Source organism: Anarrhichthys ocellatus, unplaced genomic scaffold (genome assembly GCF_004355925.1).
Source record: "Anarrhichthys ocellatus isolate YVR2014 unplaced genomic scaffold, GSC_Weel_1.0 scaffold14, whole genome shotgun sequence".
Taxonomy (NCBI): domain Eukaryota; kingdom Metazoa; phylum Chordata; class Actinopteri; order Perciformes; family Anarhichadidae; genus Anarrhichthys; species Anarrhichthys ocellatus.
Genome location: NW_022280044.1, coordinates 3,925,508 through 3,997,596, shown reverse-complemented (window position 1 = coordinate 3,997,596; position 72,089 = coordinate 3,925,508).

Genomic DNA, 72,089 nt, shown 5'->3' with positions numbered 1-72,089 from the left:
GTTCGGGCATCTAATTAGGATGCCTCCTGGACGCCTCCCACTGGAGGTTATCCAGGCACGTCCAACTGGGAAGAGACCCCGGGGAAGACCCAGAACATGCTGGAGGGTTTACATCTCCCAGCTGGCATGGGAACGCCTCGGGATCCCCCAGAATGAGCTGGAACATGTTGCCGGTGAGAGGGAGGTCTGGGTCGGCCTGCTTGACCTGCTGCCACTGCGACCCGACCCCGGATAAGCGGTGGAAAATGGATGGATGGATGGATCACTCACTTAGGCTAGTGCACAAATCACAGGTTAGTGATTTTTATCCTCCAACATTTAAAAAGGATGAGGCAATATTCTTTTTTTCCTTCTTTTCGTTAACAAATCACATGTTTAGACCAAAACTCACAATTAATCCGTTTTTGCCTGTAAACTATAAAAGCACATCAGCGAGCCAAACTAAGGGTGGCAATGTGTAAATGTTCCTTCATCACCGTAAACACACGCACTGTAGTGTATCGTGAGCCCATCAAACATACACAGTCCTGGTCCCATGGACACTCAGCAGAGCACAAAATACACAGCTGAAATGAGTCCCTAACAAATGCTCTATGCACTGTTGTTCAAGCAACATTAACAAAAAAAACTACAAAGCCCAGCTGTTGCAAGAAATTATTTACATCCTTATACTCAAAGATGTATGTGTTCAGTGACTACTTAAGTGTTTGGGACTATGAGCCACAGACTGGGTATGACAGCCAGGAATTCTTGAAAGACAAAGAAATAACTGTTGTAAAACTGTCTACTTTTTGTCTACATTGCGTAAGTGTATAATGTAAAATCCACAGGCTATTTTTTAAAACAGCCTGCATGTCGTGCTTTGCATTATCCCAAAAAGTTGATGATAAAGACTTTCCAAAATCAAAAATACACAATTCTGGGTCATGGGAAAATAAATGACAACACACAAATTGTGGTAATTGTAGCTGAAATCCACAACTTTCAACATTGAAGTAATTCAAACAATGTCAATTCTGCTAAGATAGCAATGCTGTTGTGGAAGGACTTGATTGAGCTGTTGACTTCGATGTGCGAAAACAAACTTGAAGTCTGCTGGCTTGGATTTTAACAGACTTTATTAGAATTGTCAACAAGAACAGCTGTGACCCAATAACACTATCCAACACTTTACAAAAGCAAAGAGTATTGTGAATCGTCTCCAACTCTATCCCTGTATCAGTGGGATATTTTTTGTATTTCACATTTCATGTTTTTATCAGCATGCAACCGTCTTTTTTCTTTTTTTCTGGTTTGTTTTTCTGACAGACATAATTTTTGCAGCGATAAGCACCCATCACATTTTCCTAAATATCCCATAAATCCTTTGGACAAGCAGTAATGGCTGTCTGTGCCCTTGCTGTCAGAGCTACTTTGAATTGGTGCAATGCCAATGCATTATTACCCGCAATGTCCCTTGGCAGGTAGTCTGCCTTGTCTAAACAGCACTGCCCACCAAGGTAGAAAATCAACACTGTCATCCAGGGAAATTAGGGCCGCTCAGAAACATTCAAATTCCGAAGTTTTTTTTTTTTTTATCCTGGCTGATTCAATATCCAAAGACAGGCCTTTTAACTGGATTAGTCAGGTGTTTGGAGACGAGTGACAGTCCTAGTTGGAGCAAATTGGGTTCACCCTCTTAACATGTTTGAGTTTAAAAAAAACTGACGGATGAAGCCCACAGGTGAGTAATGTGTTTTTTTATTTATATTCACTCAACTTAGCATGGGAAGCAATGTTCCAAGCACTGAACACATCTTGTCCATTCAAGCTAGTGTCAAGGTTTATTAGCAAAAACAGTCCTCCCTTTGCTATATGTTGTGTATGTTTGCATGAACACACATGGCTGCTTTCTATGGCATGCAGGTCGGTGAGTTAATTAGCGGGAACCCTCGGCGCTTCTTGGGGGAGTCTTATTCCTCAACATCACTGTAACGCTGAGCCCTGTTTGGAATTATAAAAACAATTTTGAATAACTGGCAATATCCCCTTACAGTGATTCATATCACATGGGGATCCTTTCTCTCTGTGGCGCACTCTCTCTGTTTATGAGCACAGATTCCGACTCAGAATGAGGCTATTAGTGTAGATGAATGACACATCCCTACAATGTCAAAGGTCAGCAACCCCATTATAAGTGGATAATTTCCAAAAGAAAAAAAAAAATCTCAAGCCTCCAGCTGACATTCTATCAGTTGACAGGGCATTTTGACTTGAGGAAAAACTCAAAATCTATTCAGCAGTCAATTTGCCTCCCCAGCTCTGATTATGAACACTGCTGCAGCAGCGGGGTTTGATAGCTGCTATAATACTGCCAGACAGTTCAATTTCCTCCCTTACTTCTTCCTCATGCCATTCACACCCACTCTCACACGCAAACACACACACACACACACACACACAACACAGAGTCCAGCTCTAACCTCAACTAACTGCTTTGCTATTAAAAAGACAAATAAAACTGATTGACAAAGAGCCTTAACAGTTGGTAAACTCTTCAAGTAAAGGCGTGGGACCGGCCTTCCATGTCAAGGTATCATTATAAGTCTTTATAGCTTGAGCACTTTGTGTGAAATTAGTATGCACACAGACTATTCTCTTTGGATTTATCTCTTTTCAGTGACGTATGCGTCAACATGTCCTTTTTCTTCAGGACAAAATATATTTACAAAAGAGAAAAAAGGTTAAGGAGGGAATAACACCATTACGTACATTCTTTTGAATAAAACGGACTAAGTGCTGAGAGGAATGAGGAAACTGGATCGTCTGACGATTGGCTCAACAATGAAGAAAAGAAATGACTCAGAAAACTCCAAATTTTTTTCTGCACTTCTTCTGATGACAAACAAAGGTTTCGAAATGTAGTCAGCCATGACAGTTTGAACAAATTAAAAGTTCTCAATGGTGGTGGCAGAATATGTGATAGGCTTTCACACCATCTCCTTGGGATTCCTTTCTTTGGTTCCGTCCTTCTCTTTGAGCCTCCCTATCAGTAATTTGTCTGCATTGCCAGCCATGGACTGATTGCAATAACGCTTCTATTGAATAGCACAATCAGCCCTCTGGCCTCGTATGATTTTCCTTAGGGATCGCTCGCTCTGTCTTCACAAAATAGAAAAGAAGAGAAAGATTCATATCAAGTGAGCATGCGCAGAGAGAAATTAATTATCTCTCATTGAATTTGAGTTAATACTCTTACTATGTAACTCGTTACGCATCATCAACGTCATGAAAGAGGACACAGTTATGGAAGGTGAAGGTCAGGTCAAAGTTTTTCACAACGATTTGAATCTTACGGAATGTCAGATTCATGGCTCTGGTATAAAAAGACAAACCACAATCCTAGTGCAGACCTCTGATATTATTATACTTGTTTTCTAGCTTTATAATAAAAAAAAAATGTCTGCAAAGGACCAGCCCTCTCCTTGTGAATTGTGGATGTGGACAATGATAAAACCTGCTATTTCCAGTAACGATGACTAACAGGAGTGACTGTTTGCATGAAAAACACTTCCCCCTGGAGACGAGTCACCAAAACTGTAATGCTTGAAATTGAAAATTGGAATCCATCATCATAATGGCCACCACAGAATGGATCTTAAGTAACGAATGAAAGCTTTGGCGCCGGGCCAAACATTCTTACATGGAGCCCTTTAAGGTTTTAAGGTCTGCATCATTTAATGCCATGCAAGGGGAGAAACTATTTGCAGTTTCGAGGCTTTTCTTGTTGCTTGTGTTATCTGCACCTGTGGTGTGGTGACTGTAACCGCTGAAGTAGCGAACAAGATAATTGAAAAATGATGTAGGCCTATCTGTGATGTTTCTTTTCCTCGAGGAAACCTGTGTGGTTTGCTTCTATAAAACTTTCGCCTGATTTGTCTTTTAAAGGGTGAATCAAAATTAAATCTTAAACTGCTTCTGCACTTCTCTCCACGGTTTGAAACTTTCAAGCAGGTGCGCTTCTAAACTAACCCCAATCAGGGATGTAAGACCAGGTATTTTTGCCATTGACAGCTAATGAAAATATCTGCTGTGACAAAACTCTTTGGGGGTCTGGCCAGAACTGCTTGAAAGTTTCAGTCCTTTGAGAATGTAGCAGTGGGTTTCTGCCATATGATTCTGTGGTGAATTAAGCTTTGAAAATCTGACTAGAACTCCTTCAGTTAGCATGGTGCCGTGAAAAGACAGGTCACATGTGAATAGATTAGAGGATTTGCTTTTTGTGTGCAATGGAAAATGTGATCAACTTTGTCTAACATTTAAAATCTTGTATATGAGGTGAGAAGGGTCTGGAACAGTGTCTCTTTATTTGTTAGGTGTATTTTGTTGAAATTTGAAACCTTGAAATTCCATGTAAGTTTGGGGACTGGTTTGCCTAAACGGTCCGTCAGCTGTAAAGGTGGTGGTGGTGGTGGTGGTGGTGACTTGCCCACCCCTACCTCAGTCACTATTTGCTCAACTTTGTATTTCCAGCTCCAGTAATGGACAACTAGGAAAGTAAGAGAAAAGTTGAAAGGAATTGGTAAACCCAAACCCAAGGCTCCAAAACATCCACTCTGACACTAACAGATGCCATTATTGGTCCCACTAACCAATCAATGTACTCAGTGTGTTCTGTTCTGTTCATCTGTATTTTCAGCTTGTTTATATTCTAAAGATATAAACAAGCTGAAAATATTTAGATATTTAGAAAGCAGTGATGATATTGCATTTATCAAAATAGCTTCATGGTATTTGGCTTTCGCAGTCTCGGGGCAGGAAATGGACAGAATCTGGGCAAGACGTCCGTCCCCCGGCACCTGACATGTATGCCTCATTTACAGCCCTCTCAGTCTTCCGTACCCTTGAACAGCACTCAAAGTAACGAAATTAAATGTTTTCTAATTTAAAGGCAGACTTAGTGTTGAGAGGACACCCATCACATTTGTTCTCTACTTAGTGGACCTCAGCTCAGCTACTGAGACATCGTAAATAATGCAGTCCCTATGAGGTGCCCCTGTGATTCTGTATGAATTTTTAAAGTTCAATAAACGTTTTTATCCACTGGCCATACCTAATGGGTCCCATTACTATTTTATGCTCAAGTATTTTGTACAGCGTTAAATCTAATGCATTGTACAGCATTACTACAGCCGCCTCACAACTTTTATACCTCCACAGAGCGCCGTGTTTAACCTTTAAAAACCAAGTTACTTGGAGCCCAAGGAATTTTATTGAACATTGATATATGAAATATATGCAGACTTCAGCATATTAGTAAACCCCAATGTCACAAGTAACCTATAGCATCTGCAACCCCCTGTTCACATCTATGGAAGCTGTGCGGCAGGCTCTCTCTAGCCTCTTACCAGCCTGAAGCTTGAGGTTATGCTTAGCATTGAGCATGAGATTTTTATTCCCTTCCTTTACAACTATTCTGGCACTGACTGAGTCGTTCAAGTGCTGTGTTTGCACCAATTGTTTTTCTTGTACAAGTTCCAAGCTTGTTTAAGTCATAATATGGAGAATGTGGAAGCTGCTGACCGTGAGAATTTGCTTTTCCAGTTTGTATTTCAAGGTCCAATTTACAATGATTGGCATTCTGTCGCGTCTCCATTGGTACTGTAGATTTAGAGCAACTTCAAATTTCAGTTTTGCATTTTATGTTTCTCCTGTGTTTACTTTAAAGTTACTTTTTTTCGCCAAGAGTTTTCTTGTACATTCATATTATTGTAAAAAGGCAGTTGTGGTTCTTTTTCTTGGGCTTCTTTGACAATATACCCTGGTTGCACAGCACTAGTTGATGGTTTTTACTTTATTTAATTTGATTTCTTTTTTTATTTCCTATTAAGTGTTGGCAGAGATTGTACTTACTTCGGTTGACCTCTGACATTGCTGCAGATGTTCATATCTGTGGATGACAAAAAACTAAAACTCTAAAAGGTTTAAATGAAGTAAGAAAAATTACAAACATCTTACAACACCAGAATGAGCAGCAAGAGCTCTGCCTGTGCTGTGTGGGGCTGGTACTGCCTCGGAAGATACCATGTAAGTGTAAATCTATAAGGTGGAAAGCTTTATAAAATGAAAAGAAAGAGTCAGACGGAACCGGTGAAGAAAATTGCAATCGGTGCATCTCTCCTTATCACCCACTCCCACATTATTCAACGCTATATTTAGGTCACTTAGTAAGACACGATTGATTTATGTTTGACTGGAGGACACGCTCTTCTGAGGATTCCCGCCAGCTGCCACAAATATCTAATATTAGTAGAATTACAATAGAAATTTTGTGGTGAATGTCAGGGCTGAACAAATTCTGATTCTGATCAGGATGAATACTCAACCCACCTCTGTGGGAAATGTGTACAGCCCTAGTTGTTTCAGTGCCAAAAGGCAGATATTGAACTTTGGTTGACCTCTGACATTTTCATTTTCACATCTATGTTTGACAAAATATATAAGAACCTCTTATTGCAACTGCCTTGTCAGGTTTCTTGTCAGCTCACACACACACACACACACACACACACACACACACACACACACACACACACACACACACACACACACACACACATGTGTATGCACTTTTACTGGTGGTATTTCTTCCCTGTGGTTGGTTGGCCAACTGGTACGAAATGTAGCCTGCGGCAGGTTTGCCTGGTGACTAATAATGCCTGCACAGCAGAACAGGATTGAAAAACAACAGTTTTCACAGTTAATAATAGACAAAGGGCAAGTATTCAATGCTAGGAGCCACACTTACCCCAGAACATCGCGTACGTAATTTGTTCAATTATCTAAAATATCTGAGGAGTGTGGCGGCCGTATCCTAGGGCAGCACAGAGGATCATGATTAGGCCTGGCAGTATGAGGGGTGTCCGTGAGAGAGAGAGAGAGAGAGAGAGAGAGAGAGAGAGAGAGAGAGAGAGGATGATGTTTAGATGTGGATGAATGTGTTTATCTTGTGCATTAATGACAGGATTCTAGGTCTGAATGTTCCTTTGATGCTGAGCAAGAATATACATTATCCTGTTGTGCTGTTGGCATTTGTCATTGGACGGCATTGTCTTGGAGACAAGAACTGAGTTAAAGAGCCAATCTGGTCACTACAGCATCTGCATTCTTATTACAGTGTCTGGTTTGAAAATACTCAAGATCCACAATTTAATGAGAAAATTGCATTTTACAGAGCACATTTGCAAAATGATAATTGATGAGTTCAAAATTAAAAGATAATATAAGCTTATTAGAGTTTATTTTTGGCCATCATTCCTGTTGGTAATCATAACATTGTTTCTCACCAAGTATGGGAGAGAATTATGGCAAATAGCATTGCAACTAGGGCTGCACCCTAAAAGTCGATGAGTCTAATCATCCGTCTGTGACCCCTCAGTCGACTTGACTTCGAGTCGAGCAGTCTGTTTTTGTCTATTTAAAATCTTTTTCCATGACGAAGTTTGTGCTCTTTTAAACAATGTTGTACTCTGGTAAACAATGTAATCATACACACATTGGTTGTATGGATACGAATGGTGATGACACGGCCAAAGTGACACCAAAGAAACACGGTTAACAAGAGAGAGCCGCAACCCACCTTCGGTCCTCCCTCAGAGGACATACGTCCATTGAGGTTCAAGTAGTGCTGGGGAAAAGTCCCACGAGGGGATCCTCCCACACCCAGCAGCCGTCTCTGACATGCCCAGTTAAATCTCCCCGGCAGACCTGGACCCCACTGTTTGAGAGGCGTAAAAATCTTTTCGGTTCTGTGGTGGGCTGAATTTAACCATGTTGTTGTGCTCAAAATGCCAATGGATTTTTCTGATTGCCAGATAGTCTTCAAGACCAGAAGGAGCAGAGAGTAGAATTTACGCATTGAGAGGCCAAATTCAATTTGAAACATACAATTGGATACTATGATCGAGCCTTTAAAACCAGGAATAGACAACTCTACTATTACAATATTATGATATCCAAAGTCGACGTTTTCTAGATCTCATATCAGGATATCAATATAATATTGATATATTGCCCAGCCCCAGCCCAAGCCTATTATAGGTAACATACATGTCTGTAGCTCTCAATTCCAAATAAACAATATTTTTTTGCGGAAAACAGAATCCTGACTTGAATCCTGAAAAGACGCTTCAGGCCACAGTTAAGCATATTAAGTGCTGGCTGTTATGTGGCCTGTGTAGACAGCTGTTTAGATTAAAATTGATAAATTTGATAAACTTGACGGTAACACTGGAGAAGTGGTGGTTCTGGAAAATAATATCTTTTCTAAAATAGTCAAGTAATAATGTTAATTTCTGCTGCTCTGTCAGGGCACCATGAGCCCATTGTATTAGCATCTAAAAGAAAAAAGAGAATACACTCATTCATTTCATTAAAATTCATCCCATAACTGTTCAACGTGTTGCTATTCAATACTTTATCCTATCTTTGTAATGAAATGTAAAACCCAAGAGACAGGAGCAAAGAATGTTATTAAATCATAAGCAAAACTCTCCAGACGTTTTTTCGCCTTATCAACTGTTCAGGTGACCTAATCCCTTCCTCTTTCTTCTCTTTCCTCCTCCTCTAACCACCCACTCTCTCCTCCTCTGCCACAATCTGTGTAATATCCTTTTGTAGTCCGCCCAAAGCCAAGTTCATATGCAGAGAGGTATCTGTCAGAGATAAGGTCTATGCATTACTCTGACAGTGTGCAGAAGTGCTGATATGCTACAAGTAAAAATAATCAGGACACAACTCCATTCTGCAGAGCTGCAGGGCTACACAGGCCATAAGGAGAGGTAGAGGGGGACCTGAAGGAACTTCAAACTTTGCCACACATAACAATGAAAATAAAAGATACAACCAAGTACATGAGGAAAGTTGTCTTTTCTTTTCCCTTCGCATTTGATGAGGATCCGCTGGTAAATGTTTTATTCAGCAGAACTTGGCTCAATCTCAGAGTTCCTTTGACAACAGTACCACACAGACCTCTAGAGCAGTGCAGCACAAGGTACTGTAGGAAGTCCAAACAAAGCTTCCGTAGTCTGGGTTTAACCAGGAACAATCTTCCAATATATGTATGATTTTGTAAAACTATGCATTCTACATTATACAGCAAGTCATACCTCCATCAGCTGCTGGACAACAGTGAATGTCTCGGCAAACAATGAGGTAAAATCAAATCAAGAGTCGACAGCGACATATATGCTGTCGCTCTTGTGAGCGTTGAGATATACAATTCTATTATGTTTGCATTTGTCCCAAAAGAGCTGAGGTAATTGAGTTTGGTGAAATGATACAGCTTTGTGTGAAATGTCTGCAATCTGGTGAAACTCTTTCATGAGTAACTGACACACCAACAGCCAACCTGTGACGTTAACTTCCACATGCATTAACTACCCACTAAAAAAAACATGAACCCTAACTTTAACTTCTGCAAATTTGTCCCCAACAAATATGCCTATTATTCTTCAAAAGAGAACATATCTCATTTAATTATTAATTTGTTGCTTGAAATAAATATCAAAACATAATTCGGTGAAAAAAACATCAGATTCTTCTCATATTCTATGTTAGAAATTTCCACTTGAGCAGCACTTACACCCACTTTAATTTCTCTCCAGATTCTGAAGGTTTTTACAGCGAGGTTGGTTCATAGCACCATTCATAGCCTGATTTTGGCAGTATTTTCTCATTCATGGAGCAATAGAAAGAGATATCCAAAATTGCCTCAGTAAAAGACTTTGACTCTTGATCAAGATGAAAGAAGATTTTTAACCTGGCTCAGATTTCTGTTCTGGAAATGTATGCCAATTGGCACATATTTAATTAGACAATTAATCATTTGCATTTTTAAACATACAATTTCACAAAATGTGCAATGCAAAAAATAAGCATTTCAATACATACCACTCTTCTTTCAGCAACACATGGTAGCACTTTATGGCAAGCATATAATAAAGCCACTACATTCCCTGTGTTTTTATATCTCATCCACAAAAAGTAGTCTTGAAATGGAAATGAGTTGGCTTCAGCGAAAACAAGTAATGCCTACTGACTGACAGCATGCCTCGAGGATATCCTGTGAAATGTTGTGCTCTTGCGTTCTGTTTCTCCTGTAAGCATGACGCTCAGTAAATAAAACCTTTGTTTCTCTTATTCACCCCCCCCCCCCTACACACACACACACACACACACACACACACGTACGTATATCCACACTCCCTTGTGCTTTTCAATTCACTGTGGCCAGTAGGTTTGGTAGCCGATCCACACCGCCGCCGCCACCTGTAGAGTGCCACTGTGTTAAATAACAGTTATACAACAGGTGTAGTTTCAGCCAAGCAGTCTGAATAATCAAAGCCGCTTTCCAACTGTTCTGATCATTCCCATGATGCAACACGAGCCGCAGCACACCACATGCTGTGGGAAATGGGATCTTCCTGGCAATGTCCTGTTATTTATTCCAACAGAATGCATTTTAGTATAAATTAACTCTTCAGGCGTTGCACATAATTTTGTAACAGTTGTACAAAATACTCAAAAGGACTTGCTTTCCTGTGACTCAGCTAGGACTCATGCATAACCATATCACTGCTTTGTGTAGCTGCACACACTCTCCCTTCTGTGTTTACGTGTGTGTTTGAGAGTGGGTCAAGGTTTCACAGTCAAGGGAATCACCATTATCCAAACTGACTTATTCAGGGACGTCGTGATGTGTGTGTGTGTGTGTGTGTGTGTTTGTGTGTGACTGCGCATGTGTGCACCAACGAGAGGCTGACATGGTGTGCCTGTCATTCTGCAGCGGGGCGACCTCATTCTGTCATAGTGCCAGAGCGCCTGCCTCACGACCAACCCCGTCACCATGACTCACTCATGCATAAACAAACACACAAACACACACTGTACACAGCGCACGCATCACTGTTGTGAGGGGTAAAACTACACTTTTTTTGGAGACGACAGGAGCATTAATAAACACTTTGTACAACACTGTACACATCTGAACTTTTGTACTCAGAATGGCCTGCAATCGGTAAATCTAAATTCACAGATACACTCATTTCTAAATGTAATGCAAAACGCTGAAGTGAGTGCTTCCATTAGCTGCACCTATTTATATGTTCCAGTATACACTGTTGCGTGGCATTTGAAAGGACCTTGGCTCTCTAGCTGCTAAAGACAGTTTGTCCTTATCCTCACATGTCCAAAGGCATTACATTGAAAGAATTGTTGGTTGCATTTCACACTAATATTAGTGCATATTTGGAAAATACCAACATAGTTTGTCTAACTCAGACTGCTGAAGACTTGAGTGAACTTTAAAATGCATTTAAAGCACCAAGAATGTGGATTTTGTCCCCCATTTTTTACAGTCCAGTCTGGAGAGGAAGACTGATTACAGTGAGCAATAACTCTTTTAATGTAAATACCAGCAAATTAATATAAATACAACCTTCGAAGAACATGAATATACCCTTTATTGGATAATTATGTTAAATCGAGTTAATTATTTTGGTAGTTTTGGCCGTAATTCCAAGTTAAAAGCTACCCTGTGGAGTTTTTTTACCTCTGGTAGCGCTATGGAGTACAAGTGATTGGGTCCCCGTTTTGTTTGTATAGAGCCCGTACATTAAGGATGCTAATGCTTGTGAGTGCAAGCCTTCAAGCTACTGTTGTAATAATGTATGTGAACAATAAATAATATTAAATATTTGAAATAAAAGGCGTTTGCATGCATTTGACATGTTTGTTAAACCTCACGGATACACACACACACTGTGTTTTAAGGAACACTGCATTCATTTACCAAACCCCATACGCGATGGGGTAATTTCTGAAGGAATTTTTTTTACATTGAAACTAACAAATAATCTAACTTCTGTTCCTCACCTTGTCTTACTTAGCTTTTGATTTAGAAAGCAAGATGATATCATAACTATTAGAAATCATTGCCAAAACTATAAATAAGACGTTCTGATGAAAGGAAATTATCCCCCAACTTTCAAACTGTGAGGGGTAACACAAAGCTCATGTGCAAAATAAGAGATCTGCAATAAAATGTCCCTTAAAGGCACTTTTCCCTCCGTGTTGCCTTTATGAACAATATCACATTTTATCAGCGTGTTGGTGAAGCCTTTCCCTGGCTTACATCTGAACCTACAGCCTTTCAACAGCTAATCCACTTGACAAGCAAAAAAGACAAGCTATTTAATTAAATTCAAAACCTCCAACTTGAGATTTTGAAAGCCATTCAAGGAAACTCTCTGTATATTCATGTAGTTCAGGTGCATTTACTGTGGTGACACAGACCTATTTAATACTGCAGTGGCAGAACGATTTACATCACATTAAGTGGCTGAAACTCGTCAATGTATGACATTTTAAAGGTTTAGTAATTTAAGTACTCTAACTGTAACCTATGAGAACATTTAAATGTTGCATCTTCTTAAATAAAGCTTTTAGCTTACACTCAAGCAGGAAAAGTGATCATTTTTAATCACACCGGGCCATTCAGAGTTTATATCCGGACTTTCTGTCTCACTAGCTAAACAGTATTAAAAGTAGATTATCTTGTTAACTGTCACTGTCAATGTATACCGCTCTGTGCAGCACCACTCCATTCAAACTTTACTATTTCTACAAATGACAAGTAACTGCGGGGAATAAGCAGAGGTTACAGTTAATTAGATTCAATGTATTTTAGAGGGTGATTTTCCTTTAAGCCCAAAACTTTAATTTGAAAATCCTACAACATTGAAGTAAGCAACCAAAGGCCCATCAATGGAGACACACTTAATGCGGCCTAATGACTTCCTTTGAACAACAGAGGCAGAAGCATTTGGTTCTGAACTTGAGTCTAACCATGTTAGACCATAAGGAAACATTAAAATCAGCAGATCATGCAATTTTAAGTGCAAGCACTGCTGGGTATCTTAGCCCAGAGCGGCCTCAGATCAGATTCCAACCACACAGCCTCTGTCACAATCAATACTCTCTCTCAGCATACATCACTTATAGGATCTCACAAGGCATTGTTTGAGGTCCCGACCACACACACACACACACACACACACACACACAGAGACACAATGTTGTCTCTCAAAAAACTAATCTCTCAGATAATGTATGATTGGATGTTCCCACCGCGAAAGCTGATAGTTGCAGTTGTAAAAGTATTTCAACTCAGCATTAAAAACAACAACAAAAGAATGTATTCAAACACTGAAACACAACAAATAATGGTTATATTCTATAATGTGCTTGCATCAATTATGTACATAACTAAGGGACATAAATAATAATATTCATGCCATATACAACTGTGTGGAAATACCATAATGCATACAAATTACAAGAGTAAAAGAAGAATGTGAGAGTTGAATACATTTAAGTACATGTTCAGGAGTGTTCATTGTTTTCAAAATGTCACGATATGAGATTTTGATATAAAGATTATTGCCAGAGGAAATATCATGGTTTCACGTTTTTCACAATAATTATATCAGAATACTTCCAATATAGCCAATGGAGTAAAATACCAACTAAAACTACATCAGTTAGGTGTGGATACTTATACTTTTATAATTTAGCCCCACCCACAGTATGTGATATCCCACAAGACTCCAAAAGTAAACAGTAACATGATGTGTTACTCCCGGCTGAGTTTAAACTGTGTTGGTCCAGCTTAGTACATTAGCTAGAAATATTATTTTTTGACCTTTTTTACCTAGTAAAGGGATGGATGATTATCTCAAAGACGTTGGAACATATTTGAAGTGTTGGAACACTATCCAGTCATCTATTTTCTACAACAACTCCTTTTGTAGACATCCAAAATGCTCCTACACTGCCGATTGAAGGCTCTTTTTTGGCGGATATAAGGCTGGAGTGTCAGTTCCCACTGATGGTTTTTCAGCTCTTCTTAACGCTTCAGGTGAGCGGCAGGATTCTCATGCACATAAAACAAACTGGCGCGCGCACACACACACACACACACACACACAGAAACACCTGCATGAGAGGAGATTACAATGCTGACATGTTCAATTCAATGTTTCATAACTAAGAATTTAAGACAATACGATATCTATGCTGTCCGGATTTCTGCATTGTTGCCCTGTGACGTTATGTTGACGCTGTTAATCCCGGCATGCCTAACGCAATAGTAGATTCCATAATTAAAACCCCATACACTGTACATGCATGTGCTGATCAACTAACTAACTAAATGGAAAAGGCAAAATGTGTATAGTATGTGCCTGCAGCTGTCACGTGCCAAAAACGTGTCAAGTGTCACATGTGATGACTCGTGCAAATAATGTGTGCCATTCTCCAGACAGTGTTAACAGAGAAGAGGATTCTAACAGCACCATAGTGCAGTCCAGTGTTCCTGTCAATCCCCTCCCAGTAGGCTTAAACTGGGGCCATTTGAACATGAAGCATTGAGCAGTGTAAAGGCTGTGACACAAAGAAGAGCCTAAAGCACTCAGCGAAAAACACCTCAGGGGTGTCTTCAGCCTCCCAGTTTCTCACAGCGCAGGCAGTTGGGAGATGTTGTCCAAGATGGAGCTCACTTTAGTTCTGATCCACCCCATCTGTTTCTGCCTCCGGGGTGTCCAGCCTCGACTAGACAGTAATCCTTTTTATCACCAGGATTATTAATCTTTCCTGCAGACCCCTTTCTGATGTTTCCTCTCCAGCTCACGGCTGCAGGGAGCGGTGTGCTGCCCACCGACTGGTAGATCATGTTGAGCAGACTATTCCACAGACATCTGACACGGCTCGAGAAGTTCAGTTAACTTGGTCCTCTTTATCAGGTGCAATGTTGTCGGGTTAGTTCTCAGTTGTGATATTGTTTCATTACCATACACACACACACCAATAAAATGAGAATTTGAAGTAGGACGGGGGCTCACGCTGCGGGGTTGACTAATGCTCGAGTCAGACAAAGTACAGTGACACCTCCGTATGTGGTTGTTTTAAGTGTCAGTTAAATTGTTTCTCACTGCATCAGGCAATTATGCCTTGACTGAGATCGACTTCAACGGAATAAAGACAAAGAGATAAATACACCAGTCCTTTTATTTTCTTCATATGTGAGCAATAACATAAGTTGCCTTTGTATAAACATGTCCATAATGGTTGTCACAAAAAGTGTTTTGTGAATCTTTGGCTACATTTCTGCAAAGAGATAGATGATAGTGCCTTTTTTTTTTGTTTGTTTTTTGACTTTCTTTTATTGAGGATGTGTGTGTGTGTGTGTGTGTGTGTGTGTGTGTGTGTGTGTGTGTGTTTTCGTTATTATCACGATCACCAGTAGTGTATGACAGGACAGGATGACGCACACGTGACAAATAAACAAAACTTCTCTCAGCACTGACGCACATCAACTCTCAAGAAAGGCAGCGATTCTATTCGCTCCCTGGACAGTAACATACAGGTCACTGTACACTGACTACTTCCTTGTTCTGTATAATACATCAGATGTGTGCAACAGGTGTCAACTGACACATGACGAATGATGTCACTCTCTCAGTCTATTTGAAACACAAGAGAAGAAGATCAGCTCCCTGACTTCCTTATGTCTTTTCAATCGAATGAATGCCACTTGACCATGGGGGGGTGTGTATTCAATATGAATGAAATTATAGAAGGATACTTGTTCCAATCTGTTTGTGGACATGTTTCTTTCAACAAAAATTCAGACAAGACTTCAAGTTCCAAATCTGAAACAATTATAAAATATGAATATGCTTCCAGTGACATGTCATCAGGCCAGCACCGTACTGTGACGCAAAGAAAGAGAGAATGGTTTCATAACTGGACGAAAGAATGTTAAATATAAAATCATAAAACCTTGAGAAAAAGTGAGCTCTCAAATGTTATTTTTCGTTATAAATGTTTATTTCCTGTGATTCATTCAGAAATTCTGTCAGATTAAGGCATTGTATCATTCAGTGTTGTTTGCCCTGTGGAGATAAGAAGGCTACAATTAAAGCACATTGTCACTGAGCATGAAGAAACGTCCTTTATGAACATTTTGTGACTTGCAATGCAGGCAGCTTTGTGTCTTGCTGTTGCAAATTAGTAGCATAAACATGTTTCAGACAAAGCTGGGGACAAGAGATTTGTTTTCATATTATGATACTCATTTAATTACTTGTCGGGAGCACGCTCGCTTTTGTAAACAACGTTAGCCTTTTCCACCTACATTTGTATCAGTCTCTCCCTGCAGCAGAAGACACAGTCCGGCGGTAAAGGCACTGGATCAGAACTTACATGATTCGCTGCATCAATGGCCCTCTGCCACTCTTGACTTTTGTTTCAAATACCACGTTAACAGACCCTCAAACCACATCTTTCCATTCCTCGACTTCCCTCTACATTCTTATTCTACAGTTTCAATTTCACAGTCAGTGAAACTCTTTAGGGTATTTTCTTTCACCAGCCATTGCCTGCGACATTCAGCCTAAATGATGATGACAGGAAAATTGCACTGCTATTAACCGGTTAATTATTGGCATTTCGGTAAGCGCATGTGGGTAAATAGGGGGAGGGGTTGCTTGTCAGCTCAAATACACACAATTCCACAACGATATAAGTGCCATGCTGAGATGGCAACAAATTGTAGGTGCTTTATGTGAAAGAATCAGTTTGGGGAAAGACTAAATTACCAGATTTGTGTGCTACTCAAGTGCTAAATGTCTAATATTAAATTACAATGGTTATCATTAGAGGAACCACTAATAGGTCTCTAAATGCAGATAAATCAGAATAATCATTATATGCCAGTTTGGAGGAGACATGGTATGCTGTTTATCAAACTCAGGTGTCAAGTCTGATGTTCAAAATCTTCCATCTGCACTCGACCAAAAAAATAACATCAAATTCAGAGCATCCAATGATATGCATCAATTACTGCATCCAGTGCCTTCAGGGCTTTTCGTCTGCTGAATGTAGAATGAGGATACGCAGCAGTCCATCGTGTGATGCTTTGTTCACTGAGCTTAAAACGCTCTTTTACAACAATGACAACAGGGAAAAGTGTTCCCACACCACCACTCACACAGATTTTTGTTTGAGTTGCACTGTGTTGGAAGAAACCTGGGTACCAACTATAAACAAATTCTAACATCAAAATGCAGTTGAGACCTGACAAAGAGAGATGGGAGTCGTGTCTTGTTTCTGCAGCCCCTCGGTGGATCATATCCAGGTACATTTGCCACGACTCTCCTGCGCGAGGCGGCAGTAATGGTGCCCCCTGGCCAGGACTGTGTGCTCTGCTCAGTGCGCTGTGGAAATCACCCAGGGACAGCCGGCAGAAACACATTTTAACCCACGCTGCTAACATCCATCTAGCCCTTGACACCGCAGGCTCAGACCTGTCTCTTCTACTCAACAACAACATGGTGGATCACAATCACAGCGCCTGATTTAGCTCCTCAACCACACACACACACACACACGCACGCACACACACACACACACACACACACGCGCACACACACACACACACACACACAGACAACAGAGTGTGTACTAAACAAAGTCACTTTGCATGACAAACATATGCACAGTATGTTCAGTTGGATCCAGAAAAACAAAACACCTCACATAAATAAAAGCATGCATATTCAATAAACTAAACTGTCAAACGTTATGGTTGCTACGAAATGTAACATTTGTAAATGTGTCTATTTGAAGACACAGTGTAGCCTATATATAATGCATGAGGTGAGAAAACAACACGCTCAGAGAATTTTATGCACTTGAATAAATATGGAGACAGACGTGATTTCTACATGTCCTTGCAATGCATATTTGTGTCCATGCATCTGCTGTCAAAGTAGCAGCCACCAAACATATGTGACTGGCATGAATAAGGCATAATAAACAAGATGTTAAGTAGGACTGCACAGTTAATCAAATATTAATTACGACTTCGGCTTCCCAGAATTAAATGATCGAGATATTGGCATTTAAAAATGCGTTTTCTGCTCACAAAAAACTCCGCTGCATATCAAATCAAGTGCTTTCCTAAACTAACAGCCAGCCTCCACGGGGCGATTGAGATGTTTAAGGCTTCACTTTTGGAGAGCTATCAAACAGCTGTGCTCGCACCCTACAGCGGCAAACCTGTGAAAAACTGTCCTGCAGTCCAGAGTAGAGTCATTTGCTGTAGATTTTACGGGCAAAATGAAAATGCACTGAATCCAGGTAAAAAAATAACCTTATTTTGACGCAGAGATTTACACATTGGCAGAAATGCAGCAAAATATGAAAGTGAAAGCAGCACTCTGTTGATTTCAATTTTGGTTAAAAAGTTTTGTTTTTTTGTTATTTGGCTTCTAGGAGATGCACTGTGAATAAGGACTAGTCATATATTGATGCAAAGATTTGTACATTAGCAGGAATGTAGCACAACATGGAAGTGAAAGCAGCTCTTTTTATTTAAATGTGAAAGTACCATAGAAATATTTTGTCCTTAAAATCAATGGTAAATCATGATAAATAATTGTGATCTCAATATTAATTGAAAGAAATCGAAAGTAACTAAGCAAAATGCCACACATCAAACACGTGCAAAAGCATTCATTTTAAGTGCAACGCTTGAGAATGTTTTTCAGAACTTTTAGGTGGCCGTAGAGTAAAGACACGCGGGCTTAGATTACATGTTAGTCAAAGTAAATGTAAGTAAATGTAAGTAGACTTCACCTTAAGCTACCCTGACAAGCTGGGCGCACAGTAAACCCACTTAGAAGCTCAAGCAGTAACCCCGACCTTGATTGTCTCTCTCTCTTCTTGGCTGTTTGAGAATATCAATTCGGAGAATAAAGTGTTTGCACAGGCGATTAACTCCAGCTAATGATAATGAATTAGTGGTATAGTGCTCCACCTGCACAACAAATACAATTGTCCCCGTTTGACTCCTGGGTGTGTCTTTCCTCTCTTTTAAAGAGGGAAATCATCAAATATATACAGTATAAGAAGCAGTGGTTACAGCAATTTTACTTACAAGTCCCCACATGTGATTTACATTTTATTTTAATTTTTTCATTTATCAGCAAAGCTTTTATTTTGGTCAGTCAGCTGTATGTTTGGCATAAAGAGACAAAGTCAAATTTGTGTAATGTTATGTAATTTTGAGCTTTTGCAATTTGAAAGGGAGATCCTGTAGAACCTGTAACATCTTGAAAATACAGATGGAATCTTCAACACCAAACTGAGACTTTGGAAAAATGTTGTGAAATCCACAACTAATGAATAAGCCAAACTTCTGTAATTTCACTGCAACTTTAAATGTGTTTGATGATGTTAGCGGCGTTGTTAGTTAAAGAATACGATGTTTTGCCCCTGTTAATTGTCATTCTGTCAACTATAAAATTGGCAAGGGCATGTGGGCGGATCCTATCAAGCATTGATCAATAATAGTCAGTATGTGTGTGTGTGTGTGTGTGTGAGAATGGGGCGACCTGGCCTGACCTCCCACTGGCTTTAAAATGAAAAGCTGTCTCCTTTCAGGTGGAAACTCTGCGACCCCAATATCCTTCAAACTTGTTATACTGGAAACAGCTGGCCCCTCTTCTTTCTCTCTCTCTCTCTCTCTCTCACACACACACACACACACACACACAAGCAAGCAATCCCAATAAAGGATAGTACACTATCCAGCTTGATCAATCAACTTCCCATGGGGGCATTTACCTTTCCAATCTCAATCATGCAGCCAATATGCTCCCTTTCTTCTTGCTCAATTTCACTGGTGTGATGATTCTACAAGAATGCAGGCAACTTGAGTGCGTGGGCCATGTGTCACATCACATTATATCACTAATTACCACAAAAGAGGGGGCTTGACTGCAATTTCCACCATTACAATACACAATGTGTTTATGTAGAGGCGGGAGAGAAAGAGGGAGGGTAGAGGGTTAATGGTTTTCTGTCAGTCATCGATGATGGGATTTGCTGTAAAGAAAAAGAAAAAAAAAAACAACATGTGATTGTTGCTTTCCAGCCATTGGCTGTTTGAAAGAATGAATGAACTGCGGCGCACACACACAAACCTCCGGTTGCACAACCTGCCTGATGATCCTGCTCATATCCCTCAGTCTCAAGAGACACTACGTTGAGATGGAAATAGAAAAGGGAAGAGAGAGAAGGGGGGAAGGGGCAAAAGAGAGTCTAGGCAAGGTGGCTGTCAGGTCAGGCAGCCATGGGTTTAAGGATGAAACAATGGAGAGCAAAGAAGCACATGTCCCTGCTTTTTCACCCGCCGGCTGCCTGATGGGCGGTCTCCTCCTCCTCCCAAGAGATGAGAGGAAAAGGAAAAAGAAGAAAAACACTTGTGAGTGAAATGGTGTGAGAAAGAAAGGTTTAGAGCAGTGGCAACATTCACAGAGGAAATGGCATTTCTCTGGAGGAGGCGACCGCCTCTCTCCTTTATTTTATGAGATGGAGAAGCGAGTTAAAGAAAGTGTGAAAGAGGTGACGATACAGAGGATGGAGTAGGTCAAAGGGAAGATGGTGAGGGCAGAGATTGGTGGCAAATGACAGCGGCTTACTTCAATCTCTCTGGATTTCAACCTCCCTTCTAGAATTTAACTCAGCTCTCGAGGCATGCTGTAAAATAAGCCTGGTATAATTCCACTGAGCTAAAAATACAGTGCTTTACAACATGTAACGGGAATAATGAGGTACCTGAGAATAATGACCAGATTATATAATAAAACTTGTAATTGAGCCTTAAGCGTCAGCCCCGTCAACATGGTTAATTATCTAGAGGAAAAAGCAGTACCCGACAAAGTCCTGTTCATCAGTTGTTTAAAGTTGCCTCAAGCAAACTCAGACCAAGCCCCTAAAAATATGTGACAGACTAACTACTAATATGATCATACGAACAATAGAGTTATCCCATGCCTCTCCTAGTTGAGAATGATGACAAAATCTTTCCATAACAAAGGTGGGTTCAGAACAAATGCGTTGCACATTTTGGAGGCGGCGCTAAAAGGCAAAGGGACATCTTTGTGAGTTAAAAATCTGCCCGCATAGCCTTTCTTTCTGGAGAGGGTCACACAAATCCAGATAAACGGGCAGCGTTTCCTTGACCGCTACGCGCCTCTTCATTTCATCCTTTTATGCCCGTTTACAACTGGTTATAAACTGATCCTGGGCCTGATGCATTATTGATTATCACCATTACCTTGGACAGGCCCTTTCACAATGACATGAGCATGTTTTAAGATTAGCTGCTGACTGCTTGAGGGGTTTTCTGCCATAAAAACATGATTCCAACCGTGACAATAGAATTTAAACGGATGTTAAACAATTCAAAATATAATTTTTTTTTTTTTTAAAGCAGAGCCAGCATAATCTCTCTGACATTTTAGATGTTAGAAAGTTATACTTTCTGCATATATGATTACACAAGGGTCCGCGTGACGTAAATGTCATCATCAGAGGTTGTACACCTTTAGGATCCATGCGTACCTCCAATTTGTTGTGACTACAGCAAGTCCAGACAAGTCTGCTAGCATGCTACCACTTGTAGTTAGATCTACTGGACATGTGTGGACCGCTTCCTCCAAGTGGACAGTATAAACAGAACTACTACACGTCCGTCATTCTGCTGTCCTTCTACACGTCAGATTGGGAGTCTAACCGAGGTTTAATGTCGTAACACCATTTTCAACAGGCCAGTGACTCTGATGAAAATCAAATGCGATCAAAGTTACACGAAACACTGCTGAAAAAACAAGCATTACACGTTTTAAAGATATTTTTTTTATACATCAAAATAGAAAGAACTACCAGTGCCTATATTTTCCTTTAAAGCCTTCTTCCCACACAAAGGGATTTTATGGAAACAAGTCTATAGCATTAAAACTATGAAATACAAAATAGAAGCTGAAACAGATCAGTGATATGCTGCTAACTTCACAGCAATATATACTGAGGAAATCCATGTGTAAATTATCTCAAATGTCACGGGCGATGTAAAATGAGACCAGTCTAGACAGAATTAGTGCTTCCGTCAAAGAGAAGATAAAGTGAGCCAGAGAGGGAGAGTAGATGTGTAGAGGGGATAAAAAAGGGCGAGGAGAGGAGTCCCAGTCTCCTCTCATGCTGCACCGCGACTGCTGTGTTTTCCTCTGTCTTCTGTCATTCAGCCGATTGAGCAGTGAGTCTGTGTGAGCTACCTCTTTCAAAGTGTGCTTCTTGCCCTGGGCTACTGGTGTCTACCACTCTGTGATTTGGTCTTCATATCACCACCTCCCCCCGACACACACACACACACACACACACATGCACACCCATCACTACTGTTAAGATCCATCTGGGTCCCCTTATCAAAGGAGAGTGAATCAGGGGGCTTGGAGGACATCTTCGAATACTACTGCCTGAGGCAAGCCACCTCATCCCCCATCAGCCGTATCCCGCCATCATCATCAACCACCACTGCAATCAATAAGCTACCACAAGGCCCTGTAGGAGCTGCCACGAGGCCCTGCAGGAGCTCCCACCATCGTCACGTATACATGTGTCATACATATACTCAATACAAAAGAAGGGATGAAGCAATAAAAGGCACTTACAGTACTGGAATTGGAATAGTCAAAAGTGTTACTGTGTTACTGCATTTAAGGCAGTGAAAATGATGCAAACATGTATTTTGTGTTTTGCATTTGTGATTATCTTAGATCACTTTGTATAAATATGTAATCTTTTTTACTGATTTTCAATGGTGTTTTTTTATATAAAGTGCCTATAGGCTATAGGTTTCTGAAGTATAAAACAGTACAAAAAGACTTACGATCAAAAGCTCCATAGTTGGGTGTGAAAAACGCCAGCATAAAGTGGCAAAATGGCTATAACAACAAGACAAAAAGTGTGTCTGATTTCGCAGCCTTAGTGTGGCCATAGTCCCTGCAGACCGACACACTAATGGACACATTTAAACAAACCAATACTATAACACACAAAGTGCAAGATACAAAGAAAGAAAAGAGGGGTAAATCCAACAAGGGGATTGGTGGGGTTACCATGTTTCACTGAACCCCTTTTGTCATTTCTTTCTGACATATTTCAAGTCATTGTTTCGAGCAGTATTCATGGAAGCCATCTCAGCCACACCACCAACATTTTCATCACACAGACAACTGTTCTTTCAGATGAAATGCCATTTAATTTCCCTTCCCCTCCATCTTCCCCTCCCACTCTGCCTACTCTGTCCTAACTTTAATGCCAGCACATCTGATTTAATGAATGGGAGAATACCAAAGAAGCACTTGAGCGCACACACAATCACACATTTTTAAAACACACAAGCATGTTCAGATACACCGAGGTTGTGTATAATTTATTAGAAGAACATGTTTTCTTGAACAAGGTTAACAATCTAATCTAAAAATCTTAGATTGTTAGATGCCCCACGTGAAAACAGGGTTTTAAAAACTTTCAGTGCAAACATTGTGCAGTCCTGCACAGTCGACAAACACTGCGGTATGTGTACTGTACTCTTCACTTTCTGCTGTCCTCATTGTAAGTGGACATTCACTGTACTCATTTTGGTCAACACGTCTTCTTCCAGCAACATCTGGGTTAGGTAAAGATCATTTAAAACGTATCTGCTGCTAGATTTTCTGTCAGTTTTGTCCTTAGTGTGGTGATAAAAGGAAGGAATGCAGAATCATTCAAATCAAGGAGGTTTATCCTTTTTGGAGCATGAATATACCGAACAAACATCATGGCAATCATTCTAATGTGAAGGTGAAATTTTGGCCTAAGCGTGGGTGTCCGCTCCTAAAATGAATTATTCTTTTTCACAAGTGGAAATTTGGGCTTGACGATGGCATTGGGAAGAAAGGTCAAGGGGTCGCCAAATATCACAAGTTCATAAAATAAAGGTCAGAGGGGTCGCTGTGAATATCCAAACCCACATTTTATGCAAAATCTGTCTTTTGTTTTGTTTTTTATCATTTCTTATTAAGGGCAAAATGTTGTTTCGGTGAAAATTTTGACTTCGCAATGATGGGAAACAAGAAGTGAAGGGGTTGACAAATTATTTTGAAACCATTTAACAAATTCCATTGTTTGAATTGTGAACGGAAAACAACCCTGAAACACACAAAGGCAATTCATTTCATTGGCAACTATCTGTCAACACTGCAAGATTGGCAAAACATCTCCTTTACAACGATCCCTTTTCAAAACAAATTACAGAGCTGAAAGCTGAGTGACAGCAACCGGGGTACTTAAACATGAATCATATTCACTCGAAACAAATGTGTAGCTCTGTACGTGTGTGTGCCTGTGCTTCACTGTGTGTCTTTCAATACAATTGTGACTCTTCTGTTGCTGCATTTTTAACTACGGCTTCAACAACCTCGCATACCATGTATGTCCATTAATTTGCTGTATTGATCGGTGGTCAGGATGTGTGAGCAACACAATTAATTATTGACTTATTTCATAATTTTACACAGCCATGACTATAACTCCAATTAAGCCTTTCATTACATGTGTGTGTATGTTGGTGAGAAAAAGAGAAACGTTTTTGTGTATGTGTCCTTGGTTAATGTACAATACATACATTTGTGTGCTTAATCGTGTGGGAGGCTCATCAGCACTTACTCTGTCAACTTATGTCTCACTCGCAAATCCTTTAGTATCTCTCAAGTGAGCGCTGATTTATCTCACTTGCTCAGGCCTCCATTAAAAGCAGAAGCCAAATAATTACTTAAGGTTAAACGGGCGCTTGAGCAGCGCATAAAGCCCTCGTTTGTCCCCCCGCATCACTCAATAATTCATTTGTATTTCTCTTTTGTTAACTTTTGTCCTCTGCCAGAGACTTGCTGGGCTGGCAGACGAGATCAGAAACGTTTCAAGCTCTGGGGATGAAAGTCAATGATAGATGATGTATTGACTGCAAGTCCAATACGTCCTGCTGGGGGGGACATATTGATACGTGATGTGAAATACAGGTTGTTAGATCCGGGAGAGAGTGCCTGCTGGTAAACGGGGAGGAGATGCATTTGTCATTTTCCGAACAGACTAGTTTTTGACCTTTTTTCTTTTTTTCTTGTTCTCCTCGGTAATGAAAACGAACAAACTGCTTATTTCCTCGTGAGTGATGCATCCTCTTCCAAGCACGTGGAAATAGCATGCCGAAATATCAAAGCATGTGAACGCCTACACCCGTGCGTCTACTTGACCTATTTGTTCACAGCTGAGAGAAGCCCAAGCGTTGAGATTATTTTTTCCTCTTTCCCTCCACACAGTTTCCTGAGATTGCTCAATTAAGCCGTGGACCCCGTTAGCCTGTTTAGCCTCACCTCTCCCATGGGAGCAGATTAAAGTGAGAACTTTCCCATGTCAGCCTGGTGTATGTAGGCCTACTCGTAATTATTAAAAGTTACATGCTATAATGAACTATGACAAACAGACAGCATTGTTGAAATGAGCTGTGGAAAGTACGATTATGGAGGTCATTGTGGGTGACAATTATTTAAACCTTAGAATGTTGTTTTTTTTCACCCCTGCTTTTGAGTTATGAGAGAAAGGACAGAGGACTTGTGCTGCTCTTTGAGTCTGCAGCCACATGTCACCAGGGTCATTCACAATGAGTAATTACATTAGATACAGCCCCTAAACTCCAGAGGCTAAAATCCACGCCCTCTTCCCTCCCTCTCCCTCGCAAGCCACAAAAGAGGATTAGGGCTCAGGGTCCCACTCGCCGCAGAGAAGGACAAAGGCTGGAAGCTCCCTTAGAGGGAGAGGAATTAGTTAAGGATAGATGGAAGGAGGAGAAGTATAGAAAGCTTACAGAATACCAGTGGACATGGAGGATGGAGAGAGAATAAAATGTACAGGGACGAGAAAAGAGATGAGATAGGATGAGAGCTTTAATGAGGTGCTCAAACGAGCATTGCACAGAGCCATGCAGGTTGTTGATTCTTGACCCACGGGACAAAACATGGAGCAGAAACAAATTCTGCTCTAGTTTAAACTGTTATATCTTTAATGTTTAGCACTCCACACAGGTAAAAGTAGATAAAACACATTTTCACAGAGTCGTTTTTTAATTGTTAAAAAATATCAATTGACCAAAATTCCCTCGTAGGCAACACGATGATAACTAAACCATCCCCGTCCGCTGTGGAAAGTCATGGGATGTGGTTGAAAACTTTGAAAAGTCAGCTGGAACTGGAGTTGTTATTTTTTGGTCAAGTAAATTAGCATTTGCCTCATTAAAAAAATATGATATGATATGTTGCCAGTGTTGACAGATTATGTGAACTTCTTCATGGGTTTGTCAAATATCCAAAGCACATTTTACTGGGTAGGTTTTAACTTACAACATATCTATCTATTCTCCTGTGTTATGGTCAAGTGTCAATGCTGACTCCTTGAGCGTTTTCCAATTTTGAGCCTTGTAGCCCCGAGGCTAATAAATCATTTTTACCTAGTATATTTGATCTTTGATAACAATGAGGACTCCATGCTGAGCCCTCCTACAGATCTGAGCTGCAGCTGACAAGCATAGCTAACCTCTCATCTCGCTGGTGTAATGCCTGCAGACAGACAGAAACACCGGTGAAAGCCTAAGATATTTAGAAAGTTACCTTCTTTATAACCTGGTCATCTGTGTTGCTCCCAGTCTCAAGAGGGGTTTCTCCGGCTAGCATAGTAGCTCATTGGAACTAGTGCTAGCCCAGCTACCTCTGTTAGCATAGTGACCTTTTGTTTATTAGGTAGTAGCGGCCCCTTACAAGTCTCCCTCTGCAGTGATTAGCTGTTAGAACAACTGCTCAAAGTACCTGCATAGGGGCTAGCTTTACCAAGCACCTACCATTAAGGAATTATGTTGTTGACTATGTAAAACATTGTTTTTCAGTCTGTTCAATCTACTAAATTAAGTAAACACTGATATGCTAGCCATGCTGTATTGTTACCCACTACAACAAGTCACGAAAGTCAAACAATTAATAAGTTCACAGCAAATAAAGAATCACATGCAAGACAGTTTAAAACAATATTCAAGCATCAACAATTGTGGGATTTTAAGTAGCATTTTGTTGTAGGCAATAATTAAGTAATTACATCACATTCACCACCATTATCATTATGGTCATGATCATAGGCACCATCAGACCCCTCTTTTATATCCATCAGGCACACACATACACACACACACACCTAGCTTATCTGCAGGTCTCAACACCCTCTTAAAATGTTTGAGCTGGGAAGCCTGTACTCCTCTATTTGTTTAGTAATTTCATGACTGGCTAACCTTCCTACTCCAGGGCATCTCTCCGACTCTGTTAGAGCTCTCTGCGTGTCTGCGTGTATGTGTGTGCATTTGTGCTTATCAAATAATATTAAATTCACCTCAATGTCTACCCACTTTCTTTATATCCCTTCTCCACAGAAACGGCTATCTACAACACGTTTCTCACCCATTGCCCAGATCCAGACTCTTATGTATCCAGCATCCATGAAGCAAAAACATTGTGTCCTTATGTGGTTCTCCAGACTGTCCAAGCAGTCTTTGCAGTACTGTAAAACTAAAGCTCTTTGAAGCCCTTAATATTGACAACGATATAGACTTTTTCTTGCTCAGATATACTGACTCACCATCATCATCACCACTACCAAACATTGCAAAACAAGCATTTTAATTTGTCACAGCAGACTAAGCAGTGGGGACGCCTCCAGGCAAAGTGAAGAAAGTCCTTATCCGATTGGCATGTTATTGCATTCTTAAACCATGTCATGAAGCTCCATATCAGGTTAATTTGCATTGCTATTGCATCCTTTATTGCATTCTCACAACAAGAGGTTGTCCCAGGTTGCCAGGACCAAAGCCTGACAGTCCCCAACCTGGTGTCATTGCTTGCTGTCGTCTTGTAGCTCCTGTGGCAATTCCACTTGCTTTACAGCTACAGCCAGTAGTCACCAAGGTTAGAGAGAGACTCTTTGTTTGCAACACAAACAGAGGCTGCAGATTCCTACAACGAGACAGGAATCATTTCATTGATCCACACGACACCTGGCATTACATCGGTTGGCACATTACAACTTTGATAGGTTTCTTGCACTAAAAAATCCAAGAGCAGAGGCGATATAGGAGAGCAGCTGTTTCATGAACACACAGAAGCAGAATTTGTGTGAGAAGGTCTGGAGCGCAGGATAATCTGAAACAGGAAATCTGAAACAGAGCAAATCCAAGCGCAAGCAGGGGCTATTTGAGTGTGAGGACAGGGAAAGTGTTGCAAAATCTGAAGTGAAATCAATGAGTCATGTTCTCAAATGCTCTTGAATGGAGATAGGAAAAAGCTCCAAACCGGCTTTTCCAAATTGTTGCCTTAAAAAGGCTGAAGGAAATATTATCGTTAAGACTTTCCGATGTGTTGTCGGTAAAAAGAAAGCCGAGAGTTTCCATTTCGTTTTAATGGGTGGACAACCTGAGTAACATTCATTTTTGTTTTTCCTCAGTTTTTTGTTTGAAGTACAGAAAGTCTTGGTCAAATTATTAGTTGGCAACATGTGTCCTGTTTATATGTCTTTGGCTATAATACAGAGAATTATCTATCTAGTACAAACATGCCACCCCTATGAGTAATACATCACTTCCATCATCTCTTCAGTTTCATTGTTCCTCAAACCAGAGGATATTGAGTTGCATCTACCTTGTTAACAATGTAAGCGTAAAAACAACTGAAATTGAAGCCTGATTGTTCTTCTACAAATCTGTCTCTAGATGACAGTAATACACTCCGGATGGGACGGCTGGTGGCCCAATGAATCACGCCCTGGGGAGGGATTCCTATCCCAGGGGCTGGCATGGCGTTATGGTGTGTATCAGGTGGAAGGCTGTAGAAGCAGGGAGTTAGTTATTGTTAACCCTCAGCTCACTGACAGATGTTAGCAACAGTGTCTCAGTTTAACTTTACAGTATAGTACAAATTCAACAAATGACCTCTCTCTCTCTCTCTCTCTCTCTCTCTCTCTCTCTCTCTCTCTCTCCCCCTCCAGCACAGAAACACTGACACAGACTTGCAGGCAAGCCTGCACACCTGCCTGCCTCTCATCGCCATCAAACATTGGCTCGCTTTCAGTCGCTGTTCATTTGAGTGGCAGATTTTTTTTTCTTTAGATTTTACAGTCTGAAACACTGACATATGAGTCACTCAATTCCCCCCACCTCCCTGACCAATACCACCCCCCCCCCCCCCCAAGACAAACACAAGCCTTTGTCTCTGGCTTCACATCAATTCAAGGCCTCCAGTCTTCACCAAATGTGTTTTTAATGAAAACTGCTTCGTCTCATCACTCAGTGAGTGTCTAATGGCTCCTGTATTGCTGCAGGTACCAGAGAGAGTTGGGGATATCTGACACATGAAAGCAGAACCAAGGAGGTAGGACCAAGACACGTACACACACAGGCTTGCACACACTCCAGCATAAACACCTTAAATTTCAGCCTCACTGAGTGTCTGGCAAATCCAGATGCACGCAATTAGTTTGGCTTCTCTTGCTCCCATGACAAACAGGAAAGTGCGGGTTGTTAGAGCAAGATATTTCTGAGTTCATTTAATAATCAGAGACTCTGAGGTGTGAAAAACAGGAACAAAGCAGTTTTCAATAAAATTGAGTGGCTAATGAGGACTAAGGCTTAAAAATCAGACTACATAAATAACAGTATAATCATATATATATGCACATAATCATGCATGGCAGAAAACTTGATTGCATCGTATATACCAAATCAAGGCACGAAGGGTAACATTCTCTCACCTCACATTTACTTCCTACCCTCTCCTTCTATTTCCCCTCTGCATCCTTCTCTTTTTTTTTCCTCCCATGTCATCTCTTTTTCTCCCATCTTCCCCTTCCGTTCATTGTCTATTCTCGCCTCAACTCACCTGCCTCACCTCCCCCTTTACTTGACTCTCCTCTCCGCGTGGAGGATTTGCTTGCTGATCCTGATCTCACACACACACACACACACACACAAAAAGAGGGAGATAATCAGCTTCCTCTCTCTCCCGGGCCTGAGTCGGTCCTCTTCAGAATTCCCACGCGATGCCATGCCTTCCGAAAGCAGACTGTTACCCATTATCCCTCATCTACTCAGCCACTCATCCTTAATCTTTGGCTCTCTTATCCCCCCCTCCTTCTGATTTCTGCGCTTCCACATTTCTTAACCAGCAGTTGCACGATGGACATTCGTATCCAACAAGGTTACGGCTTTGAGCTTGTGCAAATTACCAAACACACATCTATTCGAATTGGTTGCCAACCGTTACTGTCGAGCACTGTTACGTGCAGCTGACTGTATTCAGCCGTTTCTTTCATTATGTTGTAGAGGTTTGTTGACTACATAAATCTCCCTCGAGTTATGCTTCAATGATTTACAGTTACAGGAATCAAAATGATGATGTAAGATTAAAGTTGGAGCTTAGGCAGGAAACAACAGATCCTTCTGCCATTTAGCGTGACAACAAAATATGAACTATGCCCATTATATTAAAACAAATGTTTTCTTTTTGAATTTGAGAAAAAGTATGCGAGTAATTAATTTATCCCCCAGAGATAGGGAACTTGTGTGCAAACTGCTTTTAAGACACAGAATTCTTGAATATTCTTCGTGAGCAGGCAACCAACTCCCAGGAGCACTGCCTTGTGTTCTTACTTTAAATGAGCTGGCTTGTCATCTTTTAAGTGAAACCTCTGACCTACTTTTAGTCTCCAACTTAAGTTCCTCCTATCGTCTGCTTTTTTATCTTCATTTCGCTCCTCTTTCCACATTTACAAAAAGGGAACCTGTTTGTTATCAGTTACACTTCTGCTCACATCTCTTTTTCTGCTTCTGTGCTGTGCTCTGCTTAAAATGTCTGCTTTTATATGCATTTGTTGTTCTTCTCCGTCTATCCCACGCACATTTAGCAATCAAGGAAAAAGGAAAGTACACATTGTTTCACTTTTTTCACTCATTTCTATGTTAACAGATGATGCAAACTCTTCTGTTGCGCATTAAACGACTAGGCTAAGCTTTTCAAATCAATCAAGCGGAGGCAGGTCTTGATGTCTTAGGTTGCTGATGGGAGGGTATTTATTTTTTCAAAAACACTGCATCACAACACTGCCACATGCTGGATTTGGAAGTGACAAAATGAAGTGTAAAAGGCAGAATGAGAGAGAATGATGTAGTAGCAAGGGAAGTGCATGGTGTTTGTGTGTGTGTGTGTGTGTGTGTGTAGCATTACTGATTCATTCAGGCCTCTGATCTCTGGCTGTGTGAGAGCAAAGCCCCTCTTTTCTCTTCTCTGACTTCACATTTCAAAATGCATTGCTGGGCTCTTGGTATTCTTCAAACCGAGCTGCAAGAAGAATGAACTATCCCATTCACCCATCAATGATTTACTGTCATACCCTATAGGCTGGAATTTAACAACACTGCCACAGAAAGTTTGGTGTGTGCTGGTACTTTAGGCAGTGAGTGAATTTGACAAAAACTAGAGACGGTCCCCCCATGAAAATATGTCCTTTTTTTAATTTCGAGAGAGTGATTCTTTGTGTAGCTGATTGTTTTTGAGGTATTATCTCACAAAAGAAGAAAATATTTTGATTGCATCCTGGTTGCGACAGATGAATAAAGGCCAGTCTGAAACCTTTGAATAATTAAGGGGGATAGTTTGATATTGCAGCCAGACTGCAGGTAGATTTGATGTACGTTCTAGAAATCAAAGCACTCTTTGACAAGGCTGGGCATGACAGAATTCCTTGATGGATTCATAAGAGAAGGCGTGGATCAATATGCCCGTATTGGCTCATAATAACTCACCTGGGACAGTCTCTTTGTCAGCCAGGGAGAAAAAAAAGATGCGATGTTCTGTTGCATCATCCTTTTTTCGTCTGTTGTTCAGATAGATCCCCAACATAGTAATTAGGAAGAAAAGGTGGTACAGAGAGGCGAGTGAATGTTGCTTCAAATCAGAATGACCTCAAGCTTTTTAAAAAAAAAACATTTTTTAGAAGTGAGCTTTGATGGCTCGCTCAGATGAAACGGGCAAAGCTCATGAAAGTGAGGACAATTTTAGAGCTGACTGGAATTCTGCATCAGGTGCATCATCATAAGAAGTCATCTCAAGGACAGGGCACCTGAACATCGCCTTCAGTGAAGCAGTTAGCATGACATCAAACCTGCCACTTTGTCTTGATCTCTTTTGTCAGCTGTCTACGTGAGACAAGATTGGTGAAAAAAAAAGGTTTGATATCTCTCCTCCTGACGCTTCCCGCAGAGATCTGCAAGACAATCAGTCACTTGTTTCCACGGTCTCATTTGTGTTTTTCTGGCCACATTTTCCTCTCTTTGTCATCCAACACTTACAAATCATCTTTTCTGAAAAAAGGTTATTTCACAGTTTGAAAGATCACCTCGGCTTTCAGAGTCAAACTAATCTCGTGCAATCCGAGGTGATAGTCATACACAAATTGAAATGGATCATTTGCCATGTTGTTGACTTTCTTGCGTTGTCTGCATGAGGCAAATGCGGAGACTGATTTGTTTTAAACTGCTACTGTAGCTTACTGTATTTCAATCAGACGGTAATTTCCAGAGAATAATAATTATTCGGGCAGTGAGACAAGAAAAGACGTAAGGGGAAAAAGAAGAATTTGCAATTTAGTTAGGCCTTGGTGAAATCTGCTGAAAAGGGACTTTGAGACAAAAATGTGTTGACAATGTGTTGCACAGGATAAACTGAAGTTGTAATCATTTTCGTTATTTCCAAGAAAAATAATTGTGATCCCAGCTACACAAGAACAGATGTAAAGGTAAACTTATATAGCATGTAGCAGGATGTGGGAGTTATGTTGGAGTCATATGTCTAGCACAAGACATTACCAAAGGCAGCCTGTTCCGCGGCTGTATCAGTTTTAGTCTCGTAATGTTTCAGCACTAAAGTGGTGCTGCTGAGAATCTGTGAAAGCCATTCTCAAATCTGTCCCAGTTGTCCCGTACGTCAGCCGTTGCCATATACTCTCATGGGATTTCTATCACACAGGTGCCGTTGCTTATTTATCCTCCCCTCGACACATTCACTGCCCCCAGCGAGCATCGCTAAAACCGACTAACTATCTGTCACTACAAGCCAACAGAGCTTTGCGTCTGTTTTTCCCCGGCTCCTCACATCCAACCCCCTCAAGGCCCTACATTCTCGTTCTGGGCTTCGACGGCTGACCTGCTGGTCTGTATGAACTTCACTGCAGGCGGTACTCACTCCATGGCTCTCCACAGCTGACAGGTGTGCGGTAAAAACATCCTATTAGCTAGCGCAGACCACAACAAAGGGATGTCCATTTCCCAGACTTTGGTTTCTGCTTATTTCTCGCTCTGATCCACTTGCGTATTCAATATGAACAGACAGAGAGAGATAGAGATGAATTTGGAAACTAAAAGAAACCTGTGAAACTCCTAAAGAGCGAGTGGGCCTAAGCCCTGGGGCTAAGACAAATCACCTGAGGCAGACTACCATTCTACTTTGTACTTTGAGACGTTTTTTCCCCTTCAATGTCTATTTCAGTCATGAATAGGTATGAGAGGAAAATGAGGTATTTCCTTTAATTAGAAACTAGGTACATGAGAATGTGATCTTTTTGTTCTTTGCCTAATTAGGCTGCACATATCTAGAAATATGCATTGTGTTCTTACCTGAGTGTAAGTTTGGGCCACCCTTAAGGGGTTGACCTAGTAAAAGTTACAGGGATAGCGTGTGAATATGTATGTGTGTGTGTGTGTGCGCGCGTCCTTGAGTGTGTGCATGTGCTCTATGAGTGAATACGAACGTGCATGAGTGTGTGAAAACTTTGAGCAGCCATTCAAGGTGAGAAGTGGGTGGGTGTGTTGTGACAAGAAAGTCACGACTCCGTCTGTGAAATGGCAAGTAAAGGAAGAAAATGTCAATTCCCAATGTGGAAAACCACATAATGACTCTCTCAGAGGAAAAGGGTAACACACACACACACACACACACACACACACACACACACACACACACATCTATGTGCATAGATACACACTTGGGTTTTACTCTTATAGGCTATACCTTCATCTACCCCTCAACAGACAGCAGGTCTATGGGGAGTCCTGAAAAGAGGCATTTATGGGTGTGTGTGCATGTGTACGTGCGTGTGTGTGTAAGACAAAGATATCTACTTTCAGAGACAGACAGGAGAAACAAAAGAGAGGCATTGAGTTTTGTCAGGTTTTTTTCAAGGATTTTAAGCATTTTGACAAATTCCGCAGCTGACTAAAGCTTTTCTTACTTTTCAAAGCAACCCTCCCATGCCCTCAAACTGTTGGCACTTCTGTCTGTCAGCACTGGAAGATTCCATACTTTACAAGCAATGGACACATCCCCACGTACGCTGGCTCTTCGCTGCTTCTTCTTCTACAGTTAAATAGACTGTGATGTGGTAGAGACGGCTCTCGGAGATGATCGGTGTGTTTGCACTTAAGTAATCTGGTTAGTGTCGACTTTCTGAAGTAACCTGATTTCTTAACATTATGTAAATAGTTTCTTTAAGGAGAGATACTACAGGTGAATATAGCTAAATATGTAACACTTCCCCAGTTCAGTACAATAAAACAATTATTGTTTGAAGCTAGGTTCAAAATTCCTGTTTCATTTTGTTGACCAATTAGAGTCATATTTTTACAGAGAGAATTTTGAAAATACAAAAAGAAAATGTGCCCTGTTTTTCAGGAATAAAATGTCCTATTAATCAGGCTATGAACTATATATGATCATACACCTCAGTAACAACCGTCAGAATAAAGATAGGAATGTGTATGTAAGTGCTACTGAGGTGGAGATTTCTGGCTCAGAGTCTGAGAGAAAAATCATTTTGAGAAAACGTCCCTTAAAGATGTGTATTGTAAATTCCATACATGTTGCAACACACTGCAGGTGAATAGGGTAAACAATTAACAAATAGCCTTCACCATGGGACCTTCCCAGGTGATTACTGTACATGAAACAATAATTGTATTTAATATAACTTTTCAAAGATTTTATGAAAAAAAAAGAAAACATTGGCGGCATTCGAATGGAATCTGACTATTTGAGCACAATAGACAGTTATTTTTACACAAGCCTTTTTTCAAAATGGAGCTAAAAGTCAAGCAGCACTGCAGTTACTGCACTCAGGCTTGTGTTGAAGTTACCTGGTGAGGTTAAAGTTAAAGCTACCTGATGAGGTAGCGACAGTTAGTCTTCAATTTGCACACTTTTGGATTAACCAAAATCTTAATTCCATACCTAACATAAATAGGACAAACCCTGTCTTGACCAAGAAAAACTATCGGAGTAGCACTTCATCAGTTTATTCATGATGATTTGGTTTCGGTCAACATGAGGATACATTTAATCGCTATCAGCCATAAAAAAATCGAAATAAAGTTAAGTTCAAATGAACAAAAATGTTAAAAGAACATATTTTGTTTGTAGATATTCTCCTGCAACTGTTTTTTTTCCTTTTGTCTTACATTTTTAGCCTAAAAAGGCACAAACTGTAGGCACTACAATGTACTTGTTAGATGGTTTTCTTGACCATCCTAAAACTCTTTCAAACGAGGTTTTTGCGAGACAGTAAGAAAGGATGAATGGAAAATGTGACAGTGCTTGTGGTGACTCGTAGACATGTGGCTTTGTATTTTCCACGGCTGAAACCACAGTCAAAATGACACTGACAAGTCTGAAGATGTGAGCTTCCACAGCTGAACAGCAGACTATTTGTAAAATGTAGAAATGTGTGCTCTGTGAGGAAAATATCTCACTCATGTGTCACTTATGCAATGCAATGCAATGCAAATGAAATAATCCAAAGTCTCCAAACATGTAGCCCCTCAAACTTATGAATCCAACTGCTATGATGCACTCTGCATCATTCCATGAGACTCTGTGCCCTTGTACAGTCTATCTGCAGAGTGCTGCTGAGCTGTACTGCACTACCTAACAGTGTGAAATAGAAGGGCATCGTCTTTGAAGTTTCCACAGACCTACTGTATTTTAACCTCATGCCTCTTGCTACGAAAGTAGAGATGAAAGCATACCTTGATCTGTGACGCAGATCTATCGTATCTAATGTGATCTAATGCGAGTAACTAACTTATAACCACAATCATATGTGATCTAATGTGAATAACTAGCGTGTCTCTGTAATGTGTGCAGTCACCGTGGTGTCATCCAGCCTACATCACTGTCTCCTCTTCTTCACCCTCTGCCTCCTTTTTTTCTAAATCATACATATTCCAAGGGCAGTGCTTTCTCCTGCCACCGGGCAGCAGACTTGAGGAGGGTCTGAGGAAAGAAGTTAAGAAGCCGTGGAGAGCCTCTCGGGTGAAACCCTGTCAATAGAAGCAGCCACTTCACCTCCCACAGCCGAGATGAGGGAAAGGAGCTGCAGGTTCAATTTTGAAACAGCCACTGTGGCAAGGTTATCCTCGTGTGTCCCGCTGACTGTTTGTGAGTACGTGTGTGTTTGCAAGTTGGGTGTGTTTGTATCTCTAAAAGGAGGATAGGAAATTGCACCTGCGATGTCAGTCATTGTGTAGAGCTGAAGAAGTTGGTACCACCACTTTGGATGTAATTTTCACTTTAATTTTCATGAATGTGTTGGTCTACAAAAATGTAGTAAGAGATGTTTTATAGGTTTTGTGTGTGTGTGTGTGTGTGTGTGTGTGTGTATTTGAGAGAGAACGCATTATGAACTGATGTGTTGAGCCTTGTAGATCCTCATGTGAGTGCAAATAGAGAAATCTTTGCCCGTGCATGTCAGTTTTCATCACACACAATCAAATGAATGAACAGATCAGATGGTGTCTTAAACACTGGTCATAACTATTCAATTACCTGTCTAACCAGCAGCAGCATACATATAGCATGTTAATTGGTGTTATGTCTGCACACGCCATTTGTCCAGCACATAAAAAAATGCTGTTCCATTCCTGCGTACAGTTGTTTTTCTGATCTAATCCTTCTTTTGCATACATTTATACACAATGGGAATTCTGTTGGACAAACAATTTATATTATCTTTTAGCCTGAGGATAAAATGTGTTGGTCGTGTGTGCGTGCACTTCTGTCCACGACTAATCCTCCATACAACTGGACTCAATAGCCTAATATTGCTCATTCATAACAGTACGCTCAAGGACCTTTCACGGTTGCGGTGATTTGCACAAAAAAAACATATTTTATTGCATTTAAAACCCTTATTGACTGCTGACTCCTCGCTACTCTTAACCGGTTGGTAGGGGCCTGCAATATAACTACTGCTTATCAAATGACAAACTGAACAGAGCACTGATTACAACACTGCATGTCTTCTCATGTTGGCAGGAGGAGAGCTACTTATGTCTCAGTTGTTGTTTGTATTCATTCACTCAAACAGCGGTGGTCCCCGGACCAGCAAGACAAAGCTGATCTCTACTGAGTGCACTTTTCGATTATGACACAGTTTTTAACCATTGTTGAAACAAACAGTGGTAGTCTCTAAAGTGGTTGCTGGGTAAAAAAATGATTGATATTTTTTGACGAGACAAGTTTTAATATTACTTGGTACTTATTCCAGTATATACCTTTAAAAGGTATCAAGCCTGTGTGCAAAATAAAACACCCCTCTTTAGTCAACGAATATAATTCAAACTTCATTGACAGCCTAAAATGTGCAGCTAATCTTATTTTTGAACAGGATGAAAGGAATGCATTTAACCAATATCATACACATGGAGGGAAAGCGGAGCGGCATCATAAAAAAATAATAATTGTGAGGGGTCGATATGGTTCAAAACATTTTGGGAGCTGCAGGTTTAAATAAAGCATGAGGTATTCAAAAACAGGTTCATTCCTCTACTCAAGGCACCAGCTGCCACAGTTTGGCTTGATGAACATTGGACAGCATTTCTGTTTTCATTAATATCACTATTTATCAAACAGTGGGTGGCGTGCATGAATGCGAGACTCTGTTCCCATGTGTGTGTGTGTGTGCATGAGTGTGTGCTCGTATCGATGTGCGGTTGATGGAACCCCCCAGAGTTTTAACACGTACAACTGTTGACCGTGTCTGAGCTGTCTGATTCCGCTCATGTTAATATAATGAGCGAATAGCGTGCACGCCAGGAGGCGGTCACGGTGAATCATGAAGCCAAATGAGACTTTGTAAGAGGCTGACTGAAGCAAGAGACTTTATCAAAATCAATAAGTGCAGAAAAACAGCCAAACAGGGTATGTTTGCAAGGTTAACAGAACGTGGCTATATACACAATCGATGATACGACTACATTTGAATCAGATCATCAACAAACACACGCACTCACACTCCAGACATTATTCTGACAAGCCAAAGCCCATCGTTTCTGAGGACCCATTATTGAGATCACTGACATCCTGCATGTATGCTTTATTCCATCATGCATCATGGTTTTGATGGACATACAGCATTCATGTAAATGCAGTGGGAATGCCATTAACGTTACAGTTGATCGTTATTCCACTGCTGCCACACTGCTGTAAAAAACACTCAAGGTCCGAGCCTTTGGTTCCTTTCCTGGAGCGTGGAAACGGAGATTTATTCTGCATACCTTATGCATTCCTTCATTCAATATATGACCCTGCACAGTAGTGGATTGGATAGAAAGATTTCTCTCGATTTACTACTTCTTTGACATTTCTAATGCTGCTATGACTGCTTATCTAACGAGTGTAGGGAGAATGTCAGATTGTATTTAATTGGGTAAAGTAAAAAATGTGCTTTATATCTGATGAGTGCCAGACATTTATGGGACATGGCAGAGGTTTTTCAAGAGTGTCTCTTCTTGATTGCTTAGTTTTGCTTTCTAGCTCCTGAAAACCTCAAATATCACTATTTTTCTCCACATCGTATTTCTCTAGAGGGCCAACCTAACTTTAGACTCTCATTATATGCCATTGCATTGTTTCTTCTTTGCCTCTCACTCGCTGGCGCTGTTTGTCGGCAATTTATGATTGGGTCCCCGAGGACGGGTACTTAATGCCTGCGAGAAAGTAAACATTGAGAAAACTGACTTTAACATGCAAAAACAGTGGTGCCATAAAGACACAAATAATAATAATAACACACATTTTGACATGCACAGGATGCATTTTGACATCCAGATCATATGGAATGATACCAAACATCAACATTACGTCGTGCGGGTAATGAATTTACCACACACTTGAATATTTCCTTCACTTCATCTGCTTTTCTCTCGTGACGCTTGTCGGGTCTCCAGAGGGCCCTTTCACCGACAGCCGAGAACATGAATTCCACGATGCACTAAAGTCACTCATTTCTCTCTCAAGCTGTCACTTAGCACTTCTCCGAGCTCTGCCATTGTGGTATACCTGTCGGTTTTGCTGTCTGCTTGGATGTCTGTCTCTCTGTGTCCCTGTCAGAAGGTCTGTCGAAACTTTGTTTTTCACCAGCCATTTCAGCCTTTATCTCGCCCCGCGTCAGCTGCTGTGTGCCGATTTGTGAGGATGAGGTCTGTGTCGGTGACTTTCTGTATGGCATCACATTCACATGCACACACACACACACACACACACATTAATTAATTCCCTTTGTGAGGAACATTCTTTTCTGCTATTGTCTGTCAAGACTTGTTAAGAGCACCCTGTCATGCAACGCATGTTCTCTGAACCAGTCTCAATGCACTACCCTAAAAGTACGATAATATAAGACTGCACAGGCCAATCAATACTTCTAGTCTACATTTTGTTATTTGATTATTCACTGCTATTGTCAGCCTATTTTACAAAAGGCACGGACACTACACTATCACCAACTGAAATTAAACATCTTTACAATAACTCGGTTTTTTTAAAAGATACTGTCTGCATGCTGGCATCACCCTGAGAGTGAAACTAAATGAAACAAATAATGAATACTGCGGTTCAGTGCTGTAGTCGTTTACAGAGTTAAAATGTCATGTAAAAGATATACAGTACAATAAAGAGAAGGGGGCCAAAGGGTTTGCCACAAAGACTCCAGACAGCGCCATGTCTGCTTCAAATAAAACTGCGATAGTTGTGATGAACTCTTGATGTTTTTTTCTGCAGTGCATGACATTTACCATGCCAAGAAAGCTAAAGTCTGCACTTTAAGACAGCCAATTGTATAAAAATAAACACACTGTATGTAATGTATGTGCATTCACAGCATATACAGTATGATGGTGTAACATTTAATTGGTGGCAGTTTCAAAATGCTGTGTCAGTTGAACCCTAGTCTCCTAAAGATACACATTCCTAAAAAAAAGTCAGCATTTTTCCCTTCTAGCTGGCTCTCTCTGCTCTTCTTCTCGTCTGGTCACGTCTCACTCCAACCTTCCAAAACACACACTCAGATAAAGTCATGCCGAGGGAGGCAGGAAACCTTCTAACTCTCCTCCTCCTCTCCTTCACCTCCTCACTTCTTCTCTGTCTGAGCCAGCACCGTCCTGCTCGGTGTGATATTTACTGTCTGACATGGGGTGTAACACCTCAGTTGACAGCTGCTGACTACTCCTGTGAGCTATATGCTTTGGGGGGGAAACCAAAATTATAGGGTGCTGAGATTGACAGCCAAGGTGCAGCAGATCCACTGCAACCCAGAGCACGCTTTTGGCAATGGACCCCACCTTTCTGGCAGCACTAACACCAAGTGAACACATGTACTTGTGTACAGATTCACTCAATGCTGATTGCAGTCATAGATTATCATGCATAAAAGAAAACTGCCTTTACTCTGTGGTAATTGACCACACATTTTTATAAAAAAAATAAACACAAAACATGGAAAGCAAAGGAGGAGGCATCACAAAAGGTCCATATTACAAGAACATAAGTAATTGAAGGTTACTGCCTAAAATGAAAGAAGCCCCATTGTGCACACGCAGTGCTCACACTTACAATCCTCAAAAGACAGAGAGAAAACATTTTGTACTTGACATGTCGGTCTCACTTTGCTATTTCTGTCTCTCGGATATCAAACAGTGAGAGAGATTGAAGAGGCGTGAAGACGAGTGCCATTGAACAGTATGTGTGGGGGAATAAACACAAAAGCAGAACAAGGATGGAAAGCTGTGAGAAAGAAAGGAAGGGCATTATGTGGGTTGTTGTAAGCGCAAGGCCTGCAGAGAGAGGGATGGGAGACCAATAGATGGAGGACAACGGCGAGACACAGAGAGAAACATGAGAGGACGTCCATCAAAGCGCTGTCTTTCTGCTGTGCACAGCAGCGCGTCACTGCAAGTAAAGGAGACGGAGTCGCGGAAGAACAGGCTGCCCATTAAAAACAGGGACAGGAAGAAAAAGAAGAAGGGAAGGAGAAGGGTGGGGAAATTATCCAGGCCCGCCGAGAGGCAATGATCGGACTCTGAGTTTAACATCAGCAGCTGATGGGCATCAGGGTCCCTCAACCCTCATATGCCTTCTCTCCTGCTGCAACACCTCTCTCCACCTTTCCTGTGTTCTCCTGTTGTGCTCCTATAATTGGCTGTCCGACGGTGTTGGATGTTGTACTGCGCGCTTGTGTCAGCGTGAGCGTGTGCCTAAATGTGTGTTTCTCCGACATCCTGTGACTACGCGTGTATGTTTCTCAATTTCAAGGTGTGGTTATTCTAGCTCATCACAGTTTTATGTGTTTATGACTTGCGATGATGACAGGAAGAGCAGATGTCTTAGACCTCTCTGTCTATTTCTCTTTTTTTCCTCATATCAACACACAGCCGCCATATGCTTCATTTTTATTAGAGAGACGCAATCCTTGTAAAATAGACTCATCACGTCTTTTAAAAGGCAATCAAAACGACAAGTGACAAATTATATAAGCCAACCAGGCCTCAAATCAACCCACAGAAAAACATGTTTTACTTAGAAATGGCATATGACAAACGTAAAACTTTTTAGCTGAGCAGAAGAGCAGAAATGCACTGCTGACTTACTATTAATGTACAGTGGTTTGAAATATGGACTAAATAATTAAAGGCTACTTGCACTGTCCGTGTCATGTCAATTGATGCTTGCAGCACACATTGGACGCATCCTACAGACAGGAGCTGACATGTGCCAATCTGTGAGCAAATTTGTTTAATAATTTACCAAATGTCTCTGCAGCATTCACTGAGAGATGAGAACTATATGTGAATCGTCATATATTCCATATATGAAAATTGACCTCTGCTTATTTTTTATCCCATCCAAATCTTTTAGGGGGATTGGGCTGCTGTAAAGCACTCAGGGAGCAATGTGGGGTTCAGAATCTCCTCCTCCTTTTTTTATGGAAGGCATATTTTGTTTTCAGCCAGTTTTTGCTGGCAAAAATGTGCATCCCAATTATTCCAGAGTTAGAGGGAATTTTCCAACCAAACTAGCTAGCTAGCGTGAGCCTCAACTCTAGATGTAGAGCGGGTGTCCTCCAATCGGATTATCAGTGTTTCAATTCCCAGCTCCAGCAGTACGCATGTCGAGTTGTCGTTGGGCATGATACTGAACACCATATTGCAGAGGCTGCATGAACGTGTGTGAATGAGTGAAGGTTACATACTGTCTTTATACGTTATTCTGAACAGAAAATAATTGAACGTGTATCACATAACTCTGATCCAAGACACTTTAAGGAGTCTAATTGTCTGAGACACGCATCATTTTCAAAATTCAAACTGTATTAGAACATTATCATCCATAACCCACTGAGTCAAGTCAATGATATTTAACTATTGTAGGCCAGTTTCACTGGAGTCAGCTCTGCAATGCAACGCAGCATGAACATCAGGTCATTGGTCAGAGAAGTTTTTGTTTTTTTGCCTTTTTATTTTCTGTACACGATTAATATTTATATTATATTTATAATCTATTTGTGGCTCTATGTGAAGCTGCTGTATGTTGATTAGCGGTATACAGTTACAGAGATGGTTATTCATTGGAGTATATGCTAAAGAGTCGTTGGTTTTGGAAGGCTCTCATTAGCTTGATAGCTTTTTTCATCTTCTCTAATTCATTATTCATCACATATACACACGAAAGTATTATTTATTGTATGGGTTGGAGAGATGGATGTTAATCACATTTTTCGGCCATTCTTTATCTTGCAAAATTTTTCCAAACTTTTGTCAAATCCCTACGGGCACCAAATAAGGAATGCTCTTCATGCGATTCTCCATGACTGAAAACGGAAATGGCACCGATAAACACTGACATCGTGCTATGAAATACCAAATATGCTACATTTGCCTTGAAAATTCATCATCACAAAATGTACGTGCCAGAAAAGGGCATACAAATCATACTCCAGAGTTTCAACTGAACTGTGAATGCTTGTTACCAAATAAAACTGAAAAATGCAGAGCGATCAGACACCCCAGGCAAACTAATACGAGGAACTAATTACATAGCACCTCATCTATTCCCCTCGTAACTGTGTCTCGATTTTACCTCTGAAACTTTCTCAAGCATAACGACATTAATATCAACTCTCTGTGTGCTCTCTGCTTAAGTGCTTCTTTTTCTGCCACTTTAGCTAAGATTAAAAGGCAGAAGTGGGCAAAACCTCCCTGCACTCCTCGACCCTGACTCTCCATCCTAGTTTGTGCTGTTTCCCCTTTAACGCGTGTGAATGTCCCTAACTCCCCTTTAATGCCCATCGCTCTATAACGACGAATGAGAAGAGGGGGTGTCTGTGTTTATGCTCGCTCATGCATACACATCGCAACACTGTGAGTATGGGGACTCCGCAGAGAGTAACAAGTCCTATTGAGAGTGATGTCACATACTCCCCTACCGTGTCTGCGAACAACAAATCACCTTCACCCCATCTATAATACATACCCACATCCACCCCTGGAGGTTTTATCAGCTAAATACCCTTCAGTCGGTGATCCTAGGCATACGTTTGTGTGTAAATTTGCCATGCAGCTCAGAGGACATGTTGCACTGGGAGCCAACCGATAAAAGCTACCATTAAAACAGCATTTGGGGCCTTTTCTTTGTAATGAAGATGGAGGAACTGCACTCCTGACAGTGTCGGTAGATAAACAAACCTGGGATTTATTCGAGGTTGGAGCCGTAGGGAGGGCTAGGGTAGAGTAAGGCAAGACAACTGGCACTACATTCATGCTTCTGAGCAAATTCTTTGAGCATAGGTCTTTGCATGCGTCTGTGTATGCTATGGCTAAATAGCTTGACGCTAGTTTGCATGGTAGTGCCAGCGTGTTTATTCACAAAGTGTGCTGTGTGTTCATGTGTGTGCCTTCACGAATCTAATCTTGTGGCTGCAGTTTCAGGTGGAGGCAGCCTAGCAGTGGAGAAGATGTATATTTCATTAATTCGCAGTGGTGACCTCTTGGCACACCTTCATCAGGCCTGCTGCTGAATCTTAAAATCACTTTCCACAGCTACCTCCAACATCAATGTGAGCAGTGGGGGAGAGGAAGGCTGTATGGGGATATAGAGGTTGCAGGTTCATTTTGTGTGGTCCAAGAATGTGTGTGTGTGTGTGTGTTTCAGGTTTTTTCGCTTTGTGCAAGGAGTTGAAGCAAAGTGACTCCACAACCATGATATCCCCTTAGGTGAAGAGAGAGCTTCAGCTGAAGACGACAATGGGATGAGCCAATGGAGGTGATGGGTTATTAAGAGCCGAGGTGAAAAGGTGAGGTCAGGATCACGACGCAGAGGATCCAAAGAGGGAATCATGGATTGCTTTATGCTGCTGGGAAGATTGCTTTGGAACATATTGAAACACCTCTTGAGTTAATAAACACAGCTGAGTGTGGGGGGTGATTCAGACTGCTGAATGGAAAGTGTTTTAGAATGTTAGACTTTTCTTCTTACCCAGCAATTTCACACAAGCACTCTAGAGGCTGCTTCACATCCTGGTTACAGGTTTTTTAGGAAGCCTTTCATGTGCTTAGACATTTAAATGCACTTTTGATAACCCCACGTAAAATTTCCCTGCTTGCATGTACCCAAAAGTAGAAAAACATCTCCTGCCTGCGTTCCTGCCAATGATTTGGCACGCAAAGTAAGCCAGTTACATCTACAGTGAGCATGCAGGAACTGAGAACTAGAAGTCAAATGTTTGCATGCATTGAAACCTCAAATTAACAGGATAATCCAGGTGCTTTGTTATTTTTACCATAGCCGAGATAAACTCTCCTCAAGCTTACTGTGAGCGTAACATACTCTTACCGCAGGTCAAAAATGGGAAATATAGTTTCTTTAAGCCTCTAAAAGAAATTAGTTTGAAATATTTCTCCATAACAAAAAATGTTCACGGCTGAGGAATATTCAAAGTAAAAAAAAAAATTGGGTATTGAAGATATTAACACTCCAAAACTCCATCAGTGACAGTTTAGGTGAGGTCTGATTAGATTTTGAGAAGTCAGTATGCTGTGCTTTACCACACAAAACATTGACATATTTCTGATAAAGAGAAAACACCAGAATTCAATGTAAATTTCCAAATATCTAAATGCTGATGTTCCTTTAGATGTTGGGCTCAATTACAACGATGTTGCTCACTCTAATGGAGTGTTGGAGCTAGAGGTGTGTGGGGGGGGCGGTTATTTAAAAAGGCACCTTTGACACAGCTGGGCTAAGTAACAAAATTAAAGCAACATGTAATATCACTAATTACTGTTGCTGTTGCACATGCAAGAACACACAACTAAAGCACGTTCGGCGGGCCTGGCATTGTCAACACGGCAAGCTTGGATAACAACACACATAGAACAAGAGCGACTTCATTCTCTGCTCAGGTAGACATTAATAATGCTAAAGTTTGCATTAGCAGTGTAGGAGAAAATTAAAAATGTACTGCAGATAAATGAGAACAAGTAGCACAGCAGCTCAGATGGGGAGGCTTAACCTTGATTCTCTCAACAAACTCTGTCTCTGTTAAGGTTAGGAAATAGATTTGCGAGGCCTTTTATGAGCAGTGGGCAGGTGCTATCACTGGGATGGATGGGCTAAAGAGAGATGCAGCGATAGAGAGATAGAAGCACAAGTGTGAGCTGGTCTCAGCTATGGGGCGAGATGAAATCAGCATGGAGCTTGACAGGGGTAGGATGGGATGTTTGGAAATAGAAGTAAGGGAGGTCAGGGGATTGAGGGGAAACGGAAGTGGGAGGAAGGGGGTCGAAAAGCAGGAAAAGTGCCCTGCTGACCACTGATAAGGATGGGTACCTGTGGGTGGTGGCACAAAGTGGTTATTTACCTCAAGAAAACACTCTCTCCAACAGACACAATGAAATACAAGAAAGGGTACAGGAGTTTGGAGAAGCAGGTATAAAGAAAAAAGAAAAAGATTAGAAGTGCTTGATATTGAGTAGTCTTCACTGAAATCTTCTTTATGAGATGTGATTAATTGTGAAAAAACACATTGATTAAATCTTCCTCATCTGTAACATTTTCACACATTAGGGAATTAAGAATAACCACAATTATCTCAGTAATAAGTAAACCTGCGAGAGAAAAAGACAAAATGTCTTATTGAATATCACTTGCTGTGTGATACCATTTGGACTACAATGGGATCAATATTTGCGCTTCCCTTGTTCAATCACTTTGAAATTCTAATGCAGTGAGGCAATGAGTTGCAACACTCAAGAGTTCAAGCCTTCGGTTCAGTAAACCGGAATATCGGAGGACAGATTGTTGGGTCAAATCAATTATTTACTCTGGCATAGTTATTAAAGATGATTATGCAGGGGCTAATAATGTCAAGCGTCCACTGACTGAATCAGACTTTCTAAATGCCAGATATGTTTGATGAGGAGGATCTTAAGTTTAAAAGGAATGGGCACCGATACCTCATCTAAAATTGATACTAGAACCTGATTGGTCAGATTAATGATAAACTCCTGGGCAGTTAGTGCTAGTGAGCAAATGTCATCACGCTAGCACATTAAACTAAAACTGTGAACATTGTAAACACTATACTTGTTTAAGATCAGCATGTTAGCATTGTCGTTATGAGCATGTTGGTGTGCTGGCATTAGCTTGTAACTCAAAGCACCACTGTGCCCAAGTACAGCTTCAAGCTTGGCTGCAGACTCTTAAGTCTTGTTGCAGTGGTGTACTGGCCATCTGGCATACTGGTACAAACCCCGGTGGGACGCCACATAGGGTAACACCGGACCTCCAGTGATGCTCAAGTGTACTCCAGGACACTGTGAAATCCCTGTTGCAACCACTGTGTTGGTAAAAGAGGCAGCAAAGCATCTGATCACACACACCACCACCACCACCCATTATTGATGCTGGGAGAAAGATCGCTTTTAAGCCTGGTGTTAAATCACTCTTTAGGATTTGAAACCATGTTTTCAGGGGATTTAAACTTTTTCTTATACGTCAAGCAAATAACGACACCTTCGCCAAGAAATTCAATGTGGTCCTGTGGAGTCTAGTTGCTATATGGTATACAGATTGATAATGTTCTTTAGACTGGGATAACTTTAACAGAGTGAAGACAAAAAACAGCTAACACTACTTAACAGCCTTTGTGTGTAATGAGGCTGACACTAGAAACCCAATAAAACCTACAATAAAGATCCAATTTTCGAGAACCACTGGTGCAGCTAGTTACAAATCACCGTCATCTTGAAAAGTGGTAGCAAAATGAAAAGCCACTTATCTAGTGCTGCTAGCATCTTAGTAGCAATAGCTCTTCTATTGTCTTGTTTGTTTTAATTATAGTTGATGCTACATAACCTAAAGGACATTCTACAGAAGTAAATAAAATACTGTTTAATTTCTCTTCGAATATATCTCTTTTTTTTTGATTTACCAAATTGTAGAGAACAATCGGAGTACTTAAAACTATAGGTACCTATAACAGTATCAGTATCAATACAAACATGAGTAATATCTTTACAATATCCATCTCTAATACTAGGCATCTAGCAACCTTAAAACACTGAATCATACGAGTAAAAATGGTGATCTGAATTCACATATCTTGACTTTAATTCCTCTCAGTATCCATCGCGTGCCAGGATGTCAGGCCCGGAGCATTAACCTTTCTTCTTTTAAAACCAATCTGTGCATACAGTAGGCAGGAGAAGCAGAGAGTAAGAGTAAACGCAGGCAGAATAACAGTGCAGAGGACATCGAGGTGGGTGGGTGAGTGAAAAGATAGCCACCTTAACTGTTTGGGATTAGAAATAAAATATATAACCCTCAAAAACTGAAGCGCGTTATTGAATGGGCTCATGCATTCACAGATGAGAACTCCACAAGCACCATGAAATATGTATCAGCCTGATATATGGTTCTCTCTCAGAATAATAATCAACGCCGCGGCTAGCACAGAGCAGTAAAGACAAAATCTAATTCCACAGCCACCCCGCAGACACAACGTAAGCGTGGTCGCATTTCAGCCGCCACCAGCACAATCCCAGGGGGGGATCTAAATTATGTTTCAGGGGCACTAAGTTCATGCAAGCTAGACAAAGTTGTCACTATAACACCAACTGTGCCTGCGAGTCTCCAGCGGCTTCATGCTAGTTTAGCTGTCAAAATCTCTGTGTTTCTGCATAGAGAGCACTATGACAAATGTTTTGGGGGATGATTTGAAGGGAAATGTCAAAGGTGTTATTCTCTTTGTCTCTGCACTCTGTATTTAACACATCACTTTGTGTGTGTGTGTGTGTGTGTGTGTGTGTTTAAAAGACTTGTAAATATTGCTACCTTGTGATAGAATACTTAACAGTGATATTCTTGCCGTTTCCCAGACATTTGCATACCCCCTGAAATACCAAGCGTTTTGCACATTGCTTTTTAAAGCCGCTTCACAGGCCACCGCTCACAGGGTCACGTGGAGTTGGAAACACCATCAAATATCCACTGTTGGCAGTTTATCAGTTTTTCAGTCAATAGCAGAGATAACTGGCAACAAGTGAGTGTATAAATGATTAAATTTGTACGCTGAGAGAAAACAGTTGGCTTTTTGAGCAATATACTGCTGCAATTAGGAGCACTGCCAAATCTGACCTGGGCCCTTTAACATCAACATGCCATTATTGGTGAATTGCTGAAAGAACTGATGCTGTCATTTTTCTTGCACATGACCTGAACTATTTGTAATGGCAGCAAAGCCATTACTTGCAAATTCTATAATTTATTTCTGATTATTATTGCTTAATACACAAGTACTACATAGTATAATCAAGGCTTGCTGCTGTTAGTTCACTGTGGAGTCTTTCTTACGGTGACCAGATGTCTTGGTTTGTCCAGGACTGTTCCAGTTTCAAGCTGGGTCTCAACAGTCCAAACAGATATCTGTAAGACACCAAAAGTCACACTTTTTAACATTAACTACCAAATTGTCAAAATCTTCAGTGCAATAAAAAAAAATAAAAAATTGCTAAAACTTGTTTTCAGCGCTTATACAGACGCTGGCAGAGAATGTGTCGCAGTCAGCCATTTAGCCAACAGCCTGAGCTTGTGCACACCGACAAACGTCTTGTGTTTTGCTTTAAAATGTATCCGTATATAATAATGTTACCCCAATGCGATCCTTGTTGTTTGTGTCATGTGTAGTGAATCATACAGTTTTGAAATAAACAAAGTTTTCGCTCTGAGACATTGTTTGTCTACTGGGGCGCTGTCCATGGTGTTGAAAGGTGTGCTCTGTAAGTTAGGTGTGCTTAGCACTGAAACAATTGCCCCACATCCTTTCGAAAACGTCTATGGTGCGAGCATTAGCACATACATGTGTGCGTGCATGAACATGTGGTACACTTAAGGGTCCCGGTTTGAGGTTTAAATAAATCTGGTCTTTCTGCTCCCCAGTGCTCACAAATCCTCTAAATAGAGCTTTAACCAAGAGCAATGTCTGGAAAGAAACTACATTCACACGTTGGATGGCAGGCACAGAAGATAATCGAAGTGATTTATTAAAAGGATCCCATTAGCGTGGGATCAAAGGGCACCTGAATAAAACGTGCATAGTTCATACCTTGTCTAACGTGTCAGAACAGCAGTTTGTGGGAAATACAGAGAAAAGAAAAAAAAAAACTCTTTCTTGGAATTCAATTGCTTCTGACATTTCAGTTGCTTCAGCAGTCCTTGATAGAACTGGGAATTGTGTCTTATCTACGTTCAGACAATAGAGGAAGAAGTAGTATGTATTGAAGCATGTTGGTGCTATAGCAGTTATTCACATCTGATCTTTTGGCTCTGTCTTTCTAATTACAGAAGTGAGACGTGGCTACATCACAGTCGCCTTGAGTTCTTGGTGTTTCAGTATTCAGAAAGACGACGACTCTCTACGGGACGAGATTTGAGACATCTTGATATATAAATGATGCTTAATGTCTTTGATAATATTCCTCTTGGTATTTACTGACAAGCTCAATGTCTCCTGCTGCATGTTCACTGTCACTTCACTTCCCACCTTCAGGAGACGAGGTGTTTGCTCAACTTTGTTGACACGGGAGCTGGCTAAGGTGTTGCAGTATTCACTGATATCTATTGCTATTTGGAAGAGGACTCCTCTTTAATTGTCTGATTTTTTTCGTCATTTTATTTCAGGTACCGTCTCATGTTTCCACATATACCTTTGAGTATTTTGATCTGACATTTAAGTCAGGATGGTATTGATATAGAGTGGATAGGACGTTAAGTGGGTGCTAAATTAAATGAGTCCTAAATTAAGTAATTAATGATTTGAGTAGGTGATGCCCCTGTCTTTTTTTAATGAATGCCCTTCTCTTTCCTCTAAAGTGAAGTTACCTCACCTCTCAGATCTTCTGAAATGAGTCCATCACCACTTTCTACCATCCAAAAAAACCTTACCTGGATCCATCGATGCATAACAATTACAGGTTTATTTCAAATCGCCTTAAAAAACTCAAGTGTTGACAGACAATTTTTTTTTTACGATATAACAGATTAATTCCAGCCTCAGCAATAATGACCAACCTGACCCCGCCAACCCGGGCTCAATTTCTCGGTGGTAAGAGTGCACAAGAAGCTCCAATCAAGGCCACAAATTGCTGTGGAAAATGGCCTGTGCGTCTGGTTCTACTTCACCTCCTTGCAACCTTTGAAAATTATTGCTCACGATATTCTCTCACTTTCAGGTTTTAGTCCGTGGACTCCAATTTTCACTCTTTGGTAACATCACTCAGGTTTCATTTTGCTTATTTACTCATTCTGGAACTTATTTTCCTGCACATGCAGGCTGGAAAACTGTAATTCTTTGCATTCTCAGTCTGAAAGCCCACATGGAGGTAGCGCAGAGTGGTAGCTGTTAGACTTAAAATCATAAGATATGAGACAGTATCACCAGTTATATACCTGGTTAAGTTTCTACCAGTATGTTTATCAAGAAAATATACTGTTGCACCAAACCTCGTGAATTTTTCAACACTAAGTTCTCCCATTTGACCAGTCAGGCCAGGTCCAACACGTTTTTAATGTAATCACATCCAGGGAAGGGTCCATTCAATATCCATGGGACTTGGGTCAGTGTGTCAATGGATCTGAGTCGACTTGTTAACAGTACTCAACACATACGTCAGAATGAGGATTTTTTTTTTGACACTATAGAGAGTGATTAAAAAAGGTGAAGGACAAATGATGTATTCCTACTCTTTTGGATATCATTGGCTTTCCAAGTTGTGACATCACACCAAAAGTGGCTTGTTTGAGTGGTACAATTGCATTATGTCGAAAGGTTAGTGAAGCAGTGAAGAGTACCAGCTTTAACAGCACTTAAGTAATATCGATAATGTAATCAACCCACAGAACACTAGATAATTGTATTTCTCCAAAATACCCTCTATTTAAAGGCAACTTTTAAAGAGCCTTTCTTTTTTTAATGTCCAAATAGTGTTATTATACAACATACTGTAGAAAAACATCTCATCCTTCAATTTTGGGAGCCTTTGGAAGTCATATAAACTTTCCTGACAGTGTCATTCTATCACATGGTGGTAATTTATGCTTTTCATTGAATACAGGATTCATGTTGAATTGACTTGGATCATTAGGCACTGCGACTTCAAATGGCTGCGAAATAGAGTGGTAGTGATGTATCCCCTGAAAAGATGTGTGTGCGCGTGTGAGAGTCAGTGAGTGTGTATTAGAGCCGTCACAATTGGCTAAAAATAACGTCCGAATGTTAGTTCTTAAAAAAAACACAAGAGGTTTGAACTATTCAAATATCTGTTTTTGTGCATTATGTCCATGACCCCGTGTCTTAACCGACAGCGAGTGACAGCCCTGTGCAGAGCTGGTCGAGGCTAGTTTGTGTTCAAGGGGCAGGAGTCAGCAAAGGGTCAATTGTACATACATTGCAATTCCATCTCCTGTGCTGCAATCAATCCCTCCGATTGCCCTGTCGTCACGGCAACCAAAGACTTCATCGCAGCCAAAAACATCGCAATCCTGGCAGAGTCGTGGAGAAAGTGAGGGAGAGATAAAAGACGAGAAGAGACAAAGAGTTACAGCTGTTGTTAAAGATGTTTCGGGTGTATTTCACCTCTCGCAAGATCGGTAACTCTCATTTCCATTCCTGTGAAGTGTTGGATATCGTTAATATAAAATTGAAAGTGCAGGCGTGACAGCCTATATAATGTGTATGTTTTTCAATAATCATTTATGCATATCTATAAATCTTCTGTAGATCGGTTGCATATATTAGCATGCATTAGCTATTAATAATCAAACATCCTTTCCAAATTAGTTTGCATAGATATTACAGTGGAGAGAAGAGTTATTGAATACTTTTGTATGATGAAAAAAATACATTCCTCTAGTTTGAGTGGCAGATCATTTCTCTGATTTTCACTCAAGCAGAATTTCCTGTTAGCTCCAAACTTAACCTTGGTATTCTGGATATGGCTGTGTTTTTAACCTTGCACACAGAAAGTTTCACATTTCTGTGAGGAACTTTTAACTTGTTATGAAACAGTCTCAATGTCATACTGACACCTCTGTATGACCCACATAAGTGAGACCATCAGCGGGAAGATTGGCTATTTCTATATAGTTGTTCTTAATGATCGTCATTGGTCAATCAGACAAAATCATGCAGGTTCACCAGAAACTCCTCCAGCAGCAACCATCCCAACACAAGCAGACCCGGATCCAGCTTTGCAACCACTGCAGTCGGAGCTCCAGCAGGAGGTGGAGAGCAATGCATCCTGCAGCAGCGGCTTCTCCTTTGGCCAGAAGCAGAGCTTTGCCTCGCTGCTCCACTAGGAGCTACCAACAGACACCAACACCACAATGCTGGGGGCCCAAGCCATATTGCTGGGCCCGCTGGGGGGAAGGGAGGCACGGGAGAACCAGAACCAGTCAAATGAGAGGTTTTCTAAAAAGGAGTCTTTGCTCGGACACACCACCGCCGCAGAATCAAACACAAAATGAAAGTTCCTATAGCTTTAAGTCGTGCACTACACAATAAAACAGTGGTTCCCAATCTTGTATTGCTTGACCCCTTAATACAAAGTAAAATCTCATGATGAACCTTTGTCAAAGAATGTACATCCATAAATTGGAGTTATTGTGTCTTTAAAAATTTGAATATATTTGAATACTCGAGTTGAAATTTTGAAACATTTCACAAGAAAAAAAGTAAATATTGCTGCAAGATTTTGAAAATACATGCATTTGCTATTTTTCTGACTGATATTGCAATGGCGATATGATTTGCGATTTATAATATTTACATCATTCTAATTTACATTGAAACACAATAAAATGATTATTGTGGATTTGTAACCAAACTAAGAGGTTTTCTTCATACTGTAGAACATGTAGCATGACAATATTTCATTTCAAATGATATTTTGACACACATTTCGCCATTGAGCCTCTTGCAATTTGACAACTGCAACAGGAGATATTGCGATTTCGATAACATTTTGATTAATTGTTCAACCCTACATTAGCCACAGCTGCACTGATGCAACAGTGTGCATCAAACTGTAGAACAAACCCTAAACATCAACATCCACAAATGGGACCAAAGTCTGCATTAACAATTTCTCCCTTTATTCTTACACTATTTCAAACTTCACTGTACTGGATTTTCTAACAGTATTTTGTTCAGATAATTCGTTTAAAGAAATCAATGTCACTGTATTCCACTCCTGTGCACTTTGAAGCAAAACTCTTCAGTTCTTATTTTGAGGCAGGAGGCCGCAATGTTCTGCACTCCAGTTGACTTGCTGAGAGTGCAGTACTCCGGGAGCCTCTAGGCAGTGTTCAGAGGCTGGCCCGGGGGTGTTACTTTGCTTTTCATCATTCTCAACCTTTAGAATGTGCCCATAGGAGGTGACAATGCTGTGGCTGGGAACTGGTGTTGTTGCTGTTCACCTCTGCCGCACTTTGTTGTTTTGTCCTGGCAGCTCGTTGTTGTTCTGGTCTAATGAGATCACACATAAATACCAGAGAAAAACGATTCACACCAAGAGACATGTTTGGGGTTTTGTTTTGATGCCGGTGTGGGAGAAGAAAACCCATGCTAATGCTCACATGCACACACACATTAACATGTATTCAAATTACACTACTGTGGACTACTGTGGACTAAAAGGGAGTTTTTGGATCAGTCAGTGACACTTCCTGGCTGGCTGATAGATTGTTTGGTGAGTTGCTGTCCGACAAAAAAAGAAAAGAACAAAAAGTTTGATCGAGCCTCACAAACTATTATCCCTCTGTTATGTCAGTCTCCACCCCGAGTCACAAATTTAACTTATTTGAGGTGGCTATACGACAAGCACTGCTGGGAGTATTGCACTACATTTGTTTCATGTTTTGTGACATGTTAGTGCTTTTTTGGGAAACAGAATAATTTAACATGTCAGCTTTGAGCTAACAACATGATACTTACTGGTACCGAGTAGCACACATTACAGTTGAACATAACACACACTCACACTTTTCAAAGTGGCATTCACACAGACATAAGATGTATTTAATATGTATGTATACACATTACATGACGGAAAGGTGGCAAATAAAACCGAAAATTGAATTCAAACCAAAAATCTAGAATTACCGCCTCATGGTTGGATGCCTCTGCTGACCAGTCAAGTTGCAGTTAACATCGATGTCTGTCTAAAATGTCATCACTTCATCATTTATCATAACAGACATTTGTGTGAAATTGTCATAATTAGCATAATTTTTATATATATATTGTCTAAATGTTTTTTTAATCGATTGTACTGTATTCACTTTATGTTTATATGTTTATATGTTGGACTAGAGAGAAACATCTTTTCAAAAACATGTTTTGTGAGATTTACACTGCTGTATAGACTTGCTGTTAATATGCATTTAATCATATTGAAAAGATCTTAATCTTCCTATATTCCAGCAACAAGGCACTTTAGCATAACACGCGTGACCTTTTGAAGCTTTTTTTTTTTTGATGTATGAGGTGCAATTCCTCTTGTAGGTCCTGAGATCACGTCTTCATAGGAGATTATGTATGGATAAATTCTCGGGAAGGGGGCAAACAAATGGCACATCAATATCATACTGTTGACGAAAATGGTAGGGCAAATTGTGTTGACTGTCTATGCCTGTGCATGCGCTTTGGTGTGTCTTGTGTGGTCTATTGTATAAGTGAATGATGGGAGATTTCTCTGAGATTTGTGGGGTCAATATCTGTCTGTTATTATCCGTCCATAATGAGCCAACGGTATTTGTCCTGTTATTAACCAGTCACAAAGCCTGCATGAATCACAGTAAATCCTCACTATGTCAGCTGTAACCAATCTTTGGCCGTCACATTGAGCTTTGCCATCATTGACACAAGCTCATTTTCCTCAGAGTCCCCACTTGATTATAATTTTTTTTTACTCACAAAAGTCAGATAAATAAGAAACAAATCATAGTACCTGTTTGCATTTGTAATTCAGCTTATATACAGTGTTAAATAGGAGTGAACAAGTGTTAACTTTTTCTCAAACCGATCAACTCTAATGACAGCTTACTGACTGTTTATTTTTGCTGACGCAACACTTCTACCTCATTTTGTGTCAACCCGTGCCGTATAATATTGTCCGTCCTTAATGTGGCTCAATGATACAGCAAGACCTTCGCAGACCCAAAGTTTCTCTGTCACTGCCTTGATTTTCTCTGGATATTTCTCTCCTGTCGCTTGTTTGTTGCTGTTTGTCCTTGTGCCCGTTTGCTGGCAGTGAGCAGCTGAGTTAGAGTGAGCGGAGAAATTGCAAGAAATGGGCTCCTAGTGCACCCATGTTTTGACATCATTTCCACATGGACATCTGGGGCCAATCAAGAAGCTGAACCAAAGCCTGCGGAAGCTCAGGTGTCTGAAAGGCTTTCATAATAAAGAAAATAAACTAGCACTCAGGCAATATGAGATACACAAATGGACAAGAATGCAGAGATGGGAGGCTGCGTGCAATTGAGAGCGCACTTGTTAATAACTCGCAGAAGTCTTGCCAGCCCTCTTGTTATGTTACGCCTCTCCGTCGCTTTCCCTCCCTCTCCTTCTCCCACACACAAATAGTCAAATGCTCCCTGACCCGAAAGTGCCAAGGAATGAGCCTGCATTTAGCTGCTGTAGTGTATAATGCACTTTGATCACGTCTAATCAGACTGTGTGACACTTTCCCAGCTCTTTATCTTTTGGCTACTGAGGCAGTCATGACTACTGCTGTCAGACTTTAAGCTTTACAGGCAACTGACAATCAGGCCACCTGTGACTCTGTTCCTCCCTTCTGCTTCAATAGAGATAGCTACTGAAAGAAAACTACTGACCTTCTCTTTCCTCTCATACACGCACACACAAATGTCCACAACATATTTATCACTGGGTTAGACACAAAAGAGAGATGAGCAAAAAAGCATGTACCCATAAAAAGGCAAAAGCACTAGATTTCTGAATACATCAGATAAGTTTGCTTTAATCAGGACTTGCTATAGGTCAACCCCTTATCCCTCTGTCTCTATAATTTCAGTGTGGAAGGGACATGGTCACGCCACATTATTTCTATGGTCATCTACTAGGGTGAGAGGGACAGAAATAGTGGGATATATATATATATAGAGAGAGAGAGAGAGATAGAATAAGTAAAGGTCAAGGCGAGACATATTGCATGGCTGAAATGCCAGAGAGTGCTACTTTCCTCTTACTTTCACCTTTTTTCTTTAAGGGAAACTAACTCATGTTTTAGAGTTCATGTCCACCTGTAGAAAAAGTCAAATCAAATGTAAAACAGATTATAAAGAAGACTAATTTGCTTTTTGCCATGTGTGAAATCAAGAAAGGGTATTTCTACACTGACTGTGGAAAAATAGTATTTGAATTTATTATGTTAGTGTTATGTTACATTATGTCCACAAAGCCTTTTCTCTGTATGTAAATGAGTCTGACAATTTGAACAATAAAAGCATTAATCCTCTGTAATGCTTGTCCGAGTAGGTTTTTTTCTGTAGTGATCATCCAAACAGGGTTAAATTAGCCCGAAATAACATTTTACTTACATTATGATCTATAATTACCTACTATAATACCTGGACTAACTAGCTCTATCCTTCAATAAATCTATGATGCTCTTCTATTGTCTTCTATGTGGATCATCAAATGGTAAAGATACTGACCTCAGTCTTTTACAGGCGTTTTTTAAAACGAAACAGCCGGAAACATTTATAGCTATCTACAGGTGATGACCTCTGCTAGTGACAGCCATCATTTCAGCTGACAGAACTGACAGTTGTCAGCTGGAAGTGTGAAGCCTGCCTTTGTTTACTTCTGTTTGAAATCAACAACATATTGTTTCAAATAATGACCACAAATTTCTGATAGTGAATCTTCCCAAAGAGAACATTATAGACTGCCTTTGTGTCGTGTCAGAATGGAATGCTTGAAAGGCACCTTACAGAAAAATATAAATATAATTCACCATTACCTCTGTATGTCATTTGGTGCTTCCAACATTTATACAGTATATTGCGTAATCCAGCAAAGGGCACTCTGATTGGTTAAACCTTAAAATAAAAAGTGGGACTTTCTAATCCTTCACGAGTGGTGCCGACATTCACCATACACACATTTGAAATCACTGTGAAGTTAACTGTGTTTGCATGACTTTGCTTTCTGGTTCACACCTTCTGAAAGATTTTATAATAGTCTCTGCAGAGATCCATTTATCCCACATGCCACACTCGGCATGATCCCAGTTTCCACAAGATGGTCGATCCACTTCGCCTCAAGAAAGACTCTAGAATACTGAGCTGTTACAGGTACAGCACATGGAAGGGTTACAGGAAATAATTGTTGCACTAGCCTTTGCATACTTCAGGCTTCAAAAAAAAAGAGCTTATTCTCTCGTATGAAGCTGGAACATAACGATCACACATGAAGGATGTTTTTCACATGTTGAACTAGTGAGGTGCCCACTTAAAGGCTGTTGAATAGGGCTTGTAAAGGGCTTGAATGTTTTTTTATGAGGGACATTTCCACATCTATTTGAAGTCTCGAAGGTTAAGTATTGTGAACCTAAAAAGACTTCAGTGTCCTCAATTCAAATATGAATAACGAGATCGGTTGGAACATGAAAAAGTAAGGGCACAGTGTGTGTGTCATTCACAGCAATGCATTGCTTTAAAGAACAACCACGCACACACACACAGCTTTCTATATGCAAACTATCAAAGAACCAGATTTGTGTATGTAGTCACATAAACACTGACTAACACACACACACACACACCGCACAGTTAAAGATAACATGGCCTAATCTTTACTCCACTAATTAAGGCCCGGTGAATAATTCTTCCAATCTGCCAAGGGTTTCCAAGCCGACAACACCACTGTTGCTAAGAGACAGCTAGCCACCCTGAAAAAATATGGATGCTGTGTGTCATTAACATCCACATTCTTCTTAATTTACTTCAACTATTGTTTCATTTCACCTAAATTGTGCTCAAACTCTCTCCAGAGGTCTTCAGTCTGGGTGATGAATCAGTCAGTCTGACCATGAAAAACATCCACAGTTCAAAGAGATGAATATTACAATAAGTATGATATTTTCTTATAGTCAACATCAAACGTACTCTGCAAAATAATCCGTGCTAAATGTCTCCTTTTGCTTCTGCAGTCAGAGAAAGATGCACCACATAAGGTTGATTTAAAGCTTTCAGGGGTAATTTTCCCTCTGAAATTCAACACAGCTGGTTTCTTAACAGCCAGGCAATTGTCCACAAAATGCTGTGTGCTAGGGAGTTTAGCGCTTAGCCATTTTGAGCATTGGATGAGAGTGCAATCTTGCCCTGAATTGATAGCCATATTCCCTGATGAAATTTATAAGGGTGGCGCCATTTCCTTCTTGATGTGAATTGTCACGTGAATTACTGTTCGTATGCGTTTCCTCATGTGTGCCCATACTCTTCATCACCACCGTCATTCAGACGTCTTTCCTGCCTGGACAATTTTTTGGTCCCATTATGAAATTGCATTGTAGCAACCAAAGGTAAATTGCAGCTTTTAGGATAATCACTGAGGTGTACAACAACTTCAATTGTTGCCTTTCCCAACATCGTCATTATCGTGTCTGACCAACAATATTTCATTCAAAAATATCAAATCTTTCTTTCATCATAAATTGGGTGGTTTAGTTTCTTTATTGCTTGAGGGCTGCAACTAACAATTACTTTCATTATTGATTCATTTGTGCAATCCATTAATCGTTTAGCCTATCAAGTGTCAGAAAATCACAGAAATAGCCCATTATGTACCCTCATTCAGAGCGAAGATCTTGTTCATGTGTGTCTGCAGCGACCACTGCTGTATTGTGAGATTTAATTAATACAACTTACAATTGGTTAACTCCCCGTCTAGATTACAATGGGCTGTAAGGCGTCGTAAAAAACACACTTCATTCAAACTCAAAAACAAATGGCGACGAATGCCGGCAATTGGCCAAAAGTCATCATATAAGCCAAGTCATACAATCTTGCCAAAAACTAAACTAAACTCACCAAGTTGTCTGCCCGCATAGCAGCGACTGAGTTGCGGCAATTTACAGCTAAATATAAGTTAGCCAGTTCAGCAGTGTGTGTACTGGTAGTTCTGTTAGCAGGTAGCCAGCAGGCAGTCAATGGCAGTATAAAACAGGAAATAAAAGGTGTGTTGAGAAAGTGTGAGTCGCCGCAACCACGAGATGTCGTTGAGCATGCAGGTATAACTGGGCATACCAAATAGTATGCAGTTTGCTGCAGCGGCATGCAAGATTAGCCGTGGAAAGACACAAAGGTGCACACTCACTCACTCACTCACTCACTCACGGATACCCATGCATGCACATGACAGATTGTAAGATTCTCCTGGTGGAGAAAATGATGACAAGACTACGCGTCGTCAGCAATGCTAGGCTATGTGAGGCAGGGCTTTGATTGAAAATGCTAACAGTAACATGCTGATTTTAGCAGATGCAACAACTTAGTGTGTTTAGTGTGTTAGCATTCTAACATTTGCTAATTATCAATAAAAGTATCGTTGGTCCTGGAATGTCATTCGTTTTGCAGGTATTTGGTCATAAACTATTTGAATTTATTCTGTGGGGGCACGAATGTGCTTACCAACTTTAATGGCAGTCAATTCAAAAGTTGTTGAGACATTTCCCTAAGAACTACCAATGTCAACCTCTGCTATTTGGTTTGTGTTGCTCACATGTCTGAAACACTCTAGTCACAAGGTGCTCTACTCAATAGAAACTAGCCTTCGTGTGCCTGTGATCTTGCTTTTCAAAATAATTAATTTCATCTCCACTCTGCTCTTTTTGGGATAAAGTCTCTATTTTCACCCTCTCAACTGTCAGGTTCTCTTATTTAGCCTTGGGCACACAGTACTTGAATACTGATGCAACAGCACCTTTATAGCATCACAGCGGTAGCAACTTGATATTTTTGATCCAATGCAGAATCCATCATCTTGTCATAAGTCGTTGATATAATAACACTCCCATCTTGGTGAGACTGAAAAAACAAGTTATACCTCGGAATATTCATGATGGGTGACTAAGTGAGCAATTCATCTCAACAACAGGAACAGACAGTACACTGTTCCTTTTGCTCTGTGGGTTTACATTGTTTCTTAGTGAAAAGAACAGCTGAAAAATAAACGGAACATGAATGACCTCTACTGGAAACTCCCCACTGTGTTTGATACAAGTTTTTGCTGACTGTTTAAAAGGTTGAAATCCAAAAGTTGTGTCCTCTTCTAGCCAGACTGAAAGACAGCACAAGACCAGTCGAGAAAGAATAAAGGATCATGGACAAAGCGAGTCGGGCTTCACGAACTGAGAACTGTTGATTCAGTCACTTGAGGTATTATTTCACCTTATCAGAAGGAATAGAAGCTCTGGCTCTGTGCACATTTTTGGGAAAATCTATTTTTCCAACCAAAGCCTACCATTCGACCATCTCTGGGTGATTCAAAATGTCTTGCGAGAAACAATGCTGGATGAAAATTGTATACCATAAAAAGGTTTTTCTTTATTTTCCAAATAAGTGTTGTTTTCTTATTCAGATTAACTGGTTTAGCATTTATACAGTGTTTTACAGCATGTGCTGTGTATAGGATAGGGTTTGGGCAAAATAGGATTGCGATAAAAAATAGAAATAAGTTGATCGTGGGGAATTTTCATTATTGGAATTATCGATAATTCCCTTTACAAATATAATATAATATGTGTGTGTGTGTGTGTATGGTTCAGAGAAAAGCAATATAATAATTTGACATAAAGGCTATGCATAATAGATATCACACAAATACATATAACTATTTGTAAAAGCCTGGCTTGCACCACTTGTACAGTAGTTGCAGTTATACAAAATCATAGGATATAGATGGTGGTGAGCATGCTATACAGTGTTTTGCTGCAGTATGAGAAAATCAAAGAATCAATAATGTATCACATCACATTTATGGTTACATAAAATAACCCCTGCTCCAAGTTCGACCATATTGATCAGATGTGTTCGGTCTAACAAGGCTTCATTAATTTCTGGTTGATGTGGCAACTCTCCTCTGGAAACTACACTTCTCATTGTGCAGGTTCATCAGTCAGGAAGGTGTAAATAAACATTGACCGGATGAGCAGCCCTTTGAGGGGCTCCAACAACAGATCACAACCCCCCCCTGGCTACTGGTAAAATTGTAAGACCACAATGTGAGCCTCTGACATTATTTGCATTATTAAGCATTATTAACACATTCTGGCAATAGGGTTAGAAAATGTGAGCTAAAACTTTGCAGTCCTTGGAACAGCAGATTTTACAGTGGTATTCATGTCATATCTGACCCGTTTACAGTTTATTCCTCCACACAAACGTTATCTTTTGTAAATATAAAGCACCGTCAGCTCTTGATATTATATCGGCCTGGTTGACCTCGAGTCCAGCTGCACCAAACAGTACAGCAATCATTTAATTGATTAATTGATCAACAGCAAATGATTCCGCAACAATTTTGATACATGATCAATGAATCATGTTGTTTTTCAAGCATGAATGTCAAACATTCCCTGGTTCTAATGCTCAATTGTGAAGGTTTGCTGAATTTCTTTGCCTTATGTGACCTCAAGTGAGTAGTTTTGTGCTTCAGACAAAACAATCATTTTTCATTATTTTCTGACATTTAATAGAGCAAACGGTTAATCAACTAATCAAAGAAATAAACAACAGAATAATCATTAATGATAAATAATTGTTAAATGAGGCCTTGCTTTTTTCCCAGTGGACAGTAAACCCGAATATGTCAAGTGTAGAGTGGATTGGTCAATGTGAAACAATCTGGACCAGGCTACAAGAGTGATGTTTCGCTAAAAGAAGACACCACCCCTCCCCCCCCCCCCCCCTCCCATTACATCAGCTGTTTAATTTACATTTAAACATGAGCTCACACTAATAGCAAGGACTTTAACAGCAGTAAAAGGAATGAAAAACATTATTCTAATCATGATGCAATCCCTACAGTATTCTTTAAAGAATAGCCAATCACCGAAAATGTGGTATATGCTTAAAACATGCAGATCAGGTCTGTGCCTGGTACCAGTTGGTAAATACTGTATGCAAGGAGATTAGCATACATCTCTTCCACACCTGTGTTGGAAATGAAATATTTAGGACAGACGTGCATTCATTCTCATAAAAATATAAATCTATATATATAGCCACACATGTCCACTCCTGTGCCACACACGTAAACCACGGTTAAGCACAGAATCTGAAATATTCACCACCATCTGCTGTGCAATCCGTGCGTCAAACTGACTTTAGTGATGACACTTAACAGCTAGAAATGCAAATAAATGAACACACTGACACGGATGTCATCGGATGAAAGGAATTTTCACAAACGTCAGAGAAAGTGACAGTTCCATCAACACCTTTCGAACGTGGGCTTAGATTGCCATCATCGCCTTAAAGAATATTCTACTTTTTATATACGTGGTTTGATTAATGACAGGGTGGAAAATAAAAGATGTAGAACGTTAAAGTTGCTACTAAATGGCAATCAGGCAGTGAACACCAATCCATGACATGCTCAGTGTTCTGTTATTCTTATGTTCAGTCTTCACATTGCCGCTTTGACACCTCCATTTCGTATCTGGAGTTCTGCCCTTTGTATATGTTCACACATCATCAACCTCACAAAGAGAAAGACTACACGTTCGATAATGTGAGAATTAGATCGATTTAGAGCAACAAGAGATCGTAGTGCATTAACTTGGGAACAGAATAAAATAATTTAACACCTTGACATGGCCCTGTGAAGACAGGTCTTCCATTTTTAATAACCACAGCAGTTGTGAACAGAAAATTTAAATACACTGATCTCAGTTTTACCCGGGGATCATGGTAGAAGCGTTCACGTTCGCGATCCCTGTCAGGTTTAAACAAACCTGCGAATTCTACCGAAGACACTGAAGCCGAGTGAAAGACAAAGTGCAAAGAGGGGAGCCACAGCACACACTTGAAGATCTACTGCTCTGGCCCTGTGCTATTCCTCTGTGGAATGTGCATGTCCAGTTTGGGAGAGGTCAACCCATGCCAAGAGACTTGACCCAGCACTGAACAACACCTGCCGCCTAATCACTGGCTGCTTGAAACCCACCGACACAAGCAACCTTCACCTCCTCGCTGGCATTGCTCCTGCTGATATTAGACGGGAAGTTTCCAGCCGAGTCGAGAAAACAAAATCTACTAGTGATGAACGCCATCTCCTCCATGGATGTCACCCTCCGGCCCAATGGCTAAAATCAAGAAGAAGCTTTCTCAGCCATGTCCAGCCCCTAATAAAGTCTCGGGAAGAAACCAGACTCCAACTCTGGAGGGAAAAGCTTGAGAATGACCCTCCTCCAACTGTCATGGGAATACCCCCCACTCAAAACCTTCCCCCTGGCCCAGAAGCATGCATGGGCTCAATGGAAAACACTAAACCACCTCAGAACAAGAACGGGATGATCAAAAGCTGCTCTGGTCAGATGGGGCTACAAGGCTGGCCCAACCACATGTGAATGTGGAGAAGCAGACCATACTATGGAGCATTGCCTTGTCTGCCCTCTACTACCCAACCCTTGAGACTCAAAAGACCTTGCAGTGTTCAATAAAAATGCAAAGGACTGTGTAAAGAAATGGGAAACTGTCATATAACCATCACGCTTCAGTGAAACGAAAAGAAGAAGTGTTACCCAACATGGCAATGGCGTGACCACCAATGTAAACATGTCGTTAATTGGACAGCGATATGGGGAAGTTAACTCACAAGAAACTATATTTCACCAGTCTTCTTTCAACCTTCTAAAATCAAGCCACTTTAATATCTAGGGATTGTGTCACCTTAAAAACACCCAAATATAGGACTGAATGGGCTGAAGATACTCTGTTTCAGCAACCCTTATACTGTATCGAATGAATTCTTTTTTTAAAGATACACTAACATTTCAGAGGAGGAAGCTATTTCTAACCTACTACTTGCCGACCAAAATTAAATAAGACCTAGTGTTGGATTATTCATGATTTCACAGTCGCTTTGCCCTTCATCGGTGGATGGTGCTGCGTAGTGTAAATCATAACTGTGCTGTACAAGCTGAGAAAATTCCAAAACAATTACGGATAATAACAATGAGTGGCGACCGGGATTGGGCTGAATGTCAGGTAATGCAACAGGATTTTACTTTTGAGGCCACGTCCACTAGCCAAAAAAATATTGGTTTTGGTTAGAAAATAAACAACAGTTACATGGTTTTAGAACCACAACAGCACTTTAAATACATGACAGATTTTATGTTATCGTGAATAAATGGATGACTGTAATGAAGAGAGTGTAATGTCAGTAAGACAAGCATGTTCCTTTTAGTGCCGTTTTAAATATGAAATACTTGATAGTTCTGCCTCTGCAGGCCCCCTTATTGCTGGTCAGTGAACCTTGATTCTACAGTATTGAATGATCTTTCTCTACAAAAGGTTTTTTGACCAGTTGATATGATAATAATATGATTGAAAGCCATAGAACAGCTACTAAATGCACTCTGTGTAGAAATAGTTTTATCGACTAATGGTTCCGAGTTCAAGTATGAACTTTCCATCAAAAGATCAGAGACATATCGTGGTTAAATTAATGCTTTGTTGAAATGCCGAATGTATCGGGTTTAACATACAAATAATGCTGTCTGCCAATGGAGACGTGTGATTATTTGATCTCTGTCATTAAAGAGCAGCAAACACCAGCAGCCATGCAGACAAGTTCTTATTGACAGGAGAGTCAATCATTTTGATGAAATCATTTTCCAACACTGAAAATGCAGTGGAGTTCATTTCACTGCATTGAGTAAAGCCTTTACTGTCTTTTCTCCAAGTATTGATCGCTTTGAGGTTTGTGGCAACGTTTTCATGAGCATGCTCTGTTTTCCTTTGCTACATTTTTTTTGCCTTTTGTTTTAAATTTCCAAACAAATCATGCGCTTTTTTGTGATCTCTCCCAGGATGTTAATCATATGGACGCTATGGACTACCAAAGGTTAATGAATCCTGTTCAACTCAGTCCACCATTCAACTGATCCCAATTGAAATGCACTGTAGACAGTCACTTCTTAAATAGAATTAACTATTCTCATTTAAGATCTACTGCTTGTTAAATTTCAAGTTTAATCCACAGGAAAACAAATATCCCAATCATGACACGAGCAAAAGCTAACTCAATATTTTCATGCAGGCCACGAGAGTGTAGCTTACAGTTTTGAACATGTACTCTCTGATGCAGAGATGAGTACCAGCATCTAATGACATCTGTGAAGGAGCGTATTGATATTCATGTTTGCCTGATCTCACACCCACCCCAGGAGATGCTGCTTGCTATTGATTGCATGAGGAAAGCACGACGCTGCGCAAGTGGTGACTCCCCCACGCAAAAGATAAATAAATAAAATGCAAAAGCAAAAAGTAGAAATGATCTACCTATTTTTTGATCATTGTTGGAATGTATTCACCAACATTCACACTCTTAAATGCCATGTATGTTCAGTCCTGCATGGCTAATGTTTTTCTGAGAAGTGCTTGCTTTTATTACCATATTAGTCTACATTATGATGAAAGAGCGTGTGTGCATGTCGCAGAATGTGTGAGCCTTCCTCGCTGCAGATCGCCTCCTGCAATCTTGTCGTAATACAGGAAATGCATGCTGCCTCACACCCCGATGAAGCTCTCACACACACACACACACGGGCATCTGCCCAAGCACCTGCAGAGGTTTTTAAGCTCTGCCAGGTGCCCAGCCAGCCCAAGCTCACAGTGCCAGTACCTGTCATAATCTACAATACCGCCACGCAGAGACGCATTTAAAGCCAGCGTAATGCATGTGTGTGTGTGTGTGTGTGTGTGTGTGTGTGTGTGTGCGCGTGTGCAAACAGGACCCGTTTCAAAAGAAGAGCAACATGCTGAAAAACCCTTCATTATGCAGCCCCCCTTTGAGGTAGAGGGCGGGTAATTAATTTTTCTTTAAAAACCAGGGATTGAATCATGCTTACCATATAGAAGCTAAGAGTAAACACTTAATCTAGAAGGCTTTGGTGAAGGAAAAAAAAAATGAAGTTATTCCCATAACTCTTCTTTGAAAGGGAGTCTATCCTTTTGCTTTCACCCAAGCGCTCGCACCCACTTGCTTTTGCTCTGTTATCACAAAGAGGCACACCGACAGTTGGGAGATCATGTTCGTATTCTCCATCTTTTACTGCCACTTCTTCCACCCAGCCCACGTCTCACTATCTGCGCCTCTTTGTTATTCCTTGTTCTGTCCTCTTATTTCTGTCCAGAAACTTTTCTCATCTGTTTGAGCCCCTCCTCCCATTATTCTTCCTGTTTCTCTGTCACCTCTCTGTGTCCCTTCTTTTCTCTGCCTCTCTGTTTGCATCTCTGCCCAGGCAATGTTTCACTTTCTATTTCGATCTCCAGCATCCCCTCTCTCCCTGCGTTCTTTTTCTGTCTTTCACTTTCCACTCCTCTCTCTCCCCTTGAAAAAGCAAATAAGTCAGCACCCAAAAGTCAGCATACTATACAACTATCTGAAAAGTTTTTCTATTAAATAATAAGAATTAGAATTCCCCAATACTTTAACTTTAAAAAGTTTTAGTTAAAGTTAGCGCAACCATTGTTTCATCGCTGACAAATATTTGATGGAATTTCCTCTCAGACCTCATAAATGCCTCAAAGCCTTTCATCAATGAACTTCAAATTTTCACATTTTCCAATTTTGAATCAGCTCGCAGCATAAAATTCAAATAAATTAGACTGTGATCCCGTATCAGCTTTGGATAGCTGAGAAAAAAAACTACAATTCTTAAAGGTTAAATATTCATCAAAATCTGGTGTAACATTATGAGATTTGAGAAGAAAAAGGTTATTTTTCAAGTAATAAAGAAGCCCAGAAAAAAATGGAAATTGTTATATTTGCATGACAACTAAGCAACTGCATTCGCTGAGGAAGAGTGTGATATGATGAAAAGCTCCAGAACAGCTACTGGGTCATCTTTGCGGTGAGATGTTCTTTGTCACTGATAAGTATTGTTAAAAGTTGATGCAATTTGTTTTTTAAATAATTGTGACACAGATACAGTATGTACCTTGCAGGACATTCTACAGTTGAGAAATGCATTTGTCAGTGCTCTCTGGTGGACAAACTACTGTATGTGTGGTCAACAAATGGCAAACTACCTCAAACATACCTTTGGTTTTTCGGTACAACAAGTTATTGGCTGACATTTCCTTTGACACAACTATATCTGCATTGGCTGGTTCTCTTCCATGGCTACATCCAGAGAAACGCCTCTTTACTATGTCTTTATAAAGAAATAAAGACATTCTTTTTTGGAATTCCAGAAACAGATGGATGGGAAAATGACTTTCTCAAGGCAACTCTCTAAATATTACTGACATTGGCATGCAGAGCACATTTACCAAACAGCAGCCAAGAGCTTCACTTTGTAATGGTAATGATCAAGTGACTGGGCGAATTAGCTAATGAATATAAGTGACGGTTGTCATCTCAGCCAGCAGAATTAGAGGTTGCCTGCCTGTTTTGCCTCTAAACCTCTTTCTTTCTCCTTCTCTCTCACCGTCCAGACTGCCCACGGCTGCATTCCAAGCACCTACCTCCCTCTGAACAGCACCATTCACATTTTCCCTGAGATTGATATATTCACTTCTCCACCACGACCCTGCCTTTCCTCATCATCTATCCATTATTTCCTCACCAACTCCCACCCATTCTCCACCTCCTCATCTCTCCTCTTGACCCCTCCGTCTACCACTGTGTCACCATGCTGCCCAGCGAAGCAAGCTTCCAGCAGAGTGGGCCTCATGATTGGGGCAGGGAGCTAGCCAAGAGCACTGGCCCGGGACCAGAGCAGGGATCCTGGGCGGCCCGTGCCAAGATTAGCCCCTCCTCAGAGTGGCAGTGTAGCTCCCCTGTTCCCCGGGCTCCAGCTGGAGGAGAGGAGATTAGAGCGAGAGGGAGGAGCAGATTTAGACACTAGAGATTCCAAAAGCCGCTTTTAGACTGCCTGTGAAATTGGATAACAGATTACTCTCAAATGTCCTCCTAACACTTTATATTAAGTTGAACTAATAACATTAATCTAATAAATTGCCAAATACTTCAGTGGTGCTTTGAAGGGAGTGCGGGGTGGATTCAAACTGGGTGTGTTCTTCATCTTGTCACCAGCAGGTTGCCTTTTTGTGTTCGGGTTCGCTTTAATTACGGGTGTGGTTTTCCTCTGAATTATTGATGCCATCCTCTATTAAAAGCTGCACTGATCAATGCTTTTAATGTCAGCATTGGTGCAAATAATGATTGTGTAATTTCTCGTAGGGGCAAAACCATTGAACACTGCAGTTCCTTTCACCTCTCGAGCTTTTTAGCACATTTTAGCTCATTGTTTTGGTTTTCTGGCCCGTCAAGCAGCAGAGGGCAGTTGTTTTTGGCTAAAAATCTCCAACAAACCTACTGAATACAATACCGGCTCAGAACCAAACATTTGGCAGCAATTTAAGATTATTTTCTTTTTGGATTAATCTGCCGATTGTTTTCTTTTCTCAATTACTTGATTAATCGTTTGGTCTATAAAGGTAAAGCATCTTTAAAACAAAGAAATCCACAAAGTGATTTAATACAAGGGCAATTAAAAGCTGCTGAAAACCTTCCTATCAGGCAGTGCTGCCAGTCTACCCTCCTTTTTTGTGTTGAATTGGAAAAAAAATCTATACGAAATGAAAACCCCCAAACAAATTGAAAGCCGCAAAGCAGAAAGGGTAAAAGCAGTTAAACCTGTCACAAGAGGCATATAACACCCCCCTGTAGAGATTTGGGACCAATGAGAATCTAGTGTCACCTGAGCATTAAATCTCCACATAGTACATTAATTATAGGCGAAAGCCAAAAACTCCTACGGCACTCAAATGTATCAAGCTCAAATACAGACTGTTTTATAGGTGACATAAAAAAAAAAAAAACAGAAGCTGCAACCACGAGATACCAAGCTTTTCTGGCCTTAAATTTATTTTTCCAAATTTTGTCACAGTTCCACAGTGTGACAAAGGTTGCATCAGCCCAAGAAAAGTAAGACCTACACTGATCAGCTCAGGCAACCACTCGTACTGTCAATCTTATGTCAGCCCTGAAACACATGCTTGCGCCACATGTCTCGCCTCCCACAGGAGCAGCATTGCCTCATGCGCAGTCTTCTACCCTTACACAAAAACTAATAGGACGTGTCAGAAGAAACACCTCCTCGTTTTCTGTGGGTAATAATCGCATACTGGAGCGATCATGTCATGCTATGATATTGGATTCTGCTTGGGTGTGTGTGTGCATGATGCAGCCCGACTCTGTTCACAGAAAAGTCACTGATTCCAGGGGGTCCACAGGGCAGATCAATACGAATTCTTCGGTGGGGTGGATCGATAGGGAGAAGCAAAGGTTAACCTTGCTCAGACTGCGTGATGGCTCTCTGCAAGTATCTAGTACCCCCTTAACCTTTAGCACAGCATCATTCACTGCTGCTCACAGTGGTGTGCCCCTGTTAAACCAATCGCAACAGCCTCTCCCTTGATGCATGACTAACTTTTACCATCTGCAACATTTAGAACCATAGTATCATCTACCATCTCACACAGTCGTAATTCAAAATTTGGCACCATTTCTTGTTTTATCATTGTAGCATTGCCGGTAATATTGGTGATGTAGAAATGAAATTGCTGCAGTAGCTCATCCGTGGTAGGAAAGTCAGATAAATAGCTGAAATGTGAAATTTACAAGTCTAAATCTACGTGATGGATCTCATAATGTGGGAGATGATGTTACACCATCCATCACCAACTGTGCTTATCACAAGCAATTCTTCTTTTGTTACAACCATAAAAGGGGGGAAGGGGAGAAATATGATCGAGGAAAGCAGGATGTCTGGATACACCTTGACACGGTTTTTGTTCTCAAGTGCTGCACTTCTAATAACTCAGGATAAGGCAGGATCCTTGACGTTCTCTTGGTATTTATAGAGAAACTGCCAGGGGATTTGTGTAGTGTGCAGTTTCATCCAAGCAATCTGATTGGTCAAAGACTAATTCCAACCGTGCTAATGCTTTCACTCAATCAGCTTTGTGTTTGTGTTGTCATGTCAACCTTTGGGCCGGTACTGGAGTTATTGACCTCTATTCATTTATACGGTCTTTATAGATTTGTATGTGCATATGAGGACAGCAGGTTATTGATAACATAATACTCATTATCAACTCCTTTACTGTCACAACATATCTTAAGTAATGTGGCTTTTGATACAATGATGAATGCAGAGGCAAACTTGAGAAACTGGTGAAAGGGTTTAATCATAGTAAATCTGTGGATATAGTGATTTTACTGGGATGATAGAGGAGAATATCATGGACCTACTGTATATATTTTCAAAAATTATGATCAGGTAAACTATGGGGATTATATGAGGGACTGCAATGGCAACTCTGGGGGATAGAATCTAGGCTGACAGCATAAAACCCACCTTGTTGGCAGGTGAAAAGAAGCATTTGGCAACGATATGTTTCCAATATCAGTGACCCAATCTTCCAAAGGTTGTGGCCCACAAAGGTAGGTCTTTTAGAACCTTCATGTGGTGACTTTTGAACAAATATGAGCAGTTTGTTTCCCATTTCCAATCATTACAATACAGTCATTTAGCTTTTATCCAAAGTGACTTACAATTCAGATTCTATCACATTCACACACCGTAGGCATAGCTACGGGAGCAATTTTTTGGGGTTAAGTGTCTTGCTCAAGGACACATCGACATGTGACTAGCAGAGCCGGGGATCGAACCGCCGATCCTCTGAAGGACGGCCCTGCTCTCCACTTAGCCACAGTCGCCCCCACAATCAATAACCTTAATCAATTATCGTAAATCAACCAATTTAAGCCACGAAGTTGCCCTTACCTTAACAAAGTACTTATTTTAAACCAAA